Source organism: Mobula hypostoma, chromosome 28 (genome assembly GCF_963921235.1).
Source record: "Mobula hypostoma chromosome 28, sMobHyp1.1, whole genome shotgun sequence".
Taxonomy (NCBI): domain Eukaryota; kingdom Metazoa; phylum Chordata; class Chondrichthyes; order Myliobatiformes; family Myliobatidae; genus Mobula; species Mobula hypostoma.
Window position 1 is genome coordinate 33,352,609 of NC_086124.1, and position 72,089 is coordinate 33,424,697.

Genomic DNA, 72,089 nt, shown 5'->3' on the forward strand with positions numbered 1-72,089 from the left:
GTGAAGTGTCTTTGGAATGATACCAGTTGTAGATACTACTATTGGGACAATGTATACCCTGTTCATGTTCCATAGTCTTTCAATTTCCCCTTTTAATTCAGCATATTTCCGGTGTTTTTCATTATTATTAATATTATTATTATTATTATTACTATTTTATTTTCTCAGCTCAAGCTAAATAATAATTATTATTATCATTATCTTCTTTCTTTTTCTATTTGCACGGTTTGTTGTCTTTTGCACGCTGGTTGTCTGTCCATCCTTCTGGGTCTTTCATTGATCCTATTGTGAATGCCAAGAGGTTAAGGTGTCAGTCTAGTGATCTGAAGGTCATGAGTTCAAACCCCAGCTGAGGCAGCGTGTTGTGTCCTTGAGCAAGGCACTTAATCACACATTGCTCTGCGTCGACACTGGTGCCAAGCTGTATTGGTCCTAATGCCCTTCCCTGGGACAACATCGGTGTCGTGGAGAGGGGAGACTTGCAGCATGGACAACTGCCGGTCTTCCATACAACCTTGCCCAGGCCTGCGCCCTGGAGAGTGAAGACTTTCCAGGTGCAGATCCATGGTCTCGCAAGACTAACTGATGCCTTATATTGTGAATGCCCACAATGAAATGAATCTCAGGGTTGTATAAACCGACATATATATGTACTTTGATAATAAATTTACTTTGAATGCTACTTTATTATCTTGTGTAACAAGATGAAGAGCTAAAACGGCATTTTCCCTTAGTGGATGGATGAGGGTGAAGAGTCTGGTCCTGTTTCTGTGTACAAGGTCTGATGTTGTGAATTGATTTCTCCTGTTCTTGTGATGTCTACTTGTGGGCAGTTTGAGAAGATCTCACTCTTGCAAATTTCTACAAATGTCTGTGGAGAACGTTAGTCTCAAGAAGGTGACATCAGTCATCAAGAATCCCCTCTATCTGAGACATGCCCTCGTCTCATTGCTACCATCAGGGAGGAGGTACAGGAGTCTGAAGACACACACTCAATGATTCAGGAACAGCTTCTTCGCCTCTTCCATCTGAATGCCCATGAACACAATTTTGTTATTCCTTCCCTTTTCACTATTATTATTTGTAATTCATAGCAATGTAGGACAGTGACAGAACAGTGCAGTCACACATATACAGCTAGAATGCCTGAGACTTCTGCACAGTTCTGTTATGCATTGCACTGTACTGCAGCCTCAAAGGAAAAAAACAAATTTCATGACAGTTGTGAGTGATGGTAAAACGTGATTCTGATGAGGGTCTCTATTGTGGACAGAGTGGGAAGGGGGCAGGGAGAGGGGAATCACGGTTGGGAAAAGGGGAAGGGAGAGGTGAGGAGGTGGGAAACACCAGAGGCAGTGACCTTGCTGGCTGTCTGCATCTGCACCACCTCCTGGGCCTCCTTCTCTGGCACCTGTCCCACACCCCTCCCGCGGCGCTCCACCCTCGCCATGCCCAACATCCTTTGCTCTTGCCAGATTTACCAACTCGCTCTCCGCTCCACGTTGACAAATACACGACTGTGTAAAGCCCTGAGGCAGCCTGGATGTGTATGTGTGTGTACTGTACTGTACAAAGCTGCAAATTTCCCGTCCTGTGCAATAGTGATAATAAACCAGATTTTGATCGCGAGAGTAATCAACAACTCCAGTAAATTCTCCATTGCCCTTCCCCAGAGCAAGAATAGTGCCAAACAATTCTTGCGACATTTGCAAATGGTTAAATGGAATTGCCTTCCCTCGTACAACTATTAATATTCATGTCAGGTATTTCTCATCAGAACTGTCGGTGAATATATTCACTGTGGAGTGAGGTGGGAAAATCGTCACTATGCATCTTTTCAGTATTCAGCATACCTTTCCAGCATTTCCTTAAATCAAAACAAATCTTGAAATATTTATATGTCCCCGGCGTCAGCATAAGAACACAGATACCTCTGATGAATGCTGATTTATTAATGGGTATGTATACAAGTCAGATGCTATCAAGATTATTGATTGACGGTGTGAGGGAGCTGGATTATCAGTGAAGATGTAACAAGTTTCACAGGTTGCTGTGGGAGAGGGGTCACTGAGGGACGGTGTGAGGGAGCTGGATTAACGTCAGTGGGGATACAGTCAGTGACACAGGGTGATGGGGGAGAGGGGTCACTGAGGGACGGTGTGAGGGAGCTGGATTAACGTCAGTGGGGATACAATCAGTGACAGGGCGCTGTGGGAGAGGGGTCACTGAGAGAAAGTGTGAGGGAGCTGGATTAATGTCAGTGGGGATACAGTCAGTGACACAGCGCTGGGGGAGGGGGGTCACTGAGGGAAAGTGTGAGGGAGCTGGATTAACGTCAATGGGGATACAGTCAGTGACAGGGCGCTGGGGGAGGGGGGTCACTGAGGGACGGTGTGAGGGAGCTGGATTAATGTCAGTGGGGATACAGTCAGTGACACAGCGCTGGGGGAGAGGGGTCACTGAGGGACGGTGTGAGGGAGCTGGATTAACGTCAGTGGGGATACAATCAGTGGCACAGCGCTGGGAGAGAGGGGTCACTGAGGGACGGTGTGAGGGAGCTGGATTAACGTCAGTGGGGATACAGTCAGTGACACAGGACACGGGGAGAGGGGTCACTGAGGGACGGTGTGAGGGAGTTGGATTAACGTCAGTGGGGATACAGTCAGTGACACAGGGTGCTGGGGGAGAGGGGTCACTGAGGGATGGTGTGAGGGAGCTGGATTAACGTCAGTGGGGATACAGTCAGTGACAGGGTGCTGGGGGAGGGGGGTCACTGAGGGACGGTGTGAGGGAGCTGGATTAACGTCAGTGGGAATACTGTCAGTGAGACGGTAATGGGAGAGGGTCACTGAGGGGTTGTGTTGGGGAATAACATTAAATATAGTTTGTATCATGGGACAGCAGTCGCTGAGTCACTGACACAGGGTGCTTGGGAGAAGTGTGTGAGTTTGATGTAGTAGATGTGAAACTGAATAGAGATTTATTTCGTAATGCTCATTGAAACCGTAGTGTATTGAACGCAGGGATAGAGTGGAGATGGTATGGCTGTTTTCCATAGTGGGGGAGTCTAGGACCAGATGGTGCAGCCTCAGTGATTCCTTTAGAACAGACATGAGGAGACATTTCTTCAGCCAGATGGTGCGAATCTGAGGAATTCATTTCCACTGGCGTCTTGGAGGCCAAATGATTGGGTAGAATTAAAACAGAGTTTGATATGTTCTCCATTCTGTGAAAAGATTAGATTAATGTATGCATCATTTCTGATATAATTAATCCAAAAGCACCATGTACAAAACTTATATTTCAACTCCCTCTGACCTTCAGCCATTGTGTTCAAAGTATGACAGTGTTCTTCGCTTCCTCCCTCCTTGTGTGGCAATGATTCCTGTTGGAAGGTTTGTGAGTAGAACATAGAATAATACAGGCCCTTTGACCCACAATGTGGTGCCGACCTTTTAGACCTTAAGGTCATAAGACATAGAAGCAGAATTAGGCCATTCGGCCCATTGAGCCTGCTCTATCATTTCATCATGGCTGATCCCATTATCAACCCCAGTCTCCTGCGTTTTGCCCATAACTCTTCATGCCCTGACTAATCGAGAACCTATCAACCTCTGCCTTAAATATACCCACTTGGCCTCCACGACCCTCTGTAGTAGCGAATTCCACATTTTCACCACCCGCTGGCGGATGAAATTCCTTCCCATCTCCGTTCCAAATGGACGTCCTCTATTCTAAGACCCTCTGGTCTTAGACTCCACCACTATAAGAAACATCCTCTCCACGCCTGGCAGAGCGTTCCCTGCACTGCCTGCTCTCTGCGGAAAAAAAAATTATTACCGCTAACGTCCTGCAATCACCTTAAAAATTACGTCCGTGTTGTATGTTAGCGAGGACTTCGTCTAGTTCAGGGCTCCCAACCTTTTCAGGCCATGGACCCCTACCACTAACAGGTTGGCAACCCCTGGTTTAGTTTGTGTTTGAAACTCACAACAGGTTCCACGTGTTTTTTTTTTGCGACTGCCTGTCTCTCAAGATTGTATGTTGTAGAGATACGTACTTTGATGAAGAACAACTGTTGGTTTAAAATCCTTCCCCCTCCCGTCCAGTGCTGGCTAGTTTGTACCATGAACCACTAAACCAACGGTAGCAAACATAATCCTCTTGTGAAGCAGTTCGTCACCCTGCAGGCTTCTGTACAATCGGGTATTTGTTTCTGATCTCGAGTGATTCGCTTTCCCGTTCCCTTGATGACCCAACCATAACACACCAGCCAAGTGCGCTGGAGCGGAGCCACGCAGAATCCCTGGCCGTTCCTCGCTGTGGCTCACTGATTTCCAACATAGCCGCAGCTGGAAAGTTGCTGGTGTTTCTCCTGTGTTGGCCGGCGAGAGAGAGACTCTAGAATCACTTCTCCAGTAACCATCACCAGAGAGCAGGAAGTCATTCAGAAGTAAGTCTGTCAGAAACTGAAAGGAAATGTTTTTTTTAACCCATTACGGACTGTGTTCTGCACACAACAGGTAGCGTTGACCCTCACAGGTCAGAGTTTGGAGTAATGGATGTTAATGTTGGAATTGTATAAGATGCTGGTGAGGCCTAATTTGGAGTATTGTGTGCAGTTTTGGTCACCTACTTACAGGAAAGATGTAAATAAAGTTGAAAGAGTACAGAGAAAATTTGCAAGATTGTTGCCTGGACTGGAGGACCTGAGTTGTAAGGAAAGTTAGGACTTTATTCCTTGGAAGGTAGAAAACTGAGGGGAGATTTGAGAGAGGTATACCGAATTCTGAGGGTATAAACAGCATAAAAGCAGCAGGCTCTTTCCACTGAAGCTGAGTGGGACGACAACTGGAGGTCATGTGTTAAGGGTGAAAGGTGAAAAGTTTAAGAGGCACATGAGGGGAAACTCTTTCAGTCAGAGGGTTGTGACAGCGTGGAATGAGCTGCCAGCGCAATTGGTGCATGTGAGGTTGATTTTAACATTGAAGGGAAGTTTGGATTGGTACATGGATGGTAGCGGTGTGGAGGGTTATGGTTCCAGTGCAGGTTGATGGGACTTGGCAGTTTAAAGGGTCTGTTCTTTGCCGTACTTGGCTAAGTCGCTGTAATTTTCAGAAATCTGCTTCTGAAATTTGTACTTCCTTGGCTCTGTATTTTGTCGTCTTTAAAAACAACTTCCTCACCCCGGTACGACGAAACCATTTAACAGCCAGTGAAGTAATTTTGCAGATTGGTCACTTTCTCTGCAACACTTGGCAAACATACAAGATGCCTCAGATAGCAACAGGATTTAATTTATTTATTAAAAACTACTGACCCAGATAGTCAGGCTTACAGGACAGCAGGCGATAAGCCTGCGGTTGGTAGACATTAAGTCTGGGGACGCAGGAGTTTCTCTCCTACGCAATGTCTTAACCAGTTGCCCTCAGCTGATAGGAGCTGCAAACTGTTTTAAACTCCATCCACAGCCTCTCACTTCTGGGCAGGAGGTCTTCACAGGAACTGCTTTAAAGGTTGTGTCGCCGGTCTTAGGACAGATGTGCAAAGCCTGTGTTGTGTAACAGCGGATGAAAATAAACCCTTGGGTTTGGGTGGCATTGGCTCCTTTCAAGTCCCTGTGCAACGTTGATGTGGAACTGGTTGGTCCCTTCCCCTCCTCTCACAGTTTCATGCATCCCCCGACCATGGTGGACCATGTCCTGTGGTCCTCTAGCATGGACAATGGTTGCGTATGTGGTCCAGGCGTTCATCGACACCGGGTTTTTCTGATCGGTACCCCATCTGACCATGGTCCCCAGCTTACGTCAGACCTCTGGGCCACAATGGCCCAGAACCTTGGTGTTAAATTTCACCCTATTACAGCTTTCCTGTGCTAGCAAATTCACTGTTCCTTATAGGTTGCTGTGAGGGCCTCCCTGGTGGTTGAGTGGAGGCACGGTCATCTCCTGTGGGTCCTGCTGGGGCTTAGAACAACTCCAAAAGAGGGCCTGCAGTCCTCTGCAGCTGAGTTGGTACGGGCAGCCACTCAGGGTGCTGGGTGAGTTTTATTGCTGATGCTATGACCTCCTGGTCAGCAGCACAGCAACGTTCCACCTCCTCAGTGAACTCAATACCTCTTACACCTCTTCCTACCTCACATCGTGGCACACAGAACTCTTGGGTTCCAGTTGACCCATTCTTGTCTGCCAAGATGCACATCAGCACCCACTTAAGCCCCCTTATGATGGCCCGTTCCACATTTTGGACTTTTATCGTAGGTGGGAAGGGTAAACCTTAAACCTGCTGGATGGTTCCCCTACCATACTTCCGACATCACAGCTTGACCATCCTTGTGCGTGTCAGTACCACCCCTGGGTGAGCCAGAGGCACCCACTGTTCCTCCAACCAAGGCACATAGGACCCAGCCAGGCATGAGCTCCAGTCAAGCTCTCAATGACAGCTTTGGTAAATTCTGGGAGGGCCATGTAGGGTAATGTACTGTGCAACAGATGACTCGTTGTTCATAATAGAAACTGTTCTGTATAATTCGCCAACACCGTTATGGAGTTTTTGTGTTCACTTTAAGAGATGGTGTCTGAGGTGGTGACATCAGGGTAAGGGTGGCTGCTTTTGGTTTGTTCGGAAAGGGCTGAGGCTGTTGTTAGCCGCATAAATCGACTCTCTCACGTTTGATTCACAAGATCCTACACGCGCATGTGACCAATTAATGGATCTCCCACCTGGCACTTATCCCTGTAAGCGTAAGTGCTACACCTGTCCCTACGCCTCCTCTCTTGCCACCATTCAGGGCCCCAGACAGTCCTTCCAGGTGAGGCAACACTTCACTTGTGAGTCTGTTGGGGTCATCTATTGCATCCGGTGCTCCCGGTGCGGCCTCCTCTACATCAGTGAAACCCGACGCAGATTGGGGGATCGCTTCGTCGAGCACCTCCACTCCATCTGCCAAAACAGACAGGATCTCCCGGTAGCCACCCACTTCAACTCTGCTTCCCACTCCCATTCAGATATGTCCGTACATGGCCTCCTCTACTGCCATGATGAGGCTAAACTCAGGTTGGAGGAGCAACACCTCACCACGTCTAGGTGGTCTCCAGCCCCTTGGTATGAACATAGAATTCTCCAACTTCCGGTAATTCCCTCCCCCTCCCTTCCCCTATCCCTATGTCACTCTGCCCCCTCCCCCAGCTGCCTACCACCTCCCGCATGGTCCCGCCTCCTTCTACTACCCATTGTGTTTTCCCCATTCCTTCTTCACCTTTCCTGCCTATCACCTCCCTGCTTCCCCTCCCCCACCCCTTTATCTTTCCCCTTACTGGTTTTTCACCTGGAACCTACCAGCCTTCTCCTCCCCACCCTCCTCCCACCTTCTTTATAGGGCCTCTGCCCCTTCCCCCTTCAGTCCTGATGAAGGGTTCCGGCCCGAAACGTCGACCAATCTTTTCCACGGATGCTGCCCGACCTGCTGAGTTCCTCCAGCGTGTTGTGAGTGTTGCTTTGACCAATTAACCTACTAACCGATACGTCTTTGGAACATGGGAGGAAAGCCTCGTGGCAATGGGGAGAACGTACAAACTCCTTATAAACAGTGGCGGGGATTGAACCTGGGTTGTTGGCGCCGTAATAGTGTTAAACGAAACAGGCAGATCATGTTTTGGATGCCGGTCCGAGGAACCTATCAGGGCCCCTCCTGTACCTTTCTTCCAGTGTTGCTTCAGTTCCATATAGCGCCATGGTAACTCCCTCCATTCATCTGTCACGGTGTGCCCTGGCATTGTCAGAACTCAAGTGTGGCGGAGAGATGGACTTCGATACAGGGACGGAGACCAGAGTTTATTCATGATAATCCCAACAGAACATCAGTGGCCTGGCTGAACGACACCACGAGACGTAACATTCTCAAAGCTAGGACTCTGTGACGAATACTCATCAGGTATTTAAATAATACAAGTAACAAAGAATCTGAAATAAACTTAACAAGTTCAAAGAGAAAACACGGCAGGAGACTGCATTACAAAGAACGAGTTGCTTGAAAAAAACCACAAGGAATTCTAAATGATTAATGACTGTTATTAAACAACAATGAACCAATTCATGTGCTGTAAAGACCTCAGAGACAAGCTGTAAGGCTCTCTGTACAAACCCGGAGTACCCCCTTCCCTATGGCCGACACTCAGTCTGGAGGAACTTGGAGAACCTTGAGACAGGGAGAACACTGAATAAACCTGGGAAACCTTGAATACTCTTCAGAAACCTGGAGGGCCATGGGAAACCTGGGTAACCTCGACAGCATGGAAAATCTTGAGATCCTTGGTGACCTCGACAACCCTGAGAACCTCAACGACCTCGACAACCCCGGGAACCCCAACGACCTCAAGAACCCCGAGAACTTTGAAACCCCAACGACCCCAGCAACCCCGGGAGCCTCAATAACTCTGACAACCCCGAGAACCTCAACAACCCCAACAAGCCCGGGAAGCCCAACTGCCTCGAGAACCCCGAGAACTTTAATGACTTTGAAACCCCAAGAACCCCAACAACCCTGACAATCCCGGGAACCCCAACGACCCTGACAACCCCGGGAGCCTCAATGACCCTGACAATCCCGGGAACCCCAACGACCCTGACAACCCTGAGAGCCTCAATGACCCTGACAATCCCGGAAACCCCAACGACCCTGACAACCCTGAGAGCCTCAATGACCCCGACAACCCCGGGAGCCTCAATGACCCCGACAACCCCAGGAGCCTCAATGACCCCGACAACCCCGGGAGCCTCAATGACCCCGACAACCCTGGGAACCTCAATGACCCCAACAACCCTGAGAGCGTCAATGACCCCGACAACCCCGGGAGCCTCGATGACCTTGACAACCCTGGGAGCCTCAATGACCCCAACAACCCTGAGAGCCTCAATGACCCCGACAACCCCGGGAGCCTCAATGACCCTGACAACCCTGGGAGCCTCAATGACCCCGACAACCCCGGGAACCTCAATGACCCCGACAACCCCGGGAGCCTCAATGACCCCAATAATCCCGGGAACCCCAACGACCCCGACAACCACAGGAGCCTTAATGACTCCGACAAACCCGGGAGCCTCAATGATCCCGACCATCCCAGGAGCCTCAATGACCCCGACAATCCCAGGAACCCCAACGACCCTGACAATCCCGGGAACCCCAATGATCCCGACAACCCCGGGAGCCTCAATGACCCCGACAACCCCAGGAACCTCAATGACCCCGACAACCCCGGGAACCCCAACGATCCCAACAACCCCGGGAGCCTCAATGACCCTGACAATCCCGGGAACCCCAACGATCTCGACAACCCCGAGAGCCTCAATGACCCCGACAACCCCGGGAATCTCAATGACCCCGACAACCCCGGGAGCCTCAATGACCCCGACAACCCCGGGAGCCTCAATGACCCTGACAACCCCGAGAGCCTCAATGATCCCGACAACCCCGGGAACCTCAATGACCCCGACAACCCCGGGAGCCTCAACGATCCCGACAACCCCGGGAGCCTCAACGATCCCGACAACCCCGGGAGCCTCAATGACCCTGACAATCCCAGGAACCCCAACGACCCTGACAACCCCGGGAGCCTCAATGACCCCGACAACCCCGGGAACCTCAATGACCCCGACAACCCCGGGAGCCTCAATGACCCCAATAATCCCGGGAACTCCAACGACCCCGACAACCACAGGAGCCTTAATGACTCCGACAAACCCGGGAGCCTCAATGATCCCGACCATCCCAGGAGCCTCAATGACCCCGACAATCCCAGGAACCCCAACGACCCTGACAATCCCGGGAACCCCAACGATCCTGACAACCCCGGGAGCCTCAATGACCCCGACAACCCCGGGAACCTCAATGACCCCGACAACCCCGGGAACCCCAACAATCCCAACAACCCCGGGAGCCTCAATGACCCTGACAACCCCGGGAGCCTCAATGACTCCGACAACCCCGGGAGCCTCAATGACCCTGACAACCCCGAGAGCCTCAATGATCCCGACAACCCCGGGAACCTCAATGACCCCGACAACCCCGGGAGCCTCAACGATCCCGACAACCCCGGGAGCCTCAATGACCCTGACAATCCCAGGAACCCCAACGACCCTGACAACCCCGGGAGCCTCAATGACCCTGACAATCCCGGGAACCCCAACGACCCTGACAACCCCGGAAGCCTCAATGACCCTGACAATCCCGGGAACCCCAACGACCCTGACAACCCTGAGAGCCTCAATGACCCTGACAACCCCGGGAGTTTCAATGGCCCCAACAACCCCGGGAACCTCAATGACCCCGACAACCCTGGGAACCTCAATGACCCCGACGACCCCGGGAGCCTCAATGACCCCGACAACCCTGGGAACCTCAATGACCCCGACAACCCCGGGAGCCTCAATGACCCCAATAATCCCGGGAACCCCAACGACCCCGACAACCACAGGAGCCTTAATGACTCCGACAAACCCGGGAGCCTCAATGATCCCGACAATCCCAGGAGCCTCAATGACCCCGACAATCCCAGGAACCCCAACGACCCTGACAATCCCGGGAACCCCAACGATCCCGACAACCCCGAGAGCCTCAATGACCCCGACAACCCCGGGAGTCTCAATGACCCCGACAACCCCGGGAGCCTCAACGACCCCGACAACCCCGGGAACCCCAATGATCCCGACAACCTCGGGAACTTCAATGACCCCGACAACCCCGGGAGCCTCAATGACCCCGACAACCCCGGGAACCTCAACGACCCCGACAACCCCGGGAACCCCAACGATCCCGACAACCCCGGGAGCCTCAATGACTCCGACAACCCCGGGAGCCTCAATGACTCCGACAACCCCGGGAGCCTCAATGACCCTGACAACCCCGGGAACTTCAATGACCCCGACAACCCCGGGAGCCTCAATGACCCCAACAACCCCGGGAACCTCAATGACCCCGACAACCCCGGGAACCTCAATGACCCCGACAACCCCGGGAGCCTCAACGATCCCGACAACCCCGGGAGCCTCAATGACCCCAACAACCCCGGGAACCTCAATGACCCCGACAACTCCGGGAGCCTCAACGATCCCGACAACCCCAGGAATCTCAACGATCCCGACAACCCCGGGAGCCTCAACGACCCCGACAACCCTGGGAGCCTCAACGATCCCGACAACCCCGGGAACCTCAATAACCCCGACAACCCCGGGAGCCTCAATGACCCCAACAACCCCGGGAGCCTCAACAACCTTCAGAACCCCGGGAACCTTGGCAAATATTGAGAACCTGGAGAACTTAAATGCATTTCTGCAACTGTATTTACTCAGGAGGCAGACACGGCGTTCATAGACACCGAGCGAGGAAAAATGGGATCAACTTCGTGGACTCTACAGGTGGAGATGTTTGATGCAAATTAGGATGGATGAATCCCAAGGGTGTTCCCTCAGATCCAATGGGAGGCAAGTGCAGAAATTGTCAGGGCCCCAGCAGAGATATTTAAATCATCCTCAACGACAGCTGAAGTATCGGAGGATTGCAGAATAGCCAAAGTTGTTCCGCTGTTTAAGGAAGGCTCTGTAAATAAACCAGGAAATGATAGGCCGGTGAGCCTGACATCAGCAGTGGAAAAGTTATTGGAAAGTATTCTAAGGGACCAGCTATGTAAGTATTTGGACAGACATGGATTGATTAAGGTTAGTCAGAATGGCTTAGTGCATGGCTGGTTATACCTAACCAATCTTACAGAGTTTTTCGAGGAAGTAACCAATAAAGTTGATGAAGGCAAGGCAGTAATGTGGTCAACATGGACTTCAGGAAGGCATTCGACAAGGTCCTGAAGGGGAGGTTGGTCAAGAAGGTTCAGTCACTCAGCATTCAAGATGAAGTAGTAAGTTGGATTAGACATCGGCTTTGTGGGAGAAGCCAGTGAGTGGTAGTAGATGGTTGCCACTCTGGCTGGAGGCCTGTGACTAGTGGTGTGCCACAGGGATCAACGCTGGTTCCATTGTTGTTTGTCATCTATATTAGATTAGATCAGATTCAACTTTATTGTCATTGTGCCGAGTACAGATACAAAGCCAATGAAATGCATTTAGCATCTGACCAGAAATGCAAAGAATAGTGTTATTTACAAAATCACTGCGAATAAAAAGTAAGTGCTAGAGCACACAAATATAAAAGTACTGAGACAGTACAATATGGGTGCAATACTGCTTAGCGCTGTGATGTGAGGTTCAGCAGGGTCACAGCCTCAGGGAAGAAGCTCTTCCTGTGCCTGCTGGTGCGGGAGCGGAGGCTCCTGTAGCGCCTACCGGATGGGAGGAGAGTAAAAAGTCCATGGTTAGGGTGAGATGCATCCTTGATAATGCTTTTCACCCTGCCCAGGCAGCGTTTATGGTAGGTGTTCTCAATGGTGGGCAATTGGGTGCCAATAATCCACTGGGCAGTTTTCACCACACGCTGGAGTACTTTGCGGTCCGATACGGGACAATTGCCCTACCACACTGAGATGCAGTTGGTGAGTACGCTCTCAATGGTACAGCGGTAAAAGTCCGTCAGTACCCTGGGACAGAGGTGAGCTTTCTTGATGCTCCGCCGGAAATAAAGGTGCTGTTGTGCCTTTTTGATCAGGATGGAGGAGTTCAGGGACCAGGTGAGATCCTTGGAAATGTGGACACCAAGGAATTTGAAGCTTGATACATGCTCCACTACAGTTCCGTTGATGTAGATGGGGACGTGAGTGTGACTCCTGGCATGCCTGAAGTCCACAATGATCTCCTTGGTCTTCTGGGTGTTAAGGGCCAGGTTGTTGTCAACACACCATGCAGCCAGGTGCTGAACCTTGTCCCTGTAGGCCATCTTGTCATCCCCTCTGATCAGACCAACCACCGTGGTGTCGTCTGCAAACTTGATTATTGAGTTAGAACCATGTAGAGGAACGCAGTCATAGGTGAAAAGGGAGTACAGAAGAGGGCTCAGCACACAGCCTTGAGGCACGCCGGTGTTCAGGGTGAGAGTGGAGGAGGAGAGGTTGTCTAACTTAACTGATTGGGGTCTGTTAGTCAGAAAGTCCTTGGTCCAATTGCAGAGGGATGAGCTGATACCAAGCTGGTGAAGTTTGGCGATCTGCTTAGAGGGGATCACAGTATTGAATGCTGAACTAAAGTCAATGAACAGCATTCAACGATCTGGATGATAATGTGGTTAACTGGATCAGCAAATTTGCAGATGACACCAAGATTTGGGGCGTAGGGGACAGTGAGGAAGGCTATCAAGACTTTGCAGAGGGATCTAGACCAGCTGGAAAAATGGACCGAAAAATGGCAGATGGGATTTAATTCAGACAAGTGTAGGGTGTTGCACTCTGGTAGAACCAACCAGGGTAAGTCTTACAGTGAACGGGAGGGCACTGAGGAGGAACAAAGGGATCAGGGAATACAGGTCCATAATTCATTGAAAGTGGCATCGTGGATTAATTAATTAATTAATTGTGGTGCCGCATGGAATAGGCCTTTCTGCCCCTTTGAGCCATGTTGCCCTATGTAATCCTAGCCTAATCATGGGACTTTACAATAACCGTTTAATCTACCGAACTGGTACATTTTTGGACTGTGGGAGGAAACCCACGCAGTCACGGGGAGAACGTTTGAGCTCCTTACAGGCAGCAGCGGGAATTGAACCCAGGTCACCTGTACTATAAAGCGTTGTGCTAACCACTACGCAATATGGTTGTAAAGTAAGCTTTTGGTACATTGGCCTTCAGAAATCAAAGCACTGAGTATAGGAGATGGGATGTTATGTTGAGGTTGTGTGAAGGGTCACATGAAGTATTATGCGCTGTTTTGGTCACCTGCCTACAGGAAAGAGGTAAATAAGGTTGAAAGAGTGCAGAGAAAATTCACAAGGACGTTGCTGGGTCTGGAGGTCCTGAGTTGTAAGGAAAATTTGAATAGGTTAGGACTTTATTTCTTGGAATGTAGAAGATTGAAGAGAGATTTGATAGAGGTATACAAAATTATGAGGGATATAGATAGCATAATTACAAGCAGTCTTTTTTCCATGAAGGTTGGATGGAATTACAACTAGAGGTCATGGGTTAAGGGTGAAAGGTGAAAAGTTCAAAGGGAAGATGAGGAGAAACTTTTTTCCACTCAGAAGGTCATGAGTGTGAGGAATGAGCTGCTAGAGCAAGTGGTGCATGTGAACTCGATTTCAATGTTTAAGAGAATAGGTACATAAATGGTAGGTGTATGGAGGGCTATGGTGGTGATGCAGATTAATAGGAGTTGGCACGGATTAGATGGGCAGAAGTGTCTGTTTCTGCATGACTTTAGGGCTCTAACTTAGACCCAGGAAAAGCTTTGAATGTTGACAAGAGAAGTTCAGAACATGGACTCAGATTATGGACTTGAGAAACTCAGAACGTAGACCAGAGATACTTGGAATGTGAACTTGAGAATAGATTACATTCTCACCTGAAGCCGACTGATGTGAAAATGTCGCTGGGCCCATTACTTGGCGGGGTCCTTCTGTCACCGTGGGCGAGCAATGTTGGAACCCAACTGCGGAGGAAAGACAGTGTAGAGACGGAGACCAGAGTTTATTCATGACAATCCCATCCGGTAGGCGCTACAGGAGCCTCCGCTCCCGCACCAGCAGGCACAGGAAGAGCTCCTTCCCTGAGGCTGTGACACTGCTGAACCTCACATCACAGCGCTAAGCAGTATTGCACCCATATTGTACTGTCTCAGTACTTTTGTATTTGTGTGCTGTAGCACTTTTTTTATTCACAGTTATTTTGTAAATAACACTATTCTTTGCATTTCTGGTCGGATGCTAACTGCATTTCATTGGCTTTGTATCTGCACTCGGCACAATGACAATAAAGTTGAATCTAAATCTAAATCTAGAACATCAGTGGCTTGGCTGAATGGCACCGCGCGATGTAACGTTCTCAAAGCTAGGACTCTACGATGAGCACGAATCAGGTAACACTTATCAAATAAACTTAACAAGTTCAAACAGAAAACACCGCAGGAGACTGCGTTACAAAGAATGAGTCGCTTGAGAAAAAAATCACAAGGAATTCTAAAACCGCAAACATGAGGAAATCTGCAGGTGCTGGAATTCCTTGTAACACACATAAAAAATGCTGGTGAACGCAGCAGGCCAGGCAGCATCTCTAGGAAGAGGTACAGTCGACGTTTCGGGCCAAGTCCCTTCTTCAGGACTAACTGAAAGAAGAGCTAGTAAGTACTAGTGTGTTACAAGGGATTCTAAATGATTAATTGTTAAACAATAATTAGCCAATTCAGGTGCTGTAAAGACCTTGGAGCCCAACGCTGTCCGGCTCCCCACACAAGCCCAAAGAGCTCATCACGTTGTAAGTGTACACGGATCTGAGCTGAATATTTCATAAGCATGGAGCAGCATCTATGGGAAGGAGGAAACAGTCGATATTTTGGGCCGAGACCTGCTGAGTTCCTCCCGCACTTTGTTGCTGTAACATCTCATGTTTGAAAAACGGTTTTAGCACTCTTACACTGAGAGTGGGACCGCTGACTGTTAACACAGTGACTAATCATCAGTCCTCTTGTATCTGCCTTTGACTACAGGTCCTAGTCGAGTCAAGGGCTCCCTTGGCTGCGTTTATTTTTTATATCAATTCAGCCTGGAATAGGCCCTCTGAGCTGCACCGCCCCACAATGCCCAACCAAGCTGATTTAGCTCAGGACAATTTACAATGACTATTTAACCTACCCGGTACATCTTCGGACTGTGGGAGGAAACCGGAGCACCCGGAGAAAGCTCACACACTCCATGGAAACACCTTGCAGAGGATGCTGGGATCAAACTCCGAACTCTGAGCTCTGATGCCCTGAGCTGCAATAGTGACACACTACTGTGGCACGCATCCTGGCAGTCAACTGAGTACAGCCCAGCCCATCGCAGGCAATGCATGCTTAGAGGTCATGCTGCCACAAGAAATCAGCGTCCTTCATCAAGGACTCACGCCACGCGTGCTATGCCCTCTTCGGGCTGCTACCATTGGGCAGGAGGTACAGGAAATTTAGGCCCCATACTACCAGGTTCAGGAACAGTTATTACCCCTCAACCATCAGACTCCTGAACCGATGTGGATAACTTCACTCGCCTCAACTCTGAACTGATTCCACAACCTATGGACTCACTGTCAAGGGCTTGACAACTCATGTTCTCAATATTATTTATTTTTATTTATTTGTATAATTTGTCTTCTTTTGCACACTGGTTGTTTGTCAGTTTTTATCTCTAATTTTTCATAGATTCTCAAGTATTTCTTATCTTTCTTGTAAAATGCCTGTAGGAAAATAAATTTCAGGGTAGTATGTGGTAAGTAAACACACTTCAGTAAAAAATTTACTTTGATTTTGACTCTCAGTTCCAATCCCTCACCTGTGCTGTGCTCCTTTTATGACTTGTAAAGATTCTGCACGACATCTAAAACTTTGACAAACTTCTGCAGATATGTAGTGAAGAGTGTACTGACTGGCTGCATCACGGCCTGGTATGGAAACACCCCAATGGCCTTGAACAGAAAATACTACAAAAAGTAGTGGATACGGCCCAGTCCGTCACGGGTAAAGCCCTCCCCACCATTGAGCACTTCTACACGGAGCGATGTCACGGGAAAGCAGCGTTCATCACAGGGTCTTCAACCCCCCAGACCAGGCTCTCTTCTCGCTGCTGCCATCAGGAAGAAGGTAGAGGAGCCTCAGGACTCGCACCACCAGGTTCCAGAACAGTTATTACCCCCCAACCAACAGACTTCACTTAACTGTCCCATCATTGTACCCACAACTGTTCAAGGATTTTTCATCTCACGTTTTCGGTATTTATGGCTTAGTTATTTTTTTTTGTATTTCACGTTTGTTTAACTCTTGGATATTGGCGCTTGTCCATCCATTGGGTGAGGTCTTTCAATGACTTTATTGTTTTTCTTTGTATTTATAGCGAACGCCCCCATAAAGTACTGTGCAAACGTCTTTGACACATAAATGTATATAGCTAGGGTGCCTAAGACTTTTGCACAGTACTGTATTTGTTACTGCGGAGCGGAGAGCGACTTTGTAAATCTATTAATGTAATATTTACCCTTCTTGTTTTTTTTCACTGTTTTAATGGAGGTCGGGATTGAGGACGTGATTTTAAGTTTAACTCTGTTTGGTTTCAAGTTAGCCCATTGCCTTGCTTTGCTTTTAGTTAGTTGCACGGTGGGTTTTTTTTTGGGGTTTTTTTTTTTCTTTTTTTCCATTGATATATATAAAATCTAGTATACTATTATGTTATCTTGGTTTCTTATGCTTAAATTACATTGTTTGTAGTATTTTCTTTTTGGTATTGTTATCTTTTGGAATTTTATTATACTTTAACATTGTATTAATGTTTATATGGCTTACCTTTTTTGTATACTTACTCAATAAAAAGATTTAAAAAGAAAGACTTTGTAAATCTGGTGGGAATGAAGTTGAATAAAGTTATCCCCATTGGTTCACGATCTTCTTGCCATCTTATCCACTTGACCCATGGATGAAAGTTCATCGTTCCCTGAAAGTGATGGTACTTCCATCCCAAGGTCTGTCTGTACATCACTGCTCCTAATGTCCCACCATTCACTCCATGAGTTTGCAAAGTGCCTACTTGTTTTAAAGTTCAAAGTTCAAAATACATTTATTATCAACGTATACATATGTCATCTAGTCCCATGCCGAACCATTTAAACTGCCTACTCTCATCGACCTGTATCCGGACCATACCCGCCCCCCCCATACCCTTTCACTCCTCTAGTTGTAGTCCCAGCCAACCTCAGTGGAAAAAGCTAGCTTCCATGTACGTTATCTACACCCCTCATAATTTTGTAAACCTCTATCAAATCTCCCCTCAATCTTCTACGTTCCAAGGAATGAAGTCCTAACCGATTTGATCTTTCCTGATAAATCAGGTCCTGCAGTCCTGCCATCATCCTTGTAAATTTTCTCTGTTCTCTTTAAACCGTATTACACCTTTCCTGTATGTAGGTGATCATAACTGCACACAGCACCAGTAGGCCTCACCAATGTAGACTGCAGCTTGGCGCCATCTTATCCAGAAGACAGTTTTCCGAACATTTTCTCCCACCTCCATTGTAATCTGTAGAAATTGTCTCAATGAGCTTCCTTGTGTGCTTTCAAAAAATTCTACCCTCATCGAAGTCCCTTGCACAATCCCTCAACTGTGTTAACCAATTTGTTTTAACCGTTCCCCTGCAGATGTACCTTGTGATCGCAGTGAGCTTGGTGATCACTGGCTGCGTGGTTCTGTTGACGGTGGGTCGTCTGCTGAGCCAGTACAAGGGCACACTGGTTCTGCTGTGGCACATCGACATCTGCATCCACCTGCGGGATTGGCTGACGCGCAGCACCCAGCCCGAGCGCATGCTAAAGTACGTGCTGGACAGGGCTACAGCCGGCAGCCCACAGAGCGTAGTGGACACTATTGACGAGTTCTGCAAGGGCATCGAGTGGGCCATGAACGTGGGTGACGAGAAAGGCAGGTATTGCCCCCTTCCAGTGCACTAAACCAGACGTCCTGTCACTTAACAACACCCCTCACACAGGCAGTCAAACACCTGTGGGTTTTACGTAGAGCCGGGAAGAAAGAGTGAGGGAATTACAGTAGCTGGGACCCAGGCATTCCACGGCACAATGCCAGAGGTTGTGAAAGTATCGGAAAAGCGTAGATGTCTTGTGCGATGTTTCAGGCTGAGACCCTTCTCGCTGGCAACAACAGTGACGATTTCTTCCCCTTCATAGATGCCGCCTGACCTGCTGAGTTCCTCCAGTACTTTCTCTGTGTGTTGCTCTGTATTTCCGCCATATGCAGAACTTTTTGTGTTGATAACTGTTTTATTTAATTAGAGATACAGCGCAAAACAGCTCAATTCTGCACCACGCAGCAACCCACCCATTTAATCCTGGCCTCATCGTGGGACCATTTACTATAACCAGCTAACCCACTAGCCTATAAACGGGAGCGCCCAGAGGAAACCTACACAGTCATGGGAAAGATGTACCAACTTTTTATTGATTTATTTATTGAGTTACAAAGCAAAACAGCCCCTTCCGGCCCTCCGAGCCGTACTGCCCAGCAGCCCCCTGATTGTACGGGGAGAACGTACAGACTCCTCACAAGCAGCAGTGGGAATTGAAGTTGAATTGCTGGTACTGTAAGGCACTGTACTAACCTCTGCGTTGCCTGTTGACTATTTATCAACTGACCTGGGTTAGCCAACTCTCTAGGCAACTCTTAATTAATTGAAGTTTGCACCTTATTGTCTGCACAAACAACAACACAACTATGTTGACCCCAGGCCAACAATTAGAACATGAAGTCTACTGTTCCCTTTGTGCCAATACTCACTCAGACCACTTCCCCAATTTATAACACTGATATAGAGATCTCCCATTGGCCAGATGATTGATCCTTTTTCTCCCAGTCCCTGGCATGGGGTTGTTCTTTGCGATGGTTAGTCTCCAGAGTTCTTGCCCCTTCGCATTTGAAGTTCCTAACTCTTATGGTCTTCCTCATCAGTTCAATGTTGCATTTTAATCTCATTAGCTCGAGGTCATCTGACTTTGGATTTTGTCCAAGGGCTACACAGCTTCATGCCTTGGGTGACTTCTTTTGTTCTATTTGACTGGTTCAAACCAGTCTAACCAAGTCACCCAGGCACCGGGCCAAAATAACAAGACTACTTTTGCAAACCTGCACATATACAATAAACAGCTTATCTGAGAACGAGCTCAGGTTTAGCAGAAACTCCGTGTGTCTATGTTCAATTGCTCTGGTTAAGTTATCCCAGAACAAGAATCAGTTCATCAAACAGTTCACAAACTGGAAGCTACACAGCAGCTTCATTCCTTCAAGCATGTGGCAAGAATAAAGACATCTGGCTTGTCTACTTCCACGGTCCTTGACCCATTGGAGTTTGATGGTTTCTTCCATATTTAAATTTCTTCATGACCAACAATACAGTCAGAGTCAGAATCAGGTTTAATACCACTGGCTAATGTTGTGAAATTTGTTAACTTTGCAGCAGCAGTTCAATGCAATACATGATAAATCTAGAAAAAAAAATTACTGTAATTGTCTATTAAATTGTAAGTTAAAATAAATAGTGCAAAAACAGAAATTTAAAAAAGTATGGAGGTAATGTTCATGGTTCAATGTCCATTTAGGAATCGGACAGCAGAGGGGAAGAAGCTGTTCCTGAATCATCGAGTGTGTGCCTTCAGGCTTCTGTACCTCCTTCCTGATAGTAACAAAGAGAAGCGGGTGGTGGGGGCCCTTAATGATGGACGCTGCCTTTCTGAGGCACCGCTCCTTGTAGATGTGCTGGATACTACAGAGGCTAGTACCCATGATGGAGCGGACTAATTTCACAACTTTCTGCAAGTTATTTCAATCCTGTGCCCCCTCCCCCTCTATACCAGTCAGAATGCACTCCATGATACAACTGTAGAAGTCTTTGAGTGTTTTAGGTGTCAAACCAAATCTCCTCAAACTCCTAATGAAATACAGCTGCTGTCTTGCCTTCTTTATATCTGCATCGATACGTTGGGACCAGGTTAGGTTCTCAGGATATTGACCCCCAGGATGGAACTTGTAATTGCAGTCCTTTCCTGCAGACAGCATCAGAACTGAATTCCAAACTCCGATGTCCTGAGCTATAATAACATTGCGTTAACCACTAACGCTACCATGGTGCCCCCTGTATGTCTTGTACACCTGATGCTTTGTACAGTGGCCCAACTACCAGGGGCTGTGTGTGTTCGTCCATCATCGAGACTAGCGCGTGATTTGGATTTAAGTGAGGGAGAGTTGCGCAGCGTCAGCCTCACTCTCTCTGCCCAATTCCCATCTGGATCCAGCGGCAAGACAAGAGTCGAGATGGCTGGAGATGGGACTAGGCGCAGTGGATGACCAGGACATCTTCTGTGTCTAGTTCTGCTCTACACGTTCCACGACCCTTGCAGAGACCGCCTTCTTAACCATTGGACCTTCCATTGGTCTCGTCCGCTCAATCCGCCGGAGTCTGGCTTCACATGCTTGGATAGACAACTCCCTATCTCACCGAGGGTTTGAGACCCGTCGGCTACCCTCACCTGGTTTAGCCGGCTTGTGGAAGCCATTGCCCGAGGTGTGGCCGCTGTCGCATGCAAATAGCTACGGGGAGCCACAGGTGAGAGCTGAGTGCTAGGTGGGGACCAGAGGTGGACTAACTGCCTGAAAAGGACATGACATGTTCCCCCACCAGAGGTGCTACCTTTCCCTGACACCCCTTACACTCCTACTGGGTCTACTGAGATAGTGAAAGGTATTTCTTTTAGCGCAATGACTCCCCTTATTGACTGATAACCTGCCCACGTGCATTGGTCTGTTGTCTTCTCTCTGCAAAGTCAATATATCAGTTAAACTCACCTCCACATGCGTGCTTTTATTTAATTGATATGTAGTTGTAAAGACACAACAAATTGGTGATGAGTAAATCTGAACGTTAGCGGATATCACCAGCTACGCCGACAGTTACGAGATGACAGAATTTGGAGGAAGGGAGAGAGACAGTGAGAGGAAAGAGTGAATCAGTACAGAGAAGGCCGTCGTGAACGCGAACAAAGGGATCGTGAGTAACAGTGAGAGACGCACAACTAACAAAGTTATAGTGAAAATAACATGGCGATGGGCTTAACTGGGAAAGTTGATGAATTTGATAGTGCTACTGAGGACTGGGAATAGGAAATCGAGAATGGTGGAACTGTGTTGTAATGCAAACAGTGTGAAGGAGCAAAAGAAAGCCCCTACACTTCTTGCTTAATAGGCCGAAGAACGTAGAGTGTCTTGCACAACTTAGTAACCCCTGAAAAGCCAGCAAGCAAGACGTTCGATGAAATTGTTACAATCTTACAAAATCACTTGAGCCCTAAGCTGCTGGTAATAGCTGAGAACTTAGATTTTACAAAAGGAACCAGTTAAAAGATGAAAGCCTTTCTGAATATGTTGAAGACCTGCGCAAACTTTCCCAGTACTGCGACATTAGAGATAGACTTTGTGATGCATTGAGGGACAAGCTCGTATGTGGTATGCCTAGTCAAAGCACCTAAACAAGGCTACTGTCCGAAAGAGACCTAACCTTAGAACGGGCATTGACCTTTGCAAAATCGTTGGAGACTACAGCAAAGGATGCACCAGAACTACAGAAAAAGAGTTTAGAATTTTAAATGCACAAAATATCCCCGATTGATGGAAAAAGCCAAGAATTTTATCGATGTGGCAAATCCTGCCATGATGCAAACGACTGTTGGCTCAAAGAAAAAGTTTGCAGAAAGTGTCACAGACAACTCACATAGTCTGCAAGTCAGACAAAAAGCACAACGAAAGAGAAAAACCCCACAGAGTGGAAAGTTTCAAACATGGAACTAAACAAATACACCAGGTGACCAATTGTGAAACTGAACCAGCGAACGAAGGGTTAGACAAAGGTCAGCTGTCATGCTTTAAACCACATAAGCAAACCGAGGCAGGTTGCAAAATCATATGCGTCATAACAGATGTGTCTGGTGTAAAACTGAAAACGGAGCTGGATACAGGGACGACGTTGTTTGTAATTTCTAAGGCTGACTACAACAGACTGTTTTCTAAACTGTTGTTAGAAAATACCGCAGTGATGCCACACAGGTGTAAAAGCGTCTCCCAAGGGCAGTAAATGTGATATATGGAAGCAAAACACAGCAGTTAGAGCTTTATGTGTTGAAAAGTGATGGGCCAGCACTTTTCAGACGTGAATAATTGAGAAAAATCCAACTAGACTGGCACACGATCAAAACTCTCAGTGTGGCATCTACAAGCAACGGCAGACAAAATGGTAGCACTAACCAGAGACTGTCACAGCTACTTAATGCTGATGAGGTGTTTTTTTTAGATTAGATCAGATTAGATTCAACTTCATTGTCATTATGCCAAGTACAGATGCAAAGCCAATGAAATGCAGTTAGCATCTAACCAGAAATGCAAAGAATAGTGTTATTTATGAAATAACTGCGATAAAAAGTAAGTGCTACAGCACACAAATATAGAAGTACTGAGACCGTACAATATGGGTGCAATACTGCTTAGCGCTGTGATGTGAGGTTCAGCAGGGTCACAGCCTCAGGGAAGAAGCACTTCCTGTGCCTGCTGGTGCGGGAGCGGAGGCTCCTGTAGCGCCTACCGGATGGGAGGAGAGTAAAAAGTCCATGGTTAGGGTGAGATGCATCCCTGATAATGCTTTTCGCCCTGCCCAGGCAGCGTTGATGGTAGATGTTCTCAATGGTGGGCAATTGGGTGCTGATAATCCGCTGGGCAGTTTTCACCACACGCTGGAGTGCTTTGCGGTCCGATACGGGACAATTGCCATACCACACTGAGATGCAGTTGGTGAGTATGTTCTCAATGGTACAGCGGTAAAAGTCCGTCAGTATCCTGGGACAGAGGTGAGCTCTCTTCAATTGGGTGCCGATAATCGGCTGGGCAGTTTTCACCACACGCTGGAGTTTGAGAAGGGGATTGATAAACTCAAAGGCACGAAGGCCAGAAATGAACTGGGCGAAGCTGCAACACCAAGATTCCGTAAGGTGTGTCCAGTGCCTTAGGCATTACACCCTAAAGTGGATGCTAAACTGCAGAGCTTGGAGGCGTCTGAAATTCTCTCCAAGGTTGAGTGGAGCAATTGGGCCATGCCCATTGACCCGATGATCAAGAAAGGGAAGGTCAAAACTCTTCACATACGTGGGGTTTCAAAGTGAACATCAACCCTGTGCTGTGTACTCTGCGGTAACCCCTGCCACAAATAGGGAACATTTTTTCATCTTTGGCGGGTGGGGAGAGGTTTTTTCAAAGATTGACTTGTCACAGGCCTATCTGCAAATGGAGATTGAGGAATCAGGCAGGAAATTTCTCCCAATCAACACTCACAAGCGACTGTTCCAGCATAATCGTCTCGTCTCTGGCAACACATCAGCTCCAACAATTTGGCAAAGAGCAAGGGACCAGTTTCTCCAAGATATCCCAGGATCACAATATTACCTTCGTGACCCTCCAGAACCTTGGGTAAAGTGCTTACCAGGCTGAGTGAGTATGGTCTGCACAGGAAGAGAGAGAAATGTGAGTGTTTCAAGGATTAAATCTCATATTGTGTACATATCATTGACAAAGATGGCTTACGTAAGTCACAAGAGAAGGTTGAGCCAGTGCTCCAGTCCCTCAAACCGGAAAATGTGTCACAACTCAGGTCATACTTGGGCCTTGTAAACTACTACCACTGGTTTCTCCCAAACATCGCTATAAAGCTGCATCCATTGAACAAACTGTTACAGACAGGAGCAAAGTGGGAAAGATGTGAAACAGCATTCAAGGAAATGCTGGCAGGAAGGCATTGGCGCTGTTTTGTCACACAGTATGAAAGATGGATCTGAATGCACAATTCCGTTGACCATATACTTTATGTGGGCCTTTCTGAAGAACAGCTGAATCAACTGCATCCAACAAGTCAGACGCATACATTGCATCCAATGAACTTGCCTCTCAGTAAGAAAGGATGAGTACTTTCCCAGCGTATATGAGAACTCTGGTTAGGCCACACTTGGAGTATTGTGTCCAGTTCTGGTCACCTCACTATAGGAAGGATGTGGAAGCATTGGAAAGGGTACAGAGGAGATTTACCAGGATGCTGCCTGGTTTAGAGAGTATGCATTATGATCAGAGATTAAGGGAGCTAGGGCTTTACTCTTTGGAGAGAAGGAGGATGAGAGGAGACATGATAGAGGTGTACAAGATATTAAGAGGAATAGATAGAGTGGACAGCCAGCGCCTCTTCCCCAGGGCACCACTGCTCAATACAGGAGGGCATGGCTTTAAGGTAAGGGGTGGGAAGTTCAAAAGGGATATTAGAGGAAGGTTTTTTACTCAGAGAGTGGTTGGTGCGTGGAATGCACTGCCTGAGTCAGTGGTGGAGGCAGGTACACTCGTGAAGTTTAAGAGACTACTAGACAGGTATATGGAGGAATTTAAGGTGGGGGGTTATATGGGAGGCAGGGTTTGAGGGTCAGAACAACATTGTGGGCCGAAGGGCCTGTACTGTGCGGTACTATTCTATGTTCTATGATGAATAAACTCTTCTGGGGCTTCCAGCCGCGTACCTGTTATTCGTTACCTCTCAGTGAGGATCAGGCCACCAACACCACCATGACATCTGCAACAGAGAACGTATCTTTGACAAGACACCTGCCAAACCTGATGCTACTCGACCCAGGTCCAAAGGCGCTATCCCGAAAGAAACAGAGCGCCGCTGAAAAGACAATCTTTAGGAGAGTGAAGTTAGTTATACGGCCAAAAGACCATAAGACATAGGAGCAGAATAAGGCCATTCAGCCCATCTAGTCTTTTCTGCCATTCCTTCATGGCTGATCCCGGATCCCACTCAGCCCCATACACCTGCCTTCTCGCCATATCCTTTGATGCCCTGACCGATCAGGAAACGATCAACTTCTGCCTGAAATATACCCAAGGACTTGGCCTCCACCGCAGTCTGTGGCAGAGCATTCCACAGATTCACAACTCACTGGCTAAAAAAATTCCTCCTTGCCTCTGTTTTAAAATGTTGCCCTTCAATTTTGAGGCTGTCTTCTAGCTCTGGATACCCCCACCGTAAGAAACATCCTCTCCACATCCACCCTATCTAGTCCTTTCAACTTTCAGTAGGTTTCAATGAGGTTCCCCTGCATTCTTCTAAATTCCAGTGAGTACAGGCCCAAAGCTGCCAAACGCTCCTCATATGTTAACCCCTTCATTCCAGGAGTGTTTCTGTGAACCTCCTCTGGACTCTCTCCAATGACAACACATCCCCTCTGAGATATGGGGCCCAAAACTGTTGACAATACTCTGTGTGGCCTGACTATTGTCTTATCTCATTGCTTTTATATTCTATTCCCCTTGAAATAAATGCCAACATTGCATTTGCCTTCTTTACCACAAACTCAACCTGTAAATTAACCTTCTGGGAGTCTTGCACTCTGATGTTTGAATATTCTCCCCATTTAGGTTATAGTCTGGACTATTGTTCTTTTTATCAAAATGCATTATCGTACGTTTCCCAACACAGTATTTCATCTCACAACACGCTGGAGGAACTCAGCAGGTCGGGCAGCATCTGTGGAAAAGATTGGCCCGAAACGTCGACTGATCTTTTCCACGGATGCTGCCCGACCTGCTGAGTTCCTCCAGCGTGTTGTGAGTGTTGCTCTGACCCCAGCATCTGCAGATTATTTTGTGTTCAGTATTTCATCTGCCACCTTCTTGCCCATTTTTCCAATTTGTCTAAGTCCTGCTGCAATCACATTGCTTTCTCAGCACTATCTGTCTTCATGTCATCTGCAAATTTTGCCTCAAAGCCATCAATTCCATTATCTAAATCATTGAGAAACAACATGAAAAGTAGTGGTCCCAATACTGACCGCTGAGGAACAGCCAACCAGAAAAGTACAGTTGACGTTTTGGGCTGAGACCTAAAAAGGTTCCAAAGAACCTGGGGGTGGTAGTGGGGTTAAACTCCCACTACCTACAAAGTGCTCCCAATGGCGTGTGACTCTAACAACCTCTGACACCAAGTCCAACTCTTGGCCTTCATGTGTGGCTTAGCTACTAGGCCCGGCAGAACTGTTTCTACTGACAAAAAGGGTCAAAGGCGGGTCACTGGCGCCTCAAAGCCAGTTGCTTCGGGCAGGTGGGGCTTGTCAGCCTCGGACGGCTGCCCACCTAGGAGAAGGAAAACTCTGATTTTAAACATCCCCTGCCTTGCGGCCATACCCACCCATGGGAAAGGCTTCGGGAGTAAACCCAGAGGAAGAAATCCGGAGCTGGGGTCCCTAAGGCAGTTTGATGTTGTTTACAACTTCACTCTGGCAACCTCTGCGACAACACCGGTGCCAAGCTGTATCGGCGCTTGCCCTTCCCTTGGACTACGTCAGTGACGTGGAGAGGGGGAACCCACTGCATGGGGAGCAGCCGGTTCTTCAAATCTTCCTGCCCAGGCTTGCGCCCTGGAGAGGAGACAGTCCGCTGGAGGCGCAAACCCATGATCCCCTGGGATTGATGGCTGCCCACTAACCAGAAAAGGCTCCTTTTATTCCGACTCGCTGCCTCCTGCCTGTCAGCCATTCCTCTGTCCATGCCAGTATCTCTCCTGTATCATCATAGGATTTTATCTTGTTAAGCGGCCTCATGTGTGGCACCTTATCAAATGCCTTCTGAAAATCCAAGTAAATGACACCCACTGCCTCTCCTTTGTCCACCCTGCTTGTTACTTCCTCGAAGAACTCTTAACAGATTTGTCAGGCAGGATTTCCCTTTACAGAAACCATGCTGACTTTGACTTATTTTATCATTAGTCTCCAAGTACCTCGAAACCTCATCCTTAATAATAGACTCCAACACTTCCCACTGAACTTAGGCTAACTGGTCTGTAATTTCCTTTCTTTTGCTTTCCTCCCTTCACCATTCTGTGTTCCTCTCTCACCTTATCTCCTAACCTACCCATCACCTCCCTGTGGCACTCCTCCCCTTCCCTTTCTTCCATGGTGTTCTGGCCTCCCTATCAGATTCCCCCTTCTCCAGCCCCTTATCACCTTCACCAATTCACTTAGCAGATCTTCACCCCTCCCCCTGTCCCGGTACACCTATCACCTGCCAGTTTGTTCCTCTTCCTCCCCTCCCCCTGCCTTCTTACTCTGACTTTTTTCCAGTCCTGATGAAAGGTCTCAGCCCAAAATATTGACTGTTTACTCCTTTCCATAGATGCTGCCTGGCCTGCTGAGTTCCTCCGGTATTTTGCGTGTGTGGCTTGGATTTCCAGCGTCTGCTGTTTTCCTCTTGTTTGAGAATTGTCTGGACACGAGACCGAGAGAGGCTGGGCATGAGCGAGATGTTCAGTGGTGGGGCCAAAAGAGAGAAGGAAGCAGAATTAGGCCATTCAGCCCATCAACTTCTTACTTTTCAACTCATGGTTTCATCATGATTCCTTTGCAGGCTCGATTCTGGATCAGGTTGTAACGGAGGTGAACCCAAGCATAGCGCTGGAGCTGGGCACCTACTGTGGCTACTCCACAGTCCGCATTGCCAGGCTGCTGAAGCCCGGGGCGCGACTCTACACCATCGAGTTCAACCCTGACACAGCCCGGGTGGCAAAACGGATCATTGCCCACGCCGGTGTGGGCGAGCAGGTGAGACAAAGGGCCGCGAGGCTCTTCAGCAGACTCAAATCCGTATATATTAACAACCCACACGCCCAAGGGTGTGCTGGGGGCAGCCTGCAAGCGTTGCCACACATTCTGGTGCCAACATCACATGCCCAGTGTGCCTTGCAGAACGCGGATCACAATGTGACCAAGCAACAGGAACAGAACAGGCCCCGTTCCTCCCTCCCTCTAAAGCCCCACGTCCACCTCACTGGCCTTCGAATGCGGAGCGGGGTCTTAGGGCACCATGGTGGTGTGGTGGTCATCTCGGGATGTCAGGGTCCGGTGCCCTCTGTAAGGAGTCAGTACGTTCTCCCTGTGGGATACCTGGGCTTCCGGTTTCCTCCTACAGTCCAAAGTTAGTAGGTTAATTGACCATTGTCAATTGTCCCGTTATTAAGGTAGCGTTAACACTGGGGGTTGCTGGGTAGCACAGCTCGAAAGGCTGGAAGGCCTCTTCCGTGCTCCATCTCTGAACAAACCAAATATTCTCCAGCCAGTTCAAAGTTCAAAGTGCATTTATTGTTAAAGTATGTACACTATATCCAACCCAGAGATTTGTCTCCTTAAAGGCAAAACAAAGAAACACAAAATAACCCATTTAACAAAAGACAGTCAAACACCCAATGTGCAGACGGAAAAAAAAACAAATCATGCAAGCAATTAAAGCATCCACAAAGCAAGTCTGCCCACGGACCCTTTGTTTAACGCGATGCACAACTGTTCAGTCACTCTGATCCCCCCTTTTCCCTGTCCCTAAACACTATTCTGACCCCTAACTCCCCTCGCTGCCCCCAAAACTACCCCTAGCAAACTAAAAAAACAACTACATAGATCTGAGCTGCAACCTTGAAGTTCAAAGGTCAAAGTGTATTTATTATCCAAGTAGGTATACATTATACAACTCTTGGATATGTCTCCTTACAGACAGCCACAAACCCAACTGAAGCCATTAAAAGAAGATACTCAAACACCAATGTGCAGGAAATAAAACCCAGATTGCCCAAACAATGAAAGCCCCCAAATACCATTTGGAACGGAAGTCCACGTAAGTGAGTCCACAGCCACGAAGCCGGTCATCACTGCAGCCGGCCCACGGGCCTGTTCATTGCAGATCACAGCCTCAGTTCAGCACAGTGACCAGCAAATCTCGAGGATCGGCGAGCTGAACCGGCCCCCACACTCTGACATTTTCAATCTGGCCCGGCACTTAAACTGCCCAAAGGTGGGTCATCTTTGCTCTCAGACCTGGGCCCAGACCCCGCCGCCTCGACCGTGCCACATCAAATGGCTTCCAAATCTGCTCCAGCAAAGGCCAAACATTGGCTCATTCTCCCGTCCCGGGCCTGGGCCTCGCCACCTCGATTAAACCCCTACCCGCCACGCCACAACCATCCTGCACTTTGAGACCACAGTTCACACCACAAAACTGCCGGGTCATGCACGTTCAGCTTTGACAGGCTATTGGTTGCACTGATTGCTTCTGAGAAAAGGTGTGATCAATACAGTAATTCATGGTTTTATTTGCTACCAACAAGTCATCGCTGCTCTTCACCAGCGCCATCTTAAACTTCGATGGAGATCGTAGCTTGACATCATCGTAAAGCCACCTCAATTTAAAGCAGGGGTTCCAGGGAGAAGGGGTTTATCTAGTTAGAGATAGGGTGTGCGACAGGCCCTTGCAGGCCGCCGAGCCGCGTCACCCGGCAACCCGCCCAAGTCAGCATTACGTCCAGACCCACGAACCAATGTGTGGGAGGAAACTGGAGATGTGTGGGAGGAAACTGGATACCAACTTTCCTGCAGACGGCACCAGAACGGAACTCCAATCTCCGACGCTCCGAGCTGTGATCGCCTTGTGATGACTGATATGCTACCATGGTCCCATGTTTGGTCGCAGGGAGCGGTGCAGGAGGAGGAGGAGGAGGCAGGAGGCAGTGGAGTTCAGAGTCGCAGAATTGAGGTGCAGCGATGGGACGAGTGGAACAAAGAAAACACAGAAGCCAGGTCAGATGTCAGGGCTGCAGGAGGTGACAGAGACTGGGAGGAGAATAGGGGGATGGAGGGGGTGACAGAGACTGGGAGGGGGATAGGGGCCACGGGGGGGGTGACAGACACTGGGAGGGGGACAGGGACTGGAGGGTCTGACAGAGACTGGGAGGGGGATAGGGGCCACGGGGGGGGGTGACAGACACTGGGAGGGGGACAGGGACTGGAGGGTCTGACAGAGACTGGGAGGGGGATAGGGGGATGGAAGGGGTAACAGAGATGGGAGGGGGATAGGGGCCACAGGGGGGTGACAAAGACTGAGAGGGGGATAGGAGCTGGAGGGCTGACAGAGATGGAAAGGGGTGTAAAGACCAGAAGGGGTTTCAGAAATATGGAGGGGTTTAGGGGCTTGAGGGGGTAACAGAGACAGGGAGGGGTGTTTCCCTAGAGGCAATTACAGAGATGGGAGGTATCTAGGGTTTGGTGGGGGGTCACAGAGAAAGGGAGGGGTGTAGAGATTGGGGATCAGAAAATAGGAGAGTCGTGGGGAAGGAGGGGGTCACAGGGACGGGAAGGGTTATAGTGGAGGGAGGGTGTCAGAGACAGGGAGCGTTGTAGGAGAGGGTGTGGGTCACAGAGATGGGGAGCATTGCAGGGGGCGTAGTGGGTCTCAGAGACAGGGACTGTTGTCAGGGAGGGAGGGTGTCAGAGACAGGGAGCGTTGTAGGAGAGGGTGTGGGTCACAGAGATGGGGAGGGAAGGGGTCACAGAGATGTGTGATGTGGGGGAGGGAGGGGATCACAGAGATGGGCCGGGGGTCGCAGTGATATGGAGGGAAGGGGTCACAGATGGGGAGCAGTGTAGAGGAGAGAGGGGATCACAGAGATGGGGAGGGTTGTAGGGGAGTAAGGGGGTTACAGAGATTGGATGGGTGTAGGGGAAGGGAGGGGATTCACAGAGATGGGGAGGGTTGTAGGGGAAGGATGGGGTTACAGAGATGGGGAGGGTTGTAGGTGAGTGCCTCACAGAGATGGAGGGGTCACAAAGATATGGAGGGGTATAGAAGAGGGAGTGGGTCACAGAGACGGGAAGGGTGTCAGGGCTGGAGCAGGTCACAGTAATGGGGTGCGGTGTAGGGGAGGGAGAGGGGTGTCACAGGGACAGGGAGGGGGTCACAAAGATATGAAGGACTCTAGGGGTGGTAGGTGCTACAAAGATGGGGAGGGGTGTAGGAGTTTACTAGGATATAGAGGGCTGTACAGGGTATGGAGTTGCGGAGGTCTGTAGGAGTTGAAGGAAGATCGGAAGAGGTGTAAAGGCTGAACAGAGTTACAGGGAGGGGTATATGGGCTGGAGGGGGTTGTGGATAGGAAGAAGGCATTTTGTGACAAGGGTGACGTTGATTTTACCAGGCAGTTCTCATTAGATCCCACAGGATCTTCAGCACACGAGGGCAGCTTTGTTAAGCTTGTAAGGGATTCCATTCAGACCTGGCGCCAACGAGGACCTTGCCTTTTTGATGACTTCACTTAGCTTGGTGGGGGAGGTGACACTCAGGACGGTTGGAGGGGCAGGACGTGGAACATTCCCAGGTGATCCAAGGGAAGTCTTCCTTGCTGGATCACTGTACTCCCCCCTGAGGTACTGCTCCAGTTCCTCTTTGGAGGCTTCCAGCTTCCTGCTCTTTTTATCCTTCAACAGCTGTTGGATGTATTTGAAGGGATTCTTGAAGAAGCTGGCCCTGTCTCTCTCTCTCTCCTTCTTCCTCCTGTGCTTACTAATGTGCTCTGCCCTTCACAGTCTGGCCAACTGCTGCTTCATTTTGTTCCACAACAGCTTCAAGCCCACCTTCTCCTCCTGTACTGCTTTCTTCCAGTTCTTCTACCTCCGCACCATCTGCTCTGTGCCCTTCTCCCTGCTTCCCTTGCCTCTTGGAGCAGCGACTTGCTTGATGCCAACTTCACCAAATCTATTGCTACATGCCTCGTAGACGCAGCCTCCAAGTGAGTTCAGCTTGTCTCCCACTTGGTCACGTGGGTCGTGCTTTGGGATCGCACTGAGGTCCATGTCCAGCCTCTGCTTTGGTCACCTTTAGCCGCTTTGATCTTGTGGCTCCTACCCGGTTTCTTCCCCTTAGCTTTGCGGAGTGGCTCCGCAGGGGTGGGGGGTGGGGGATGATGTCAGGTGTGCTTGTATGCTCACACACAGGGGCGGGGGGGGGTGTTACTGTCCGTTGTTAGGCCTTCTTCCCAATGGGATCGGCAATTTAGTAACTGCAGAGGAGGTGTTGCAGACAGACAATCAATGACTCAAAGTATGTGTATTTATTATTGAAGTATGTATACAGAATACAAGTCTGAAATTCATCCTGCGGCAGGCAGCCACAAAGCAAAGAAACACCAGGGAACCCGTTCCTAAAAAGAGCATCAATCACCCAATACACAAAAAAAAGAACAAATTGTGCAAACAGCAAAGAGTGAGCGAGCAACACATAGAGTATCAGACATCAGACCAGGGGTATTCGGTTCAGCTCTGCTAGCCGACTACGGGCCGCAGAGCCAGTCTTCGCCGGAGTACGCCACTCCTCACCGATCAGGCCGATCAAACTGCTCTAAAACAGCTTAATTCTGCCCCTGTATCGAATGGTCTGACCTTGTGGGCCAAAGGGCCCGTTCCTGTACTGTACAGTTCTTTTTCTTTTGACATGTGCCTGCGTGCGTGCAAGTCTGCGTCTGCGCGTCCGTCCGTGCGCCTGTGATGATGTCTTTTTCATGCCTTTACAAGGCGCGGAGCGAGGGAGAGAGAGACTGTGTGGTACGCCGCTCCTCACACAGACAATTTCGCCATATTTTTCCCTTTTATTTTTATGAGGTCGAGTTGCGATCTCGACACTCAACCTGGCACAGATGGAAAGCGTACTCAGGAGCGGACCCAATGAGTTTCGAAGCCGGGAACCTCCGCTCCCGGGTCCGGCACCAATGTCGTTGCGCCACCAGCCGGCCCAGTGCTGTACTGTTCTATGTCCTAAGGACAGGCTGGACCAGGATAACTCAGGGGCTTTGGCTATACTATTTTATTCTCTTTCTGACTGTATGTTTTTCTGAAATCGTAACCATCTGTGCTTTTTGTGCTATGTGCAGTGTGTTCTGTGCTGTGTGCTGTTGGTTGTGTCTTTTCCACCTTGGCTCCAGAGGACTGTTGTTTTGTTTGGCTATATTCATGTACTGGCTGGTAGGATGGTGATATGTGTCTCTACTAAAGGACTTGTGAGACTTTTCCTGTCACTAGCCTGCAGGTCACCGTTGGGCAAGTGCTTGCCCCCTTATCTGGGTCACACGAAGCCATGGGAGCAGCTGGTGGATGGTCATATGGGCAGCCGGTGCATATCACAGCCTGGTTATGCGACCAGGCAGACAAGCTCTGAAAAGTATTGATAATGGCTGGGGACACCCCTCTTGTAAAGTTACTGGCAAACCACTCTGTAGAAGAATTTGCCAAGGACAATCATGGTCATGGCAAGACCATGATCGCCCACTTTATATGGCTTGGCACCTAATGAACAAACAAGCCATGTGCTGTGTGCTGTTGGTACTGTGCTTTGTACCTTGGCCCCAGAGAAACACTGTTTTGTTTCGCTATATTAATGTACAGTAATGATAATTAAACTTGAACTTGGATAAAAAATACCAAGCTGACTCTATCCTTTTGGTACAGAAGAGTCGATTGAGTGGTTTGTTTGATAGATAAATAGAAAGATAGATAGATACTTTATTGATCCCAAAGGAAATTACAGTGTCACATTAGCATTACAAGTGAACAGATATACAAATATTAGAAGAGAAGGAATAAAAAAAGTAAGTTACCTTAAAAATAAGATGTACAAGATTTACAAGTCAAAGAATACAAGATTTAGATTTCCAAGTTCATACTGATAAGATGGCAGTGCAATAATTACCATAATATTATATAGTAATAGGTGCACATTCACACTGTCCAGGTAAGAAGTGATGGGAGTGTTGAAGAGGGTGTTCACGATAGCAGGGTGTGGTAAACAGAGCTCAAATAAACAGAGATTAATAACAGTCTAACGGGAGGGGTGGAGGTCATCACTTTCCCGGCTATCGGTTGACTCATTATGGAGCTTAATGGCCAAGGGTAAGAATGACTTCATGTAGCACTCTTTGGAGCAGTGCAGTTGTCTCAGTCTATTACTAAAACTGCTCCTCTGTTCAGCCAAGGTGGCATGCAGAGGGTGAGAAATATTGTCCAGGATTTTCCATAGGGGTCTTTGTTCTACACAGCCTCCAGTGTGTCCAGTTTGACTCCTATAACAGTTCTTTCTAATCAGTTTATTGAGCTTGTTGGCATCACCCATGTTGATACCATTGCCCTAACACACCATCCCATAGAAGATTGTACTGGAAACCACAGTCTGTGAAGGAGAGACCTGCATTCTCCAAAGGACCTCAGTCTCCCAAGGAAGTGAAGTCTCCTCTTGTACACAGTCTCTGTGTTGGTGCTCCACTCAAGTCTGTCATCCAGGTTTTTGAATTAAATTGACTTTATTTCTTACATCCTTCACATACACGAAGAGTAAAAATCTTTATGTGACGTCTCCATCTAAATGTGCAATGTGCAATCATAGTAATTTATAATAAATAGAACAGTCTATGTAATATAGAGTACACTCAAATCAGCGTGAATTCCTCAGACTGATGGCCTGGTGGAAGAAGCTGTCTCAGAGCCTGTTGGTCCTGGCTTTCATGCTGCGGTACCATTTCCCAGATGGCAGCAGCTGGAATAGATTGTGCACCCCCACATACAGGTAAGTCCTCGACCGTATCCACGTTCTCACCATCAATAGTAAGAGGGAGCAGTGTAGGCTTAAGTCTGATTTATACTTGTGTGTACGAGCTTACGCCGTAGCCTACGCAAGTGGGCTACGCCGTTGTGAGCATTTATACTTGTGCGTTGGTGTGTCTGCAATTCACCGCCATTATCGCTAGTTGGCGGTGGGGTTTCTATGCCACTGTGTTGAGTTTCTTCATGTTGAAACTCAACACGAAGAAACTCAAACTTCAAACAATGGCGACTGAAACTGGTGAATTTTCTGTGCTTGCCCGGCCACTGAGAGACATGGACGAGGAAATGCATTTCAAATATTTTCGGACGTCGGCGGGTAGATTTGATGATTTGGTTCATCATCTCCAACCATTTATTTCACATCAGTGTACGCACAGTATACTCAGAGACTGGCAATCACCATTCGAGTTTTAGCTTCAGGTGGAAGTCAACAGGCTGCAGCAGCTAGCTACAAACCAGCATCAAGCACAGGGTCCTCCATAATTTCGGAGGTCTGTAAAGCTTTATGGAAAGCATTGCAGCCAGAGTTCCTTCCCTGCCCTTCAGTCGCCCAGTGGGAAGCTATTGCAGCGTAGGAGGAAATGCGATGCTACCAAGCGGACCAATCACAGTTGTTCGGTCTGCGTCGCCGTGACGCATAGTTACGGCGTAGGGTTGGCGTAGAGTACAGTGTAGGTTATGCGGCTACGCTGTATCTGCAGCGTACATTTGACGCACAAATATAAATCAGCCTTAATCTTCCTAAAGTCCATCACCGTCTCCTTTGCCTTACTGATGTTGAGCTGCAGATGATTCAGCTTGCACCATTCGACAAAGTCCATAAGACAGAGGAGCAGAATTAGACCATTTGGCCCATCGGGTCTGCTCCGCCATTCAATCATGTCTGATGGTTTTTTTCCCGGCCTTCTCCTCATAACCTTTGATTGCACGTCTGATCAAGAACCTATCACTCTCAGCCTTAAATACACCCAACGACCTGGCCTCCACAGCTGCATGTGGCAACAAATTCCACAAATTCACCACCCTTTGGATAAAGAACTTTCTCCACATCTCTGTTTTGAATGGGCACCCCTCTATCCTGAGGCTGTGCCCTCTTGTCCTAGACTCCCCCACCATGGGAAACATCCTTTCCACATCTACTCAGTCTAGGCCTTTCAACATTCTAAAGGTTTCAGTGAGATCCTCCCTCATCTTTCTAAATTCCAGTGAGTACAGACCCAGGGCTGTCAAGCATTCCTTGTATGATAACCCTTTCATTCCTGGAATCATCCTCGTGAACCACCTCTGGACCCTCTCCAATGCCAGCACATCTTTTCTTAGATGAGGAACCCAAAACTGTACACGATACTCAAGGTGAGGCCTCACCAGCGCCTTATAAAACCTCAGCATCTCATCCCTGCTCTTGTATTCTAGACCTCTTGAAATGAATGCTAACATTGCATTTGCCTTCCTCACCACCGACTCAACCTGCGTTAACCCTTAGGGTGTTCTGCACAAGGGTTCCCAAGTCTCTTTGCGTCTCAGATTTTTGGATTTCTCCCTGTTTAGAAAATAGTCTGCACATTTATTTCTATGACCAAAGTGCATGACCGTGCATTTTCCAAAGTTATATTTCCTTTGTCTCTTTCTTGCCCATTTTCCTAAGTCCTAAACCAGGGCCCTGTATTTATCCTCCTGTCTTCCTTTTATACACCCTACTATTGTTGAGTCATCAGGGAATTTCTGCAGATGACATGGCTCAATGTTGTATCTAAAGTCCGAGGTATACAGGGTAAACAGGAAGGGAGCTTGTGCGGCCCCAAATCTGCTTATAGCCATGTCTGACACACAGCTCTGAAGCTGCACAAACTGTGGTCTGCCTGTCAAGTAGTCCATTATCCAGGATACAATGGACGTTTGGGATGTTAATGTTTCCAGCCCATGAATTCCCTGACTGTGTTACAGGTGCAGCTTCTCGTTGGTTCATCCTGGGACTTGATTCCACAGCTCAGAGAAAAGTTTGCAGTGAAGAAGCTGGACTTTGTCTTTCTGGACCATTGGAAGGAGAGCTATACCCAGGACACCAAACTCTTGGAGGTAACTAGCTGCACTTACCTGCCACAGCGAGGCTCCCAATGAGGAGGAGCTTGTGGTGCTTGTGGTAGTTTGAGGAGGTTAGCGATCCCTCACAGTGTTGGGGCTCTGGGGAGTTTATTGGTGGACAGAGAAGAGGAAGACCTTTCTGTGTGGGCAGTACTGGGGAATGTATCTGTGGAAGGCAGGCATGGGGGTCCTGAGGTGACCCAATCAATGTCATCAATTAAATCTCTGTTCCCATTTCCTGCCACTCACTCAACCCAGCCAGCTCACCTAGGTGCGAAGGAAACTAAATGCAATGTTAGCATTAATTTTGAGAAGTCTGGAATGTAAAAGCAAGGATATAATGCTGAAGGTTTTCTGATGCATTGGTCAGATCACACTTTGAGTACTGTGAGCCATTTTTGGGCTCCTTATTTAAAAAAGGATATGCTTGTATTGGAGAGGACAGGGTACTAATGGAGGTGGCTCTGGAAATTGCGGATGCATTGGTGATCATTTTCCAATGTTCCTTAGATTCAGGATCAGTTCCTGAGGATTGGCGAATGGCTAATGTTATCCCACTTTTTAAGAAAGGAGGGAAGGAGAAAACAGAGAACTATCACCCTGTTAGCCTAACATCAGTAGTGGGGAAGATGCTAGAGTCCATTATTAAAGATGAAATAGCGGCATATCTTGATAGCAGTGATAGGATTGGGCCATGCCAGCATGGATTTACCAAGGGCAAATCATGCTTGACTAATCTATTGGAGTTTTTCGAGGATGTAATCAGGAAGATAGACGCGGAAGGTCCAGTGGATGTGGTGTACCTTGACTTTCAGAAGGCATTCGATAAGGTACCACATAGGAGATTGGTGGGTAAAATCAGAGCTCATGGCATTGGGGGGAGGACATTGACATGGATAGAAAACTGGTTGGCAGATAGAAGGCAAAGGGTAGCAGTGAATGGGTGTTTCTTGGAATGGCAGGTGGTGACAAGTGGGGTGCCACAGGGCTCGGTATTGGGACCACAGCTGTTTACGATTTACGTCAATGATTTAGAGGAAGGCATTGTGAATAACATCAGCAAGTTAGCTGATGATACTAAGCTGGGTGGCAGTGTGACATGTGATGAGGATGTTAGGAGAATTCAAGGTGACTTGGATAGGCTGGATGAGTGGGCAGAAACTTGGCAGATGGCATTTAATGTGAATAAGTGTGAGGTTATTCACTTTGGGAGCAAGAATAGGAAGGCAGATTATTATCTGAACGATGTGGAGTTAGGTAAGGGAGAAATACAAAGGTATCTAGGAGTACTTGTTCATCAGTCTCTGAAGGTGAATGAGCAAGTGCAGCAGGCAGTGAAGAAGGCTAATGGAATGTTGGCCTTTATTACAAAGGGAATGGAGTACAAGAGCAAGGAAATCCTTTTGCATTTGTACAGGGCCCTGGTGAGACCACACCTGGAGTATTGTATGCAGTTTTGGTCTCCAGGGTTAAGGAAGGACATCCTGGCTGTGGAGGAGGTACAGCGTAGGTTCACTAGGTTAATTCCTGGGATGTCCGGACTGTCTTCCGCAGAGAGGTTAGAGAGACTGGGCTTGTACACGCTGGAATTAAGGAGATTGAGGGGGGATCTGATTGAGACATATAAGATTATTAAGGGATTGGACAAGATAGAGGCAGGAAATATGTTCCAGATGCTGGGAGAGTCTAGTACCAGAGGGCATGGTTTAAGAATAAGGGGTAGGTCATTTAGGACAGAGTTGAGGAGGAACTTCTTCTCCCAGAGAGTTGTGGAGGTGTGGAACGCACTACCTCAGAAGGCAATGGAGGCCAATTCTCTGGATGCTTTCAAGAAGGAGCTAGATAGGTATCTTATGGATAGGGGAATCAAAGGTTACGGGGACAAGGCAGGAACCGGGTATTGATAGTAGATGATCAGCCATGATCTCAGAATGGCGGTGCAGGCTCAAAGGGCTGAATGGTCTACTTCTGCACCTATTGTCTATTGTCATTCATCAGAATAATCCTGGCCTTGAAAGAGTTAACATACGAGGAGTATTCGATGACTTTGGCTCTACTTGCTGGAGTTAGGGATCTCACTGAAACCTACCAACCATTGAAAGGCCTAGAGAGAGTGAATATAGAGAAGATGTTTTCTATAGTGGGGGGGTCTAGGACCAGAGGGCACAGCCTCAGAATACAAGGACATCCCTTTAGGACAGAGATGAGGAGGGATTTCTTTAGCCAGGGTTTGGTGAATCTGTGGAATTCGTTGTGGAGGTAAATTTAAAGCAGAGGTTGATAGATTCTTGATTAGTACGAACATCAAAGGATACGGGGTTGAGAGGGAAAATAATTCAGCTATAATCGAACAACAGAGCGAACTCAATGGCCTAACCTTTCCCTTATGTCTAATGATCTTGTGGTCTTATCACCTGCAGGACTGTGACCTGCTTCGAAAGGGAACAATCCTCCTGGCTGACAACGTTATTTGCCCAGGGGCGCCAGAGTACCTCGAGTATATTCGCCATAACTCGCAGTACCAGAGCAAGTTCTACTCTTCCCACTTAGAGTATTCTCAAGTTGAAGATGGTTTGGAGAAGTCCATTTTCCTCGGCTGACGGAGGCACAGCTATTTTATCAAACCCATTCTATAAACATGTTCCAAATCATTCCATGTTAAAAACAATTTCTTCCAGTAGTTTAATTAATTATTTGTTCTAACAGTGCAAATTTTGTCCTGTGTATTCTTTGTGGGAAACAAATGAGCCATAAGGTCTGGCATTCCAATCACTGAACAGTGCATGGGGGGGGGGTTGGGGGGGGCAGTACTGAGGGAGTGTCACACTGGGAGGGGTAGTACTGAGGGAGTGTCACACTGGGAGGGGCAGAACTGAAGGAATGTCACATTCTGGGAGGGGTAGTACTGAGGGAGTGTCACACTGGGAGGGGTAGTACTGAGGGAGGGTCACACTTTGGGAGGGGCAGTACTGAGGGAGAGTCACACTTTGGGAGGGGTATTACTGAAGGAGTGTCACACTGGGAAGGGGAGAACTGAGGGAGAGTCACACTTTGGGAGGGGCAGTACTGAGGGAGAGTCAACTGGGAGGGACAGCACTGAAGGAGTGTCACACTCTGGGCGGGGCAGTACTGAGGGAGAGTCACACTGGGAGGGGCAGCACTGAAGGAGTGTCACACTGAAGGAGGGGCAGTTGTGAGGTGAGTCATACTGGGGGGCAGTACTGAGGGAGGGTGCTCACACTGTGGGAGCTCTCTCTCCTGAGGTTGAACATTTGCTGCAAAATCGCAAAGAACTGTTTTGGAGACATTGGGAGTGTGGAATATCGCCTCGGCAGCGGACTGGAACAGTTTCCTTGTCCGGAAGAATTTGTTTCGGTGAAGCCCACAGAAAATGCTGGAGGAACAGTCGACGTTTTGGGCCGAAACCCTTCGGCAGGACTGGAGGAAAAAAGCTGAGGAGTGGATTTGAAAGCTGGGGGAGAGAAACACTAGGCGATAGGTGAAACTTGGAGGGGAGGGATGAAGCAAAGAGTTGGGAGATTGATTGTGAAAGAGACAGGATGCCATGGAAGAAAGAAGGGGAGGGGAGGAGGGGCACCAGAGGGAGGCGATGGGTGGGCAAGAAGATAACATGAGAGAGGGACGAGGGGTTGGGAAATGTTGAAGGCCGGGGGGTGGGTGGGTGCAGGATTTACTGGAAGTTTCAGAAATCGCTGTTACCCAAACGGAATATTAGGTGTTGTTCCTCCAACCCCAGTGTGGCCTTATGGTGTTGGTGAAGTTTTCCGGTCCGTGCCTCTTGGTGCTGAGCAGTGAGTGTCACCGGCAGATTGCCAAACTTCGAGCGTGACTTTGCCGGCAGCGGGGACGGATTTAACAGCGGAAACCCCCTCCCGTTCGGAGTGCCTAGCCCGGGGCGACCGGGTGAAGAGGACCCTGGAGCAACGGACCGGCTGGGGAAAAGTTTTCATCTCTTCGCGACCGCTGCGCAGACCGTGGCGCTGGGATTTGTTTGGACGCGACGCGGGCTCCCATGCCTATCCACATCAAAGTTGCCGGTGAACGCAGCAGGCCAGGCAGCATCTATAGGAAGAGGTACAGTCGACGTTTCAGGCCGAGACCCTTCGTCAGGACTAACTGAAGGAAGAGTGGGTAAGAGATTTGAAAGGGGGAGGGGGAGATCCAAAATGATAGGAGAAGACAGGAGGGGGAGGGATGGAGCCAAGAGCTGGGCAGGTGATTGGCAAAAGGGATATGAGAGGATCATGGGACAGGAGGTCCGGGGAGAGAGACAAGGGAGGAGGGGGGGAAACCAGAGGATGGACAAGGGGTATAGTCAGAGGGACAGAGGGAGAAAAAGGAGAGTGAGAGAAAGAATGTGTGTATATGAATAAATAACGGATGGGGTACAAGGGGGAGGTGGGTCATTAGCGCAAGTTAGAGAAGTTAATGTTCATGCCATCAGGTTGGAGACTACCCAGACGGAATATAAGGTGTTGTTCCTCCAACCTGAGTGTGGCTTCATCTTTACAGTAGAGGAGGCCGTGGGTAGACATGTCAGAATGGGAATGGGATGTGGAATTAAAATGTGTGGCCACTGGGAGATCCTGCTTTCTCTGGCGGACAGAGCGTAGATGTTCAGCAAAGCGGTCTCCCAGACTGCGTCGGGTCTCGCCAATATATAAAAGGCCACATCGGGAGCACCGGACGCAGTATATCACCCCAGTCGACTCACAGGTGAAGTGTTGCCTCACCTGGAAGGACTGTCTGGGGCCCTGAATGGTGGTAAGGGAGGAAGTGTAAGGGCATGTGTAGCACTTGTTCCGCTTACACGGATAAGTGCCAGGAGGGAGATCAGTGGGGAGGGATGGGGGTGATGAATGGACAAGGGAGTCGTGTAGGGAACGATCCCTGCGGAAAGCAGAGAGAGGGAGGGGAGGGAAAGATGTGCTTAATGGTGGGATCCCGTTGGAGGTGGCGGAAGTTACGGAGAATAATATGTTGGACCCGGAGGCTGGTGGGGTGGTAGGTGAGGACCAGGGGAACCCTATTCGTAGTGGGGTGACGGGAGGATGGAGTGAGAGCAGATGTACGTGAAATGGGGGAGATGCGTTTAAGAGCAGAGTTGATGGTGGAGGAAGGGAAGCCCCTTTCTTTAAAAAAGGAGGACATCTCCCTCGTCCTGGAATGAAAAGCCTCATCCTGAGAGCAGATGCGGCGGAGACGGAGGAATTGCGAGAAGGGGATGGCGTTTTTGCAAGAGACAGGGTGAGAAGAGGAATAGTCCAGATAGCTGTGAGAATCAATAGGCTTATAGTAGACATCAGTAGATAAGCTGTCTCCAGAGATAGACGGAAAGATCTAGAAAGGGGAGGGAGGTGTCGGAAATTGACCAGGTAAAGTTGAGGGCAGGGTGAAAGTTGGAGGCAAAGTTAATAAAGTCAACGAGTTCTGCATGCGTGCAGGAAGCAGCGCCAATGCAGTCGTCGATGTAGCGAAGGAAAAGTGGGGGACAGATACCAGACAACAGGAATTCTGCAGATGCTGGAAATTCAAGCAACATACATCAAAGTTGCTGGTGAACGCAGCAGGCCAAGCAGCATCTATAGGAAGAGGCGCAGTCGACGTTTCAGGCCGAGACCCTTCGTCAGGACGAAGGGTCTCGGCCTGAAACGTCGACTGCGCCTCTTCCTATAGATGCTGCTTGGCCTGCTGCGTTGACCAGCAACTTTGATGTATGTTGACAGATACCAGAATAGGTTTGGAACATAGATTGTTCCACAAAGCCAACAAAAAGACAGGAATAGCTAGGACCCATACAGGTGCCCATAGCTACACCTTTAGTTTGGAGGAAGTGGGAGGAGCCAAAGGAGAAATTATTAAGAGTAAGGACTAATTCCGCTAGACGGAACAGAGTAGTGGTAGAAGGGAACTGATTAGGTCTGGAATCCAAAAAGTAGCGGAGAGCTTTGAGACCTTCCTGATGGGGGATGGAAGTATATAGGGACTAGACATCCATGGTGAAAATAAAGTGGTGGGGGCCTGGGAATTTAAAATCATCGAAAAGTTTAAGAGCGTAAGAAGTGTCAGGAACATAGGTAGGAAGGGATTGAACAAGGGGGGATAAAACCGTGTCGAGGTATGCAGAAACCAGTTCGGTGGGGCAGAAGCAAGCTGAGACAATAGGTCTGCCAGGACAGGCAGGTTTGTGGATCTTGGGTAGGAGGTAGAAACGGGAAGTGCGAGGTGTGGGAACTATAAGGTTGGTAGCAGTGGATGGGAGATCCCCTGAACGGATAAAGTCGATGACGATGTGGGAGACAATGGGCTGGTGCTCCTTAGTAGGGTCACGATCGAGGGGTAAATAAGAGGAGGTATCCTCGAGTTGTCGCTGTGCCTCGGCAAGGTAGAGGTCAGTACGCCAGACTACAACAGCACCCCGCTTATCGGCGGGTTTAGTAGTAAGGTTAGGATTAGTGCGGAGGGAGTGGAGAGCAGAGCGTTCCGAAGGAGTGAGGTTGGAATGGGGACAAGGTGCGGTGAAGTCGGGACGGTTGATGTCCCGTCGGCAGTTAGCGAGAAAGAGATCCAGAGCAGGCAGAAGACCAGAGCGGGGTGTCCATGAAGAGGAGGAGGGTTGAAGACGGGAGAAGGGGTCATCAGTGGGGGTGGAAGAGTCCTTGCCAAAGAAGTAGGCTTGGAGCCGGAGACGGCGGAAGAAGAGATCCCCATCATGGCGAACGCGGAACTCGCCGAGGTGTGGGCGAAGGGACTGCTTCCTGCACACATGCTGAGCTCGTTGACTTCATTAACTTTGCCTCCAACTTTCACCCTGCCCTCAAGTTTACCTGGTCCATTTCCGACACCTTCCTCCCCTTTCTAGATCTTTCTGTCTCTATTTCTGGAGACAGCTTATCTACTGATGTCTACTATAAGCCTACTGACTCTCACAGCTATCTGGACTATTCCTCTTCACACCCTGTCTCTTGCAAAAATACCATCCCCTTCTCGCAATTCCTCTGTCTCTGCCGCATCTGCTCTCAGGATGAGGCTTTTCATTCCAGGATGAGGGAGATGTCCTCCTTTTTTTAAAGAAAGAGGCTTCCCTTCCTCCATCATCAACTCTGCTCTCAAACGCATCTCCCCCATTTCACGTACATCTGCTCTCACTCCATCCTCCTGTCACCCAACTAGGAACAGGGTTCCCCTGGTCCTCACCTACCACCCCACCAGCCTCTGGGTCCAACATATTATTCTCCGTAACTTCCGCCACCTCCAATGGGATCCCACCACTAAGCACATCTTTCCCTTCCCCCGGGCGCTTTCCGTAGGGATCGCTCCTTACACTACTCCCTTGTCCATTCGTCCCCCCATCCCTCCCAACCGATCTCCCTCCTGGCACTTATCCTTGTAAGCGGAACAAGTGCTACACATGCCCTTACACTTCCTCCCTCACCACCATTCACGGCCCCAGACAGTTCTTCCAGGTGAGGCAACACTTCACCTGTGAGTCGGCTGGGGTGATACACTGTGTCCGGTGCTCCTGATGCGGCCTTTTATATATTGGTGAGACCCGACGCAGACTGGGAGATCGTTTTGCTGAACACCTACACTCTGTCCGCCAGAGAAAGCAAGATCTCCCAGTGGCCACACATTTTAATTCCACATCCTATTCCCATTCTGACATGTCTACCCACGGTCTCCTCTACTGTAAAGATGAAGCCACACTCAGATTGGAGGAACAACACTTTATATTCCGTCTGGGTAGCCTCCAAGCTGATGGCATGAACATTGACTTCTATAACTTCCGCTAATGCCCCACTTCCCCCTCGTACCCCATCCGTTATTTATTTATATACACACATTCTTTCTCTCACTCTCCTTTTTCTCCCTCTGTCCCTCTGACTATACCCCTTGCCCATCCTCTGCACTTTCAAATCTCTTACTATCTCTTCCTTCAGTTAGTCCTGACGAAGGGTCTCGGCCGGAAACATCGGCTGTACCTCTTCCTACAGATACTGCCTGGCCTGCTGCGTTCACCAGCAACTTTGATATGTGTTGCTATAAAAATTAGTGAGGGTTTTAGGGGACAGGCCAAATTTCTTTAGTTTTCTCAGGAAGTAAAGGTGCTGGTGGGCCTTCTTGGCAGTGAACTCTGCTTGGTTGGTCCAAGTCAGGTCATTTGTGATGTTGATCCTGAGGATCTTAAAGCTTTTGACCTGTTCCACTTGCGCACCACCGATGTAAATTGGGTCATGCGGTCCGCTACTCCTTCTGAAGTCAACAACCAATTCCTTCGTCTTGCTGACGTTGAGGGACAGGTTATCGTCTTCGCACCGTGCCACCAGGTTCTTAATTTCCTCCCTGTACTCAAACTCATCATTACCCGAGATACGGCCTGCAATTGTTGTGTCATCAGCAAACTTATATATTGAGTTCGATGGAAACTTATGGCTACGCAATCATGGGTGTACAGTGAGTACAGCAGGGGGCTGAGTACTCAGCCTTGTGGGGCACCGGTGCTCAGAGTGATTGTAGAGGAGAGCTTGTCCCCTGTCTGTGAGGAAGTTGAAGATCCAGCTGCAGATCTGAGTGCTAAGGCCCAGGTTCCGGAGCTTAGGAATCAGTTTATTTGGAATGATGGTATTAACGGCAGAGCTGTAGTCAATGGAAAGGAGCCTTACGTATGCATCTTTATTCTCCAGGTGTTCTAAGGAGGAATGTAGGGCCAGAGAGCTGGCATCTGCCGTTGACCTGTTGCTCCAGTAGGCAAATTGCAAATCATCGAGGTTGACTGGTAGGCTGTGGTTGATGTGTGCCATAACCAATTGCTCGAAGCACTTCATAGCAATTGATGTGTAAGCCGGGAGGAGGAGTATGGCCTGATGGTCCCATTTTCTGAAGTGAGGTCGTGGGATGGAACGATAGGCATCCTTGACTGCTGTGTAGCAGTGGTCAAGTATATTCGGGCCTCTAGTGGGGCAGGAGGCATGTTGGTATAACTTTGGCAGCACCTTTCTGAGGTTGGCCTGGTTAAAGTCCCCGCCTGTAATGAGCAAAGCCTCCGGATACCTGGTCTCAAGTTCACTGATGTTGGCATACAATATGTTCAATTGCCAAGGGGGATTTCTCGCAGGTCAGCAGCGGTTATTTATAAAGGGAGCTTCGAAAGCTTTTGTCCATTGTACGTGGTCTATCAGCGGCGCTAACCGGAGCAGCAGTCGTCAGTTGGGGAGCGGGGAAGGTTCAGGCATAAAAGAGAGACACTGCCTAGTGGAGCGGTTATCGACGGAGTGATCTGAGGCAGAGTGGTAGGGCTTTGGCTCATTCGAGCTCCGGCGATGACAGGTCGAGGCGAGGTAGGTTACCTGTGAGGAATAGAAACAGGATGTCTGTCCCTCCCGGATGACCACATCTGTGCCAGGTGCATTGAGCTGCAGCTCCTTAGGGACTGGGTTAGGGAACTGGAGCTGTAGCTCGATGACCTTCGTCTGGTCAGGGAAAGTGAGGAGGTGATAGAGAGGAACTATAGGCAAGTGGTCACACTGGGGACTCGGGAGACAGATAATTGAGCACCAGTCAGGAGAGGGAAGGGCAAGAGTCAGATACTAGAGAGTACCCCAGTGGCTGTCCCCCTCAACAATAAATACTCCTGTCTGAGTACTGTTGGTGGGGAATGGCCTACCTCGGGGAAGCAACAGTGGCCGCGCCTCTGGCACAGAGTCTGTCTCTGTGGCTCAGATGGGTAGGGAAAGGAAGAGGGTGGCAGCAGTGATAGGGGACTCTATAGTTAGGGGGTCAGACAGGCGATTTTGTGGATGCAGGAAAGAAACTTGGATGGTAGTTTGCCTCCCAGGTGCCAGGGTCCACGATATCCTGAAGTGGGAAGGTGAACAGCCAGAAGTCGTGGTACATATTGGTACCAACAACATAGGTAGGAAAAGGGAAGAGGTCCTGAAAACAGACTACAGGGAGTTAGGAAGGAAGTTGAGAAGCAGGACCTCAAAGGTAGTAATCTTGGGATTACTGCCTGTGCCTCGTGACAGTGAGTATAGGATTAGAGTGAGGTGGAGGATAAATGCGTGGCTGAGGGACTGGAGCAGGGGACAGGGTTTCAGATTTCTGGATCATTGGGACCTCTTTTGGGACAGGCGTGACCTGTACAAAAAGGTGGGGTTGCACTTGAATACGAGGAGGACCAATATCCTGGCAGGGAGGTTTGCTAAGGGTACTGGGGAGAGTTTAAACTAGAATTGCTGGAGGGTGGGAACCGAACTGAAGAGAAGGAGGAAGGGTGGAGAAAGATGGAGAAAGAAAGCTCGGAGACAGTGTGTGAGGGAGGATAGGCAGGTGATAGAGAAGGGATACGCTCAGGCCGATGGTTTGAAATGTGTCTATTATAACGCAAGAAGTATCATGAACAAAGCAGATGAGCTTAGAGCATGGATCAGTACTTGGAACTATGATGTTGTGGCCATTATGGAGACTTGGATGGGTCAGGGGCAGGAATGGTTACTTTGAGTGCCAGGCTTTAGATGTTTCAGAAAGGACAGGGAGGGAGGCAAAAGAGGTGGGGGTGTGGCACTGCTGATCAGAGACAGTGTCACAGCTGCAGAAAAGGAGGAAGTCATGGAGGGATTATCTACTGAGTCTCTGCGGGTGGAAGTTAGAAACAGGAAGGGGTTAATAACTCTACTGGGTGTTTTTTTTATAGACCACCCAATAGTAACAGGAACATCAAGGAGCAGATAGGGAAACAGATTTTAGAAATGTGTAATAATAACTGGGTTGTCGCAGTGGGAGATTTTAATTTCCCAAATGTCAACTCGCATCTCCCTAGAGCAAGGGGTTTAGATGGGGTGGAATTTGTTAGGTGTGTTCAGGAAGGTTTCCTGACACAATATGTAGATAAGCCTACAAGAGGAGAGGGTGTACTTGATCTGGTATTGGGAAATGAACCTGGTCAGGTGTCAGGTCTCTCAGTGGGAGAGCATTTTGGGGATAGTCATCACAATTCTACCTCCTTTACCATAGCATTGGAGAGAGATAGGAGCAGACAAGTTAGAAAAGCATTTCATTGGAGTAAGGGGAAATATGAAGCTATCAGGCAGGAACTTGGAAGCATAAATTGGAAACAGATGCTCTCAGGGAATGTACGGCAGAAATCTGGCAAATGTTCGGGGATATTTGTGTGGCGTTCTGCATAGGTACATTCCAATGAAACAGGGAAAGGATGGTAGGGTACAGGAACCGTGGTGTACAAAGGCTGTTGTAAATCTAGTCAAGAAGAAAAGAAAGTTTATGAAAGGTTCAAAAAACTAGGTAATGATAGAGATCTAGAAGATTATAAGGCTAGCAGGAAGGAGCTTAAGACTGAAATTAGCAGAGCCAAAAGGGGCCATGAGAAGGCCTTGGTGAGCAGGATTAAAGAAAACCCCAAGGCATTCTACAGGTATGTGAAGAGCAAGAGGATAAGACGTGAGAGAATAGGACCAATCAAATGTGACAGTGGAAAAGTGTGTATGGAACCGGAGGAGATAGCAGATGTACTTAATGAATAAGTAATGGATGGGTTAGTAAATTTGCTGATGACACAAATGTTGGGGGGTGTTGTGGATAGTGTGGAGGGCTGTCGGAGGTTACAGCAAGACATCAATAGGATGCAAAACTGGGCTAAGAAGTGGCAGATGGAGTTCAACCCAGAGAAGTGTGAGGTGGTTCATTTTGGTAGGTCAAATATGATGGCAGAATATAGTATTAATGGTAAGACTCTTGACAGTGTGGAGGATCAGAGGGATCTTGGAGTCCGAGTCCATAGAATACTCAAAGCTGCTGCACAGGTTGACTCTGTGGTTAAGAAGGCATACAGTGCATTGGCCTTCATCAACCGTGGGATTGAGTTTAAGAGCCGAGAGGTTATAGATAGATATACTTTATTGATCCCGAGGGAAATTGGGTTTCGTTATAGCCACACCAACCAAGAATAGAGCATAAATATAACAATACAAAAACCACAAACAATCAAACAACAAAATGCAAACTATGCCAGATGGAAAATAAGTCAAGGACCAGTCTATTGGCTCAGGGTGTCTGACCCTCCATGGGAGGAGCTGCAAGTTCGATGGCCACAGGCAGGAACGACCACCCGTCCCCCCATGCCGCCCAGTGTTGTATCTCGGTGGAATGTGGCTGAAGTCCAACAGTAAAAAGTTCAATATCCGGTCTACAAACACATTCCTCCATTGTAATATGACCTGGATTGCACCATCTGTTGTTAACCAGAACAGTAAGCACCCAACTCCTTCACGCTTACTGCTCTCAGTGCACTTCCAGTCAGCCGGAACGGTCTGGACGCCATCCATGGAGAAGTTTTGATCGGGTATGTTCTCGTGCAGCCCCGTTCCAGTGAAACACATAACACTGCACTCCCAAAAAATGTTCTCTGATGCCTGGCTAGTGCCGTGAACTCCTCTTCTCCAGAAGTCTCTGTTTCTCGACCCTGTAACGTTACAGCTACATAGGACCTGGTCAGACCCCACTTGGAGTACTGTGCTCAGTTCTGGTCACCTCACTACAGGAAGGATGTGGAAACTATAGAAAGGGTGCAGAGGAGATTTACAAGGATGTTGCCTGGATTGGGGAGCATGCCTTATGAGAATAGGTTGAGTGAACTTGGCCTTTTCTCTATGGAATGGCAGAGGTTGAGAGATGACCTGATAGAGGTGTATAAGATGATGAGAGACATTGATTGTGTGGATAGTCAGAGGCTTTTTCCTAGGGCAGAAATAGCTAGCATGAGAGGGCGCTTAGAAGTAGGTACAGAGGAGAGGTCAGGGGTAAGATTTTTTACACACAGAGTGGTGAGTGTGTGGAATGGGCTGCTGGCGACAGTGGTGGAGGCGGATATGATAGGGTTTTTTAAGAGACTCCTGGATAGGTACATGGAGCTTAGGAAAATAGAGGCTATGGGTAACCCTAGGTAATTTCTAAAACAAGTACATGTTTGGCACAGCATTGTGGGCCGAAGGGTCTGTATTGTGCTGTAGGTTTTCTATGTTTTTATGCATACCTCCAAAAGAAACCACGTTTCTCTAGACCAACGTGTAAAGCACACAACACACAATAAAGTAAAAATTAAATCTATAAATGAATTACGCATAGGTACACAAAGGACCAAGAGGCTCTTTCTACAAGCCATTGATTCACATGTCTGTGCATTACGACGGAATCATAACGCAAAGGTTTGTACTTCCACACGTTGTGGGGCCGATGTAATACTTAAATAAATTCAAATTTAAGTGAAGTGCATAAATTAAATATTATAGGGTACAGTACAAACCATCCGGTGACACTTTGAACGCGGTGCGGCAGAGAGTTCAGAAGCCTAATGGCCGGAGGGAAGAAACTGTTTCCCATCCTGGCCGTTCTTGTCTTTAGGCCTGGTGGTTGAAAGTCAAGGAAGATGCTGGATGGATGGATGGATGGGTGGGATTCTTGCTAGTACTAGAGCCCCACGTGCACTGCGCTCCTGATAAATGTCCTCGATGGATGGTAGGAAGACCTCTGTGATGCTCTCAGCCATTCTCACAGCCCTTTGTAGGGTCTTCCAGTCCGAAGCTTGGTCGCTCCCGTACCAGACGGAGATGTGGCTTGTCACGCCGCTCTCGATGGTGCTCCTGTAAAATTCAGTGAAGGTTGGCGGGGGGGAGGAAGGAGGAGCCTCGCTTGACTCAATCTCCCCAGGAAGTGGGGGCGCTGCTGTGCCTTCTTATTCAGGGGGTGGGGTGATATTGAAACCAGGCGAGATCGCCCGTGATGTGAACTCCCTGGAACTTGGTGCACTTAACGACCACTGCAAAGGAGCTGCGGCCTTTCTCTGTGGACAGAAGAAGGGTAGGAAGTGGCTTGGTAGAAGGTGTATAACATGATAAGAGTGTACAGTCAGACACTTTTTCCCAGGACAGAACTGAGTGGTACCTGGCGGGATGGGGGCATGACTGTACGGGAGGAAAGTATGGGGTGTCGGAGAGTTTTATTCCGCAGTGGTGCGCCGTGTGGAACGCACTGCCGGGGTTAGATACATCAGGATCATTAGAGAGGCTTATAGATAGGTGCGTGGATGCTAGAGGACGCAGGACAAGTGGAAAGGAAAGGTTAGATGGATCCTGGAGTAGATTGAAGGGCCGGCTCTGCATCAAGGACCGAATGACCTGTACTGTGCTTTTATGTTCTATGGCGGTGATCGCTCGCGGGTAAATGGTCTGAAATGAAATATTAGCAGTGAAAGAAGACAGAGAGAGGGATTGTTGCGGGCCCGAGTGCCTGCTTCTCCAATCGATACCGCCAGTAAATCAGAAAACAGATTATCCAGTCCTTGGCCCCAGGGCTGCGTGAAAAATAGATCTGAGACTTTTGTGCCTCGCAGTAATTCTTTGTACCTGAAGGCTCTTCAGAATCTGTGGGGGAGGCGATGGAGGCTGCCTGTCCTTCTGACCCCGAACACCGTCAGGGTGGAGGTACAGGAGCCTGAAGACACGCTCACTCCCCCCACCCCCCCGCCCACAACCATCAGATTTCTGAATGGTCCGTGAACACCACCCTCCGGATTTTGCTCCCTTTTTACACTATTTTAATATATAATTCTTATTGTAACCTATATTTTATGCCGTGCACTGTACTGCTGTCCCAAAACAAAAAAAACTCAGGGACCTATGTCAATGATGATAAACCTGATTCTGTTCTCTAGCACATCTCCCCGTCCTGGGCCACGTAGAAACCCCCTTTGCCCTTGCTGGTTAGGACAGGGCGATAAATCCGCTGTTTCACACCCCCACCTTTCTCTCCAGTTGTTTTTTTGAGCTAACAGTCTGATTAAAAAGGCAAGTTTCACTCCCCCAGCCCACTGAGTGATTTATTGCTCTGCAGGGAAGCGATCGATTTAGAAAATACGGCCACGCTGTGAAGTCGTCTCTTCTATTTCCGCTGTACAATGCACCGTGGCCACAGAGCTGAAATTCCGCCCTACAGTACCTGCCAAACGAGATCTGATTTACAGCCTGCACTTCGTCAGCTTCTCGCGTATTTCATGGCTGCATCGAAACCCCATCATCGTTCAATTGCCAAAGATCCACGTGGGGGGGGGGGTTACACAGGGGAGGGTCAGTGATGAAGGGTGGGGGTAGAGAGTGAGTTGTTTGGACTTTAAGCCCTAGTTAAACCCAGGTCTGTACATCCCCGGAACCCTGATTCTGACGCCTCACGCTTTCCTGATTCAGGGTTCAAGATTGGTTAATATCGTTTCCAGTACACCAGTGTATAGGAGAACAAAATGTTACTTCGGATCCGATGCAGCACAACAAAGCCACAATAAGATAAAGAAAATAATAGACTTATAGAAAAGAATGGCTCAGAAACAGGCCCTTCGGCCTATTTAGTCCATGATAAACCATTTAAACCGCCTAGTCCCATCAGTCTGCACTGGGACCATGCCCCTCCCATCCATGTACCTATCATATAACCATATAGCAATTGCGGCACGGGAACAAGCCATCTCGGCCCTTCTAGTCCGTGCCGAACTCTTATTCTCACCGAGTCCCACTGACCTGCACTCAGCCCATAACCCTCCATTCCTTTCCTGTCCATTTTGCTGTCCAATTTAAACTTTAAACGACAACATCGAACTTGCCTCAACCACTTCTGCTGGAAGCTCGTTCCACACAGCTACCACTCTCTGAGTAAAGAAGTTCCCCCTCATGTTACCCCTAAACTTTTGCCCTTTCACTCTCAACTCATGTCCTCTTGTTTGAATCTCCCCCACTCTCAATGGAAAAAGCCTATCCACGTCAACTCGATCTATCCCCCTCATAATTTTAAATACCTCTATCAAGTCCCCCCTCAACCTTCTACGTTCCAAAGAATAAAGACCCAACTTGTTCAACCTTTCTGTGTAATTTAGGTGAAGAAACCCAGGTAACATTCTAGATTAGATTTTAGATTAGATTATGAGGACAGGCAGTCCTCTTTTATTGTCATTTAGTAATGCATGCATTAAGAAATGGTACAATGTTCCTCCAATGTGATATCACAGAAACACAAAACAGACCAAGACTGAAAAACTGACCAAAACCACATAATTGTAACATATAGTTACAACAGTGCAAGCAATACAGTAATTTGTTGAAGAACAGACCATGGGCATGGTAAAAAAAAAAGTCTCAAAGTCTCTCAAAAGTTCCATTATCTCACGCAGTTGGTAGAAGAAAGAAAACTCTCCCTGCCATGAGCTTCCAGCGCCACAAACTTGCCGATGCAGCACCCTGGAAGCACCCAACCACATCCGACTCTGAGTCCGTCCAAAAACTTCAAGCCTCCGCCAGCCCTCCAACACTGAGCACTGAGCACCATCTCTGCCGAGCGCTTTGACCCCGGCCCCAGCCGCCAAGCAACAGGCAAAGCCGAGGATTTGGGGCCTTCCCCTCTGGAGATTCTCGATCGCACAGTAGCAGCGGCAGCGAACCGGGCATTTCAGAAGTTTCTCCAGATGTTCCTCCGTGCTTCTCACATCTATCTCCATCAAATCCGAATTGTGCATGGCATCCTACTTACAAATACCGATATCATTCACCAGAGAGGCCGTGCGCGCTGTGTCACGCCGGCATCATCTCCTCCCTCCATTTTAGTAAACCTTCTCTGTACTCTCTCTATTTTGTTGACATCTTTCCTATAATTCGGTGACCAAAACTGTACGCAATACTCCAAATTTGTCCTCGCCAATGCTTTGTACAATTTCAACATTACATCTCAACTCCTATACTCGATGTTCTGATTTATAAAGGCCAGCGTTACCAAAAGCTTTCTTTACCACCCTATCCACATGAGATTCCACCTTCAGGGAACTATGCACCATTATTCCTAGATCCCTCTGTTCTACTGCATTCTTCAATGCCCTACCATTTACCACGTATGTCCTATTTTGATTAGTCCTACCAAAATGTAGCACCTCACATTTATCAGCATTAAACTCCATCTGCCATCTTTCAGCCCACTCTTCTAACTGGCCTAAATCTCTCTGCAAGCTTTGAAAACCTACTTCATTATCCACAACTCCACCTATCTTAGTGCATACTTACTCATCCAATTTACCACCTCATCATCCAGATCATTAATGTATATGACAAACAACATTGGACCTAGTTCTCTGGCTAAAAAATTCCTCCTTACCTCTTTCTAAAAAGTCACTTGCCCCCAATTTTGAGGCTGTGCCTTCTAGTTCTGGATACCACCACCATAGGAAACATCCTCTCCACATCCACCCTATCTAGTCCTTTCAACATTTGGTAGGTTTCAATGAGACCCCCCCTTCTTCTAAATTCTAGTGAATACAGGCCCAAATGCTCCCTATAAGTTAACCCCTTCATTCCAGGAATAATCTTTGTCAACCTCCTCTGGACTCTCTCCAATGACAACACATCTTTTCTGAGATATGGGACCCAAAACTGTTGACAATACTCCAAGTGCAGCCTGACTGGTGTCTTATAAAGGCTCAGCATTATCTCATTTCTTTTACATTTCTTCCTCGGTACTATCTACCCCTCCACCTATCTTCAATATCATCAGCAAACTTTGCCACAAAGCCATCAATTCCATTGACAAACAATGTGAAAGTAGCAGTCCCAATGCTGACCCCTGAGGAACACCACTAGTCACTGGCAGCCAACCAGAAAAGGCCCATTTAATTCCCATTCATTGTCTCCTGCCTGTCAGCCATTCCTCTATCCACGCCAGTATCTTTCCTGTAACGCCACAGGATTTTATCTCATTAAGCAACCTCATGTGTGGCACCTTATTAAATGCCTTCTGAAAATCTAAGTAAATGATATCCACTGCCTCTCCTTTGTCCACTCTGCTTGTTACTTCCTCAAAACTAATGACTTATTTTATCTTTAGTCTCCAAGTAACCCAAAATCGCGTCCTTAATAATAGACTCCAACACTTTCCTAACCATTGAGGTTAGGCTAACTGGCATATAATTTCTTTTCTTTTGTCTTCCATCCTTCTTAAAGAGTGGAGTGACATATGCCATCTTCCAGTCCTGTGGGACCATGCCAGAACCAAGTGATTCTTGAAAGATCATGACCAATGCATCCATTATCTCTTCAGCAACCTCTCAGGACTCTGGGATGTAATCCATCTGACCCAGGTGACTAATTCACCTTCAGACCTTTTGAGTTTGCCTGGCACATTTTCCTTTGTAATAGCAATGGCACTCATTCCTACTCTCTGACACATCTGGCACACTGCTAGTGTGTTCCACAGTGAAGACTGATGCAAAGTACCCATTAAGTTCATCTGCCATTTCTTTGTCCCCCAATACTACCTCACCAGCATCAGTTTCCAGCGGTCCAATATCAACTCTCACTGCCCTTTTACTCTTTATGTAACTGAAAAAATCTTCTGATATCCTGCTTTATATTATCGGCTAGTTTGCCTTCATATTTAATCTTTTCTCTTATAGCTTTTTTAGTTGCCTCTTGTTGGATTTTAAAAGTTTCCCAATCATCCAACTTCCTATTCACTTTTGCTACCCTGTATGCCCTTTGCTTGACTTTTATACAGTCCTTAACTTCCCTTGTCAGCCATGGTTGCCTAGCCCTACTTTGAGAACTTTTTCTGTGGGACATATCTATCCTGCCCCTTGTGAACTATTCCCAGAAACTTCAGCCATCTCTGCTCTGCCGTCATCTCTGCCAGTATCCTGCAATCCTGCCTCTGTAATTCCCTTTATGCCATTACAATATGACTTGTGCTTCTCTCTCTCAGACTGTAGTATAAATTCAATGATTTTATGATCACTGCCTCCTAAGGGTTCCTTTACGTTAATATGATCTGGGTTATTACACAACAGCCAGTCTAAGAAAACTTTTCCCTGAGTAGGCTCAAGCACAAGCTGCTCTAGAAAGCCATCTCGTAGGCATTCAACAAATTCCCTCTCTTGTGATCCGACACCAACCAGATATTCCCAATCCACTTGCATATTGAAATCCCCCATTACAATTGTTTCATTACCCTTATTAGATGTCTTTTCCAGCTCCCTTTGCAAAGTCAACCCCACATCTTGGCTACAATTTGGAGACTTTATGGGCATTATGATTCCCATAATGGTTTTTTTCACCCTTGCAAATTCTTAACTCCACCCACAGATTCAACATGTCACCTCTTTCTAAAGATGTAATTCCATCTCTTACCAACAGAGCCACACCACTGCCTATGCCTTCCTGTCTGTCCTTTTGATACAAAATATACCCTTTGATATTAAGCTCCCACTTATGGCCTTCTTTCAACCATGGCTCACAATGTCATACCGGCCAATCTGTAATTGCGCCATGAGTTTGTCCACCTTAATCCGAATGCTACGTGTGTTTAAATACAGCACCTTCAGTCCTGCCTTCTTCGCCCTTTTTGAGTTTTGCCTCTGTGGTACAACTTGACTCTTCATTTGGTCTTCCAAGCAAGAAAATCCTCAGCTATTCATTCTTTCCTTATAACTCAGGTCTTCCAGCCCCAGCAACATCCTTGTAAATTTTCTCTGTACTCTTTCAGCCTTATTTACATCTTTCCTATAGGTAGGTGACACACGATACTCCAAATTGGGATAATTCTGTTCCCCAGCTAATGAATCCCCTATTACTACAGCTCGCCTCCATAATTTAAAAAAAAACACCTAAGATAGCTTATATACATAGATTGATCATATGTCCATAAAGTGATGCTAGGTGTGTGTAAATCAGGTGACTGACAGGAAGTGAGATCGTTGTGGGGAGAGTTCAAACTAATTTGGCGGTGGGGTGGGAACTGGAGTGAAGGGACTCAGGATAGGATGGATGGTGAAAAAGCAAAGATAGTGTGCAGTCAGACTGTCAGGAAGGGCAGGCACATGATAGGACAAGATTGTAGCCAGCAGGTGACTATTAGTGCATTTGGGATGCAGAATCAAAAAGGGTAGCAAATGAAACACTCAAAGTGTTATATCTCAGTGCACAGAGTATAAGAAATAAGGTGAGTGATCTTGTTGCACTATTACAGATTGCCAGCGATGATGTTGTAGCCATCACTGAATCGTTGCAGAGGGATGGTTGTGGTTGGGAGCTGAATGTCCAAGGTTACACGTTGTATCAGAGGGATAGGAAGGTAGGCAGAGGGGTTGGTGTGGCTCTGCTGTTAAAGAATGGCATCAATTCAGTAGAAAGATGTGACATAGGATTGGAAGAGGTTGAATCCTTGTGGGTGGAGTTGAAAAGCTGCAAGCGTGAAAGGACCCTGATGGCAGTTATATACAGGTCACACAACAGTGGCTGGGATGTGGACCACAGGTTACAACAGGAAATGGAAAAGGTGAGTCAAAAGGGCAATGTTATGATAGTCATGGGAGATTTTAACATGCAGGTCGATTGGGAAAATCAGGTTGGAAATGGATCTCAAGAGATTGAGTTTGTTGAATGCTTATGAGTTGGCTATTTTGTGCAGTTTGTCGTTGAGTCTACTAGGGGATCACCTATATTGGCTTGGGTGTTATGTCATGAACCGGATGTGATTAGGGAGCTCAAGGTAAAAGAATCCTTAGGAGGCAGTGATCACAGTATGATTGAGTTCAACTTGAAATTTGTCAGGGACAAAGTAAAGTCTCACTTTTCAGTGGAGTAAAGAAAACTACAGTGGTATGGAACTGGAGCTGCAGCTCGATGACCTTTGTCTGGTCAGGGAGAGTGAGGAGGTGATAGAGAGGAGTGGAAGGCAGGTGGTCACGCCGGGGCCACAGGAGGCAGACAAGTGGGTCACGGTTAGGAGGGGGAAGGGGAATAGTCAGGTAATAGGGAGTACCCCGGTGGCTGTGCCCCTTAACAACAGGTACTCCTGTTTGAGTACTGTTGGGGGGGACAGCTTACCCGGGGGAAGCGACAGTGGCTGTGCCTCCGGCACAGAGTCCGGCCCTGTAGCTCAGAAGGGTAGGGAAAGGAAGAGGAGGGCAGTTGTGATAGGGGACTCGATAGTAAGGGGGTCAGATAGGCGATTCTGTGGATGCAGTCCAGAGACCCGGATGGTAGTTTGCCTCCCTGGTGCCAGGGCCCGGGATATTTCTGATCGTGTCCAAGATATCCTGAAGTGGGAGGGTGAGGAGCCAGAGGTCGTGGTACATATAGGTACCAATGACATAGGTAGGAAAAGGGAAGAGGTCCTGAAAGGAGAATATAGGGAGCTAGGAAGGGAGTTGAGAAAAAGGACTGCAAAGGTAGTAATCTCGGGATTACTGCCTGTGCCACGCAACAGTGAGAGTAGGAATGCGATGAGGTGGAGGATAAATGCGTGGCTGAGGGATTGGAGCAGGGGGCAGGGATTCAAGTTTTTGGATCATTGGGGCCTCTTTTGGCGCAGGCGTGACCTGTACAAAAAGGACGGGTTACACTTGAATCCTAGGGGGACCAATATCCTGGCAGGGAGATAAGCGAGGGCTACTGAGGTGACTTTAAACTAGAATGGTTGGGGGGTGGGAATCAAATTAAAGAGGCTAGGCGAGAGGAGGTTAGTTCACAACAGGGGGATGGGAACCAGTGCAGAGAGACAGAGGGGTGTAAAGTGAGGGTAGAAGCAAAAAGTACTAAGGAGAAAAGTAAAAGTGGCAGGCCGACAAATCCAGGGCAAGCATCAAAAAGGGCCACTTTTCAACATAATTGTATAAGGGCTAAGAGAGTTGTAAAAGACCGCCTGAAGGCTTTGTGTGTCAATGCAAGGAGCATTCGTAACAAGGTGGATGAATTGAAAGTGCAGATTGTTATTAATGATTATGATATAGTTGGGATCACAGAGACATGGCTCCAGGGTGACCAAGGATGGGAGCTCAGCGTTCAGGGATATTCAATATTCAGGAGGGATAGACATGAAGGAAGGGGAGGTGGGGTGGCGTTGCTGGTTAAAGAAGAGATTAACGCAATAGAAAGGAAGGACATAAGCCGGGAAGATGTGGAATCGATATGGGTAGAGCTGAGTAACACTAAGGGGCAGAAGATGCTGGTGGGAGTTGTGTACAGGCCACCTAACAGTAGTAGTGAGGTCGGAGATGGTATTAAACAGGAAATTAGAAATGTGTGCAATAAAGGAACAGCAGTTATAATGGGTGACTTCAATCTACATGTAGATTGGGTGAACCAAATTGGTAAAGGTGCTGAGGAAGAGGATTTCTTGGAATGTATGCGGGATGGTTTTTTGAACCAACATGTCGAGGAACCAACTAGAGAGCAGGCTATTCTAGACTGGGTTTTGAGCAATGAGGAAGGATTAATTAGCAATCTTGTCGTGAGAGGCCCCTTGGGTAAGAGTGACCATAATATGGTGGAATTCTTCATTAAGATGGAGAGTGACATAGTTAATTCAGAAACAAAGGTTCTGAACTTAAAGAGGGGTAACTTTGAAGGTATGAGACGTGAATTAGCTAAGATAGACTGGCAAAAGACACTTAAAGGATTGACGGTGGATATGCAATGGCAAGCATTTAAAGGTTGCATGGATGAACTACAACAATTGTTCATCCCAGTTTGGCAAAAGAATAAATCAAGGAAGGTAGTGCACCCGTGGCTGACAAGAGAAATTAGGGATAGTATCAATTCCAAAGAAGAAGCACACAAATTAGCCAGAGAAAGTGGCTCACCTGAGGACTGGGAGAAATTCAGAGTTCAGCAGAGGAGGACAAAGGCTTAATTAGGAAGGGGAAAAAGGATTATGAGAGAAAACTGGCAGGGAACATAAAAACTGACTGTAAAAGCTTTTATAGATATGTAAAAAGGAAAAGACTGGTAAAGACAAATGTAGGTCCCCTACAGACAGAAACAGGTGAATTGATTATGGGGAGCAAGGACATAGCAGACCAATTGAATAATTACTTTGGTTCTGTCTTCACTAAGGAGAACATAAATAATCTTCCAGAAATAGTAGGGGACAGAGGGTCCAGTGAGATGGAGGAACTGAGCGAAATACATGTTAGTAGGGAAGTGGTGTTAGGTAAATTGAAGGGATTGAAGGCAGATAAATCCCCAGGGACAGATGGTCTGCATCCTAGAGTGCTTAAAGAAGTAGCCCAAGAAATAGTGGATGCATTAGTGATAATTTTTCAAAACTCGTTAGATTCTGGACTAGTTCCTGAGAATTGGAGGGTGGCTAATGTAACCCCACTTTTTAAAAAAGGAGGGAGAGAGAAACCGGGGAATTATAGACCGGTTAGCCTAACGTCGGTGGTGGGGAAACTGCCGGAATCAGTTATCAAAGATGTGATAACAGCACATTTTGAAATCATCAGACAAAGTCAGCGTGGATTTGTGAAAGGAAAATCATGTCTGATGAATCTCATAGAATTTTTTTGAGGATGTAACTAGTAGAGTGGATAGGGGAGAACCAGTGGATGTGGTATATTTGGATTTTCAAAAGGCTTTTGACAAGGTCCCACACAGGAGATTAGTGTGCAAACTTAAAGCACACGGTATTGGGGGTAAGGTATTGATGTGGATGGAGAATTGGTTAGCAGACAGGAAGCAAAGAGTGGGAATAAACGGGACCTTTTCAGAATGGCAGGCGGTGATTAGTGGGGTACCGCAAGGCTCAGTGCTGGGACCCCAGTTGTTTACAATATATATTAATGACTTGGATGAGGGAATTAAATGCAGCATCTCCAAGTTTGCGGATGACACGAAGCTGGGCGGCAGTGTTAGCTGTGAGGAGGATGCTAAGAGGATGCAGGGTGACTGGGATAGGTTGGGTGAGTGGGCAAACTCATGGCAGATGCAATTTAATGTGGATAAATGTGAAGTTATCCACTTTGGTGGCAAAAATAGGAAAACAGATTATTATCTGAATGGTGGCCGATTAGGAAAAGGGGAGGTGCAACGAGACCTGGGTGTCATTATACACCAGTCATTGAAAGTGGGCATGCAGGTACAGCAGGCGGTGAAAAAGGCAAATGGTATGCTGGCATTTATAGCGAGAGGATTCGAGTACAGGAGCAGGGAGGTACTACTGCAGTTGTACAAGGCCTTGGTGAGACCACACCTGGAGTGTTGTGTGCAGTTTTGGTCCCCCAATCTGAGGAAAGACATCCTTGCCGTAGAGGGAGTACAAAGAAGGTTCACCAGATTGATTCCTGGGATGGCAGGACTTTCATATGAAGAAAGACTGGATGAACTAGGCTTGTACTCATTGGAATTTAGAAGATTGAGGGGGGATCTGATTGAAACGTATAAAATCCTAAAGGGATTGGACAGGCTAGATGCAGGAAGATTGTTCCCGATGTTGGGGAAGTCCAGAACAAGGGGCCACAGTTTGAGGATAAAGAGGAAGCCTTTTAGGACCGAGATTAGGAAAAACTTCTTCACACAGAGAGTGGTGAATCTGTGGAATTCTCTACCACAGGAAACAGTTGAGGCCAGTTCATCGGCTATATTTAAGAGGGAGTTAGATATGGCCCTGGTGGCTACGGGGATCATGGGGTATGGAGGGAAGGCTGGGGCGGGGTTCTGAGTTGGATGATCAGCCATGATCATAATAAATGGCGGTGCAGGCTCGAAGGGCCGAATGGCCTACTCCTGCACCTATTTTCTATGTTTCTATGTTTCTATGAGAGAGGAGTTGGCTAAAGTAACTTGGAAGGAGATGCTAGGAGGGATGACAGCAGAGCTGCAATGGTGTGAGTTTCTCAGAGAAATGAGGAAAGGGAAGGATAGATGCATTTCAACAACAAAGAAATACTCAAATGGCAAAACGGTACAACTGTGGCTGACAAGGGAAGTCAAAACTAATGTAAAAGCAAAAGAAAGGGCATAGAACAAAGCAAAAATTAATGGGAAGACAGAGGATTGGGAAGCTTTCAAAACCCTACAGAGAGCAACTAAAAGAATCATCGGGAGGAAAAAGCTGAAATATGAAAGCAAGCTAGCAAATATCAAAGTGGATAGTAAAAGCTTTATCAAGTATGTAAAAATAAAAGAGAAATGAGTGTGGATATAGGACCACTAGGACATGAGGCTGGAGAAATAGTAACAGTGGTCAAGGGGATGGCAGGTGAATTAAGTGACTATTTTGAATAGGTCATCACTGTGGAAGACACTAGCATTGTGCCAGATGTTGAAGGGTGTGAGGGAAGAGAAGTGAGTGCAGTTACTATTACAAGGGAGAAGGTGCTCAAAAAGCTGAAAGATCTAAGTCACCTGGGCCAGATGAACTGCACCCTAGGGTTCTGAACGAGGTAGTGGTGGAGATTGTGAAGGCATTAGTAATGATCTTTCAAGAATTGTTGGACTCTGGCATGGTCTGGAGGACTGGAAAATTGTAAATGTCACACCGCTCATTAAGAAAGGAGGAAGGCAGCAGAAAGGAAGTTATAGACCGGTTAGCCTGACCTCAGTGGTTGGGAAGATGTTGGATCAATTGTTAAGGATGCGGTTATGGAGTACTTGGTGACTCAGGAAAGGATAGGACAAACTTAGCATGGTTTCCTTAAGGGAAAATCTTGCCTGATGAACCCATTGGAATTCTTTGAGGAGATTACACGTAGGATAGATAAAGGAGATGCAGTGGATGTTGTATATTTGGACTTTCAGAAGGCCTTTGACAAGGTGAGGTTGCTTACCAAGTTAAGAGCCTATGCTATTACAGGAAAGTTACTGGCATAGTTAGAGCATTGGCTGCTTGGTATGAGACAGTGAGTGGGGAAAAAATGATCCTTTTCTGGTTGACTGCCTGTGGCTGGTGGTGTTCCGCAGGGGTCGGTGTTGAGACCACTTCTTTTTATGCTGTATATAAATGATTTAGATGACAGAATAGATGGCTGTGTTGCCAAGTTTGCAGGTGATATGATGATTGGCGAAGGGGCAGGTAGTGTTGAGGAAACAGGTAGGCTGCAGAAGGACTTAGACAGATTAGGAGAATGGCAATTGAAATACAATGTTGGAAATTCATGGTCATGCACTTCGGTAGTAGAAATAAACATGCAGACTATTTTCTAACTGGGGAGAATGTTGAAAGGCCTAGACAGAGTAGACGTGGAAAGGATGTTTCCCAAGATGCAGGAATCTAGGACAAGAGGGCACAGCCTCAGGAGAGAGGGGTGTCCATTTATAACAGAGATTTGGAGACATTTCTTCTGCCGGAGGGTGGTGAATTTGTGGAATTTATTCTCACAGGCAGCTGTGGAGACCAGGTTGTTGGTTGTATTTAAGGCTGAGCTTGATAGGTTCTTGATTGGACATGGCATCAAAAGTTAAGGGGAGAAGACCGGGGAGTAACGCTGGGGAGCGGGACTGAGGAGGGGAAAAAAAGGATCAGTGATGATTGACTGGAGGAGTAGACTCGACGGGTGAAATGCCTAATTCTGCTTCTATGCCTTCTGGTTTTATGATCTAGTGGTGGTTGGAGGTGTGGAGGGGTGGGTTAGTCGGTGGAGGTGTTGGTCAGCCTTACTGCTTGGGGAAAGTAACAGTTTTTGAGTCTGGTGGTCCAGGATGCTACGTAGCCTCCTCCTTGGTGGGAGTGGGACAAACAGACCATGAACAGGGTGAGTGGGAATGGTCGTGATGTTACTGGTCCTTTTCCGGCACCTTTCTGTACGTATGTTCTTGATGGTGTGTCGGTTGTGTCACATACCCCGTGATGGGTTAAAGATCCAGCAGAAATGGAAAACACTTTGGAGTCTAGTATTGCTATTAATTAATGGCATTTATTAGTAACTACGCAATACAGTAATATACATGCAGATAAATCAAACAGGTTAGCAATGATTTTATATATATAAGTATGTGTGGAAATATATGAAAACCAAGCTTCTTCAAGTCTAGGGGTCAATAGATAGTCTTATGATGATGAGTAAAGTTCAGTTCAGTTCATGGTATTGAGTTGAGTAGTGATGAGGAGAGAGAGAGAGAGAGACAGGGAGAGATTTGAGTCTTCAGATGAGCTGATGCCATCAATCTTCTCATTGCCCTCTGAAATCCTTTAGAAGTCATCGACTGTGACCATAACAAAGGGGACCATTCTTCTGTGGTGGACTTATCAACACCAGGTGAGGGTTGGACGCACAAATAACTCCCCACCGGTCACACCCTTTTCACACTGCGAGAGCCACTGATCGATCCGCCTGATTGATCCTCCAAAACCCACCTTTTCTGTGGGCACAACAAAGCTCATTCAGTGTCCAAAACCATGTGTCTGTAGGTCTAACAGCTGACCTTCTATTTATCTCACCGTGCTGAATACCAGCTGTCCATCAAGCAGCTCCTCCCCTCTCTCTCTGTAAGAACTTGGAAGCTGCTAAGGTCCTTGCAAAGTGTAAACATGTTGCAGAGAAACCATAACATCGATTGTCCATCAAATAACTCCACCTCTCTCTCTTTCCATGGCAACCCAAAAGCTGACAGCAGTAGTCAGTGTCCTTGTAAAAGTGTAAACACAAGCTGAAAGGCAGAGTCTGCCCCTCTCTCTCTCAGCAGAAATCCGAAAGTTAGGCTCAGTTCTTTCTTGTGCCTTAAAATGGCAGTCCACAGCAAAAAGGAACCCCAGGGGTACATAACAGTTGGAGCCGATGATGTTTTGACTACTCGTTGCAGAGACTTCCTGTCCTGTGCCTAGGCCCGTAAATTTATTCTGTCTCATCCCTGCTTTTCCCACCATCCGCCCAACAACCTCTCCACCATTGTTTTCTGGCAGCACTACTGCCTTTAAGAGTTCAGCCCGTGAGGGGAGGGACCTTAAGCACATGAGGGACGAGGAGACGATTGAAATGTGGGTCAAGTTTTCTGGCAGGAGAGGACAGGAGGTGAGAGGATTCAAAATTCAGGAGTATAAATCACATGTCCATTGAAACTTAGTGAAATGCGTAACATACCAGAGATGTGCCGGGGCAGCCCGAAAATGCCACTACTAATTCCGGTGCCAACCTAGCGTGCCCACAGTGTTCAGCAGATCCATACAGGACACACCAAGCCACAAACACACGCACATACACAGTCCCTTAAACCCAGGGCGGACCTCCAGCTGACACAGACTCGGGCCTGCAGACAGTGGGATCAACTTCCCTGGTGGGCTTGGCAGAGATTCACAGATTCAGCTCTGGCCAATGGGCCTCGACATCCAGACTTCCAGTTTGACTCCTCGGCATCAATCCCAGGACTCTCTGCTCACCAAATACTGGTCCTCAAACTCCAGACTTGTCGATGACCAGACCCTGAACACTAGGCTTTGAACTTGGCTGGGAGGGAGGTGGGGAATGGCCATCAGATGAGACCCTAGTTACCATGCTTTGAACTCCACCGGGTGGTGGTGGAGGTGGGGAGTGGTCATTGGACGAGACCCTGGACACTAGGCTTTGAACTTGCCTGGGGGGAGTGGGGGGTGGGGAATTGGGAGTGGTCAAGGGATGAGGTCCTGGATACAAGGCTTTGAACTCGGCTGGGGGAGGTGGGAAGTGGTCCTCGGACAAGACCCTGAATACTAAGCTTTGAACTCCGCCGGGGGGTGGTGGAGGTGGGGAGTGGTCATTGGACGAGACCCTGGACACTAGGCTTTGAACTTGCCTGGGGGGAGTGGGGGGGGGGGAATTGGGAGTGGTCAAGGGATGAGGTCCTGGATACAAGGCTTTGAACTCGGCTGGGGGAGGTGGGAAGTGGTCCTCGGACAAGACCCTGAATACTAAGCTTTGAACTCCGCCGGGGGGTGGTGGAGGTGGGGAGTGGTCATTGGACGAGACCCTGGACACTAGGCTTTGAACTTGCCTGGGGGGAGTGGGGGGTGGGGAATTGGGAGTGGTCAAGGGATGAGGTCCTGGATACAAGGCTTTGAACTCGGCTGGGGGAGGTGGGAAGTGGTCCTCGGACAAGACCCTGAATACTAAGCTTTGAACTCCGCCGGGGGGTGGTGGAGGTGGGGAGTGGTCATTGGACGAGACCCTGGACACTAGGCTTTGAACTTGCCTGGGGGGAGTGGGGGGTGGGGAATTGGGAGTGGTCAAGGGATGAGGTCCTGGATACAAGGCTTTGAACTCGGCTGGGGGAGGTGGGAAGTGGTCCTCGGACAAGACCCTGAATACTAAGCTTTGAACTCCGCCGGGGGGTGGTGGAGGTGGGGAGTGGTCATTGGACGAGACCCTGGACACTAGGCTTTGAACTTGCCTGGGGGGAGTGGGGGGTGGGGAATTGGGAGTGGTCAAGGGATGAGGTCCTGGATACAAGGCTTTGAACTCGGCTGGGGGAGGTGGGAAGTGGTCCTCGGACAAGACCCTGAATACTAAGCTTTGAACTCCGCCGGGGGGTGGTGGAGGTGGGGAGTGGTCATTGGACGAGACCCTGGACACTAGGCTTTGAACTTGCCTGGGGGGAGTGGGGGGTGGGGAATTGGGAGTGGTCAAGGGATGAGGTCCTGGATACAAGGCTTTGAACTCGGCTGGGGGAGGTGGGAAGTGGTCCTCGGACAAGACCCTGAATACTAAGCTTTGAACTCCGCCGGGGGGTGGTGGAGGTGGGGAGTGGTCATTGGACGAGACCCTGGACACTAGGCTTTGAACTTGCCTGGGGGGAGTGGGGGGTGGGGAATTGGGAGTGGTCAAGGGATGAGGTCCTGGATACAAGGCTTTGAACTCGGCTGGGGGAGGTGGGAAGTGGTCCTCGGACAAGACCCTGAATACTAAGCTTTGAACTCCGCCGGGGGGTGGTGGAGGTGGGGAGTGGTCATTGGACGAGACCCTGGACACTAGGCTTTGAACTTGCCTGGGGGGAGTGGGGGGTGGGGAATTGGGAGTGGTCAAGGGATGAGGTCCTGGATACAAGGCTTTGAACTCGGCTGGGGGAGGTGGGAAGTGGTCCTCGGACAAGACCCTGAATACTAGGCTTTGAACTCCGCCGGGGGGTGGTGGAGGTGGGGAGTGGTCATTGGACGAGACCCTGGACACTAGGCTTTGAACTTGCCTGGGGGGAGTGGGGGGTGGGGAATTGGGAGTGGTCAAGGGATGAGGTCCTGGATACAAGGCTTTGAACTCGGCTGGGGGAGGTGGGAAGTGGTCCTCGGACAAGACCCTGAATACTAGGCTTTGAACTCCGCCGGGGGGTGGTGGAGGTGGGGAGTGGTCATTGGACGAGACCCTGGACACTAAGGCTTTGAACTTGCCTGGGGGGAGTGGGGGGTGGGGAATTGGGAGTGGTCAAGGGATGAGGTCCTGGATACAAGGCTTTGAACTCGGCTGGGGGAGGTGGGAAGTGGTCCTCGGACAAGACCCTGAATACTAAGCTTTGAACTCCGCCGGGGGGTGGTGGAGGTGGGGAGTGGTCATTGGACGAGACCCTGGACACTAGGCTTTGAACTTGCCTGGGGGGAGTGGGGGGTGGGGAATTGGGAGTGGTCAAGGGATGAGGTCCTGGATACAAGGCTTTGAACTCGGCTGGGGGAGGTGGGAAGTGGTCCTCGGACAAGACCCTGAATACTAAGCTTTGAACTCCGCCGGGGGGTGGTGGAGGTGGGGAGTGGTCATTGGACGAGACCCTGGACACTAGGCTTTGAACTTGCCTGGGGGGAGTGGGGGGTGGGGAATTGGGAGTGGTCAAGGGATGAGGTCCTGGATACAAGGCTTTGAACTCGGCTGGGGGAGGTGGGAAGTGGTCCTCGGACAAGACCCTGAATACTAAGCTTTGAACTCCGCCGGGGGGTGGTGGAGGTGGGGAGTGGTCATTGGACGAGACCCTGGACACTAGGCTTTGAACTTGCCTGGGGGGAGTGGGGGGTGGGGAATTGGGAGTGGTCAAGGGATGAGGTCCTGGATACAAGGCTTTGAACTCGGCTGGGGGAGGTGGGAAGTGGTCCTCGGACAAGACCCTGAATACTAAGCTTTGAACTCCGCCGGGGGGTGGTGGAGGTGGGGAGTGGTCATTGGACGAGACCCTGGACACTAGGCTTTGAACTTGCCTGGGGGGAGTGGGGGGTGGGGAATTGGGAGTGGTCAAGGGATGAGGTCCTGGATACAAGGCTTTGAACTCGGCTGGGGGAGGTGGGAAGTGGTCCTCGGACAAGACCCTGAATACTAAGCTTTGAACTCCGCCGGGGGGTGGTGGAGGTGGGGAGTGGTCATTGGACGAGACCCTGGACACTAGGCTTTGAACTTGCCTGGGGGGAGTGGGGGGTGGGGAATTGGGAGTGGTCAAGGGATGAGGTCCTGGATACAAGGCTTTGAACTCGGCTGGGGGAGGTGGGAAGTGGTCCTCGGACAAGACCCTGAATACTAAGCTTTGAACTCCGCCGGGGGGTGGTGGAGGTGGGGAGTGGTCATTGGACGAGACCCTGGACACTAGGCTTTGAACTTGCCTGGGGGGAGTGGGGGGTGGGGAATTGGGAGTGGTCAAGGGATGAGGTCCTGGATACAAGGCTTTGAACTCGGCTGGGGGAGGTGGGAAGTGGTCCTCGGACAAGACCCTGAATACTAAGCTTTGAACTCCGCCGGGGGGTGGTGGAGGTGGGGAGTGGTCATTGGACGAGACCCTGGACACTAGGCTTTGAACTTGCCTGGGGGGAGTGGGGGGTGGGGAATTGGGAGTGGTCAAGGGATGAGGTCCTGGATACAAGGCTTTGAACTCGGCTGGGGGAGGTGGGAAGTGGTCCTCGGACAAGACCCTGAATACTAAGCTTTGAACTCCGCCGGGGGGTGGTGGAGGTGGGGAGTGGTCATTGGACGAGACCCTGGACACTAGGCTTTGAACTTGCCTGGGGGGAGTGGGGGGTGGGGAATTGGGAGTGGTCAAGGGATGAGGTCCTGGATACAAGGCTTTGAACTCGGCTGGGGGAGGTGGGAAGTGGTCCTCGGACAAGACCCTGAATACTAAGCTTTGAACTCCGCCGGGGGGTGGTGGAGGTGGGGAGTGGTCATTGGACGAGACCCTGGACACTAGGCTTTGAACTTGCCTGGGGGGAGTGGGGGGTGGGGAATTGGGAGTGGTCAAGGGATGAGGTCCTGGATACAAGGCTTTGAACTCGGCTGGGGGAGGTGGGAAGTGGTCCTCGGACAAGACCCTGAATACTAAGCTTTGAACTCCGCCGGGGGGTGGTGGAGGTGGGGAGTGGTCATTGGACGAGACCCTGGACACTAGGCTTTGAACTTGCCTGGGGGGAGTGGGGGGTGGGGAATTGGGAGTGGTCAAGGGATGAGGTCCTGGATACAAGGCTTTGAACTCGGCTGGGGGAGGTGGGAAGTGGTCCTCGGACAAGACCCTGAATACTAAGCTTTGAACTCCGCCGGGGGGTGGTGGAGGTGGGGAGTGGTCATTGGACGAGACCCTGGACACTAGGCTTTGAACTTGCCTGGGGGGAGTGGGGGGTGGGGAATTGGGAGTGGTCAAGGGATGAGGTCCTGGATACAAGGCTTTGAACTCGGCTGGGGGAGGTGGGAAGTGGTCCTCGGACAAGACCCTGAATACTAAGCTTTGAACTCCGCCGGGGGGTGGTGGAGGTGGGGAGTGGTCATTGGACGAGACCCTGGACACTAGGCTTTGAACTTGCCTGGGGGGAGTGGGGGGTGGGGAATTGGGAGTGGTCAAGGGATGAGGTCCTGGATACAAGGCTTTGAACTCGGCTGGGGGAGGTGGGAAGTGGTCCTCGGACAAGACCCTGAATACTAAGCTTTGAACTCCGCCGGGGGGTGGTGGAGGTGGGGAGTGGTCATTGGACGAGACCCTGGACACTAGGCTTTGAACTTGCCTGGGGGGAGTGGGGGGTGGGGAATTGGGAGTGGTCAAGGGATGAGGTCCTGGATACAAGGCTTTGAACTCGGCTGGGGGAGGTGGGAAGTGGTCCTCGGACAAGACCCTGAATACTAAGCTTTGAACTCCGCCGGGGGGTGGTGGAGGTGGGGAGTGGTCATTGGACGAGACCCTGGACACTAGGCTTTGAACTTGCCTGGGGGGAGTGGGGGGTGGGGAATTGGGAGTGGTCAAGGGATGAGGTCCTGGATACAAGGCTTTGAACTCGGCTGGGGGAGGTGGGAAGTGGTCCTCGGACAAGACCCTGAATACTAAGCTTTGAACTCCGCCGGGGGGTGGTGGAGGTGGGGAGTGGTCATTGGACGAGACCCTGGACACTAGGCTTTGAACTTGCCTGGGGGGAGTGGGGGGTGGGGAATTGGGAGTGGTCAAGGGATGAGGTCCTGGATACAAGGCTTTGAACTCGGCTGGGGGAGGTGGGAAGTGGTCCTCGGACAAGACCCTGAATACTAAGCTTTGAACTCCGCCGGGGGGTGGTGGAGGTGGGGAGTGGTCATTGGACGAGACCCTGGACACTAGGCTTTGAACTTGCCTGGGGGGAGTGGGGGGTGGGGAATTGGGAGTGGTCAAGGGATGAGGTCCTGGATACAAGGCTTTGAACTCGGCTGGGGGAGGTGGGAAGTGGTCCTCGGACAAGACCCTGAATACTAAGCTTTGAACTCCGCCGGGGGGTGGTGGAGGTGGGGAGTGGTCATTGGACGAGACCCTGGACACTAGGCTTTGAACTTGCCTGGGGGGAGTGGGGGGTGGGGAATTGGGAGTGGTCAAGGGATGAGGTCCTGGATACAAGGCTTTGAACTCGGCTGGGGGAGGTGGGAAGTGGTCCTCGGACAAGACCCTGAATACTAAGCTTTGAACTCGGCCGGGGGGTGGTGGAGGTGGGGAGTGGTCATTGGACGAGACCCTGGACACTAGGCTTTGAACTTGCCTGGGGGGAGTGGGGGGTGGGGAATTGGGAGTGGTCAAGGGATGAGGTCCTGGATACAAGGCTTTGAACTCGGCTGGGGGAGGTGGGAAGTGGTCCTCGGACAAGACCCTGAATACTAAGCTTTGAACTCCGCCGGGGGGTGGTGGAGGTGGGGAGTGGTCATTGGACGAGACCCTGGACACTAGGCTTTGAACTTGCCTGGGGGGAGTGGGGGGTGGGGAATTGGGAGTGGTCAAGGGATGAGGTCCTGGATACAAGGCTTTGAACTCGGCTGGGGGAGGTGGGAAGTGGTCCTCGGACAAGACCCTGAATACTAAGCTTTGAACTCCGCCGGGGGGTGGGGGAGGTGGGGAGTGGTCATTGGACGAGACCCTGGACACTAGGCTTTGAACTCGGCTGGGGGAGGTGGGAAGTGGTCCTCGGACAAGACCCTGAATACTAAGCTTTGAACTCGGCCGGGGGGTGGTGGAGGTGGGGAGTGGTCCTCGGACAAGACCCTGAATACTAAGCTTTGAACTCGGCTGGGGGAGGTGGGAAGTGGTCCTCGGACCTCATTCCTCCTGCCTGTACAGAACTCTGGCTCTGGAAGCTGCCAACAACTCGCTGACCCATGAGAGGGGCCCCTCGTCCACTCTCTGCAGCCTGACATCCCCCTTCTGCCCACGGAGGAGTTGAGCGTATCACCACGACGGGGGGAGGGGGTGGGGGTTTATAACACCTGCATCACTCGGCTGTGCTGATGAATGGACAGGGGGCTGACCCTGGGAGCTGAGTTGCTGCTCTCGTGGTACTGTGAATCAATGTGGAGAGAACAAGAGAAAGATGGGGATATGCCATGGAGGCACAGGTAAAAATATTTACAAGAATAATTGCGCAATGCCTTTGTATTTCTTGACAAGGCGTTAAGCAGTGTACTGTTACGGGGAGAAGGCAGTAGAATGGGGTTGAGAGGGGTAATAAATCAGGCATGATTGATGTTAGATTAGTCTCGATGGGCCGAACGACCAAATCTGTCTTATGAGGCCCTGCTGTGGGTTGGG

The 72,089-nt window shown here is 48.9% G+C and overlaps 1 protein-coding gene across 2 annotated transcripts; it reads left to right on the forward strand.

The window, feature by feature from the left end:
- Positions 1 to 1,805: 1,805 nt before the first annotated feature.
- Positions 1,806 to 40,000, forward strand: LOC134339150 (catechol O-methyltransferase A-like). Of its 2 annotated transcripts, none has more exons than XM_063035520.1 (5): positions 1,806 to 1,958; positions 18,307 to 18,586; positions 28,154 to 28,347; positions 37,159 to 37,290; positions 39,717 to 40,000. In XM_063035520.1, exons 2-5 carry the CDS (start codon positions 18,307 to 18,309, stop codon positions 39,894 to 39,896), a joined length of 786 nt encoding a protein of 261 aa, XP_062891590.1. In that variant the 5' UTR covers positions 1,806 to 1,958; the 3' UTR covers positions 39,897 to 40,000. The 2 variants fall into 2 exon arrangements, with proteins under 2 accessions (XP_062891590.1, XP_062891589.1); XM_063035519.1 differs by lacking the exon at positions 1,806 to 1,958 and adding an exon at positions 4,262 to 4,453.
- Positions 40,001 to 72,089: the final 32,089 nt, after the last annotated feature.

Coding starts and splice junctions, on each gene's coding strand:
- LOC134339150 (XM_063035520.1), top strand. CDS start 18,307: ATGTACCTTGTGATCGCAGTGAGCTTGGTGATCACTGGCTGCGTGGTT. Junction 18,587..28,153: donor GAACGTGGGTGACGAGAAAG/GCAGGTATTGCC, acceptor ATTCCTTTGCAG/GCTCGATTCTGGATCAGGTT. Junction 28,348..37,158: donor ACGCCGGTGTGGGCGAGCAG/GTGAGACAAAGG, acceptor ACTGTGTTACAG/GTGCAGCTTCTCGTTGGTTC.